Here is a 72,089-nt window from a genome sequence, read left to right as displayed (position 1 = left end):
TCCACAGAAGCATTCAATCAATCAGATTCCAAACTCTCCACCATGGCCAAGACCAAAGAGTTCTCCGAGGATGTCAGGGACAAGATTGTAGACCTACGCAAGGCTGGAATGGGCTACAAGACCATCGCCAAGCAGCTTGGTGAGAAGGTGACAACAGTTGGTGCGATTCTGCGTAAATGGAAGAAACACAAAATAACTGTCAATCTCCCTTGGCCTGGGGCTCCATGCAAGATCTCACCTCGTGGAGTTGCAATGATCATGAGAACGGTGAGGAATCAGCCCAGAACTACACGGGAGGATCTTGTCAATGATCTCAAGGCAGCTGGGACGATAGTCACCAAGAAAACAATTGGTAACACACCACGCCTTGAAGGACTGAAATCCTGCAGCGCCCGCAAGGTCCACCTGCTCAAGAAAGCACATATACAGGCCCGTCTGAAGTTTGCCAATGAACATCTGAATGATTCAGAGGAGATCTGGGTGAAAGTGTTGTGGTCAGATGAGACCAAAATCGAGCTCTTTGGCATCAACCCAACATGCCGTGTTTGGAGGAGGAGGAATGCTGCCTATGACCCCAAGAACACCATCCACACCGTCAAACATGGAGGTGGAAACATTATGCTTTGGGGGTGTTTTTCTGCTAAGGGGACAGGACAACTTCACCGCATCAAAGGGACGATGGACGGGGCCATGTACCGTCAAATCTTGGGTGAGAACCTCCTTCCCTCAGCCAGGGCATTGAAAATGGGTCATGGATGGGTATTCCAGCATGACAATGACCCAAAACACACAGCCAAGGCAACAAAGGAGTGGCTCAAGAAGAAGCACATTAAGGTCCTGGAGTGGCCTAGCCAGTCTCCAGACCTTAATCACATACAAAATCTGTGGAGGGAACTGAAGGTTCGAGTTGCCAAACGTCAGCCTCGAAACCTTAATGACTTGGAGAAGATCTGCAAAGAGGAGTGGGACAAAATCCCTCCTGAGATGTGTGCAAACCTGTTGGCCAACTACAAGAAAAGTCTGACCTCTGTGATTGCCAAAAAGGGTTTTGCCACCAAGTACTAAGTCATGTTTTGTAGAGGGGTCAAATACTTATTTCCCTCATTAAAAACGCAAATCAATGTATAACATTTTTGACATGCGTTTTTCTGGTTTTTTAAATGTTATTCTGTCTCTCACTGCTCAAATAAACCTACCATTAAAATTATAGACTGGTCATGTCTTTGTCAGTGGGCAAACATATAAAATCAGCAGGGGATCAAATACTTTTTTCCCTCACTGTAGCACCATACATGTATCGTCAATTGCCAACAACAATGCTTGCTGAAGTATCCTTAATAGAGAGCTAGCATTACCTCTAAAGGAACCAAAAACACACGATCCAGCAGTGGTGACCTCTGCTGCTGGAGCCATCTGCCTTCCAGCTCGAGCTGGTCTCTGCGCCTGACTTTCCAACTGTTGTTGTGAGAGTCCGTTGAGGAAGATTTTTTAGTGGACTATGAGATAAAACTGAGTTAATCACGAACATATACAGTGAGGGAAAAAAGTATTTGATCCCCTGCTGATTTTGTACGTTTGCCCACTGACAAAGACATAATCAGTCTATAATTTTAATGGTAGGTTTATTTGAACAGTGAGAGACAGAATAACAACAAAAAAATCCTGAAAAACGCATGTCAAAAATGTTATAAATTGATTAGATTTTCAATTAGGGAAATAAGTATTTGACCCCTCTGCAAAACATGACTTAGTACTTGGTGGCAAAACCCTTTTTGGCAATCACAGAGGTCAGACGTTTCTTGTAGTTGGCCACCAGGTTTGCACACATTTCAGGAGGGATTTTGTTCCACTCCTCTTTGCAGATCTTCTCCAGGTCGTTAAGGTTTCGAGGCTGACGTTTGGCAACTCGAACCTTCAGCTCCCTCCACAGATTTTCTATGGGATTAAGGTCTGGAGACTGGCTAGGCCACTCAAGGAACTTAATGTGCTTCTTCTTAAGCCACTCCTTTGTTGCCTTGGCCGTGTGTTTTGGGTCATTGTCATGCTGGAATACCCATCCACAACCTATTTTCAATGCCCTGGCTGAGGGAAGGAGGTTCTCACCCAAGATTTGACGGTACATGGCCCCGTCCATCCTCCCTTTGATGCGGTGAAGTTGTCCTGTCCCCTTAGCAGAAAAACACCCCCAAAGCATAATGTTTCCACCTCCATGTTTGACGGTGTGGATGGTGTTCTTGGGGTCATAGGCAGCATTCCTCCTCCTCCAAACACGGCATGTTGGGTTGATGCCAAAGAGCTCGATTTTGGTCTCATCTGACCACAACACTTTCACCCAGATCTCCTCTGAATCATTCAGATGTTCATTGGCAAACTTCAGACGGGCCTGTATATGTGCTTTCTTGAGCAGGTGGACCTTGCGGGCGCTGCAGGATTTCAGTCCTTCAAGGCGTGGTGTGTTACCAATTGTTTTCTTGGTGACTATCGTCCCAGCTGCCTTGAGATCATTGACAAGATCCTCCCGTGTAGTTCTGGGCTGATTCCTCACCGTTCTCATGATCATTGCAACTCCACGAGGTGAGATCTTGCATGGAGCCCCAGGCCAAGGGAGATTGACAGTTATTTTGTGTTTCTTCCATTTACGCAGAATCGCACCAACTGTTGTCACCTTCTCACCAAGCTGCTTGGCGATGGTCTTGTAGCCCATTCCAGCCTTGTGTAGGTCTACAATCTTGTCCCTGACATCCTTGGAGAGCTCTTTGGTCTTGGCCATGGTGGAGAGTTTGGAATCTGATTGATTGATTGCTTCTGTGGACAGGTGTCTTTTATACAGGTAACAAGCTGTGATTAGGAGCACTCCCTTTAAGAGTGTGCTCCTAATCTCAGCTCGTTGCCTGTATAAAAGACACCTGTGAGCCAGAAATCTTTCTGATTGAGAGGGGGTCAAATACTTATTTCCCTCATTAAAATGCAAATCAATTTATAACATTTTTGACATGCGTTTTTCTGGATTATTTTGTTGTTATTCTGTCTCTCACTCTTCAAATAAACCTACCATTAAAATTATAGACTGATCATTTCTTTGTCAGTGGGCAAACATACAAAATCAGCAATGGATCAAATACTTTTTTCCCTCACTGTAGTTAGAATTCTCTGTTGCTAGGCAATAACTTAATTGGGTCATTTCACTGTGTGTGTGTGTGTGAAGTGGGGATCTGACCTAGGGTCAAATTGCTCACTCTTACCTAATCCATGGCTGTTTTACCTTATCAGAGACTGAAACCAGACTGTTGCCTAATCCATCTCTCCTCAGTGAACCTGTCATGTCCAAAAATCAATCTTCAGGTCAAGCTCGGGAGAGCTGGGGTTGAACAGAGTTTAAACTAAACATGAGTGTTTTTGCAAGATAAGGGATTGATTGATTGTATTACTATTGATTCTGAACTGAATAAAAGTTTAATTTAGCCGCCATCATAGACAAAGGAAGTGGGCGGAGCGATAGAGAGTGGGAAACTGAAGAGGGAGGGGTTTTGAGCTAGAAGGGATGAGAATGGGACATTATAGATGGGGAGCAGAGTGAGAAGGGAGGCTACTCTGCAGACCAGCCCGACTTTGTTGAAATTGTAGTAAAGTCAATCTTGATTCTACAAAAACTCTGGAAGAACTTTGATTTTTAATAAAGTATAGTGATAATTCTCCACATCACCGTCAATTGGTTAACAGTCAAGGCCAGCCGGAGAAGATACCAAAAAGTCAGTACGGTTGAAAGTATGGATTATATCCCTCACGCTCCACGCAGGTCGAGTAATAATAACAATGTCATGCCGGTGACGTGATAGCATGGGAGGATGTGCCCCCGCGGTTCATATAAAACCGTACATCAGACCACGCACTGTCTCAGAGAATATTCTCACCCAAAAGATTCAGAGTGACAGGAAAGTACTGACGGTCTTCCAGGTATTTGTAGAACCATAGTTACATTTGTAACATCCGTTCTACTTCATACCTTTCAGACTGTCAGTACGGTTGAAAGTATGGGTGACTCATACCAACGAGGTCACAAGGAATAGCACCACTACCTCTGATTAATGCACCAGTGCCACTGAAAGAATGGCAGAGCCCATGGTGTGGCAGGATGCGATGTTGACCTTGTAAAATTTTGAGAACGTGCAGGGTGACGACCAGGTAGCAGCTGCACATATCTTATTCAGGGGGACGCCTCTCAGCGCATCCCAGGATGTGGCAACACTTCTGGTCGAGTGACATATCACACCTTTTGGGACAGGGAGCCCTACACCCTTGTAGGCCTGAGTGATGACATCCACAATCCAGTGTGAAAGCCTCTGCTTGGACAATGCAAGGCCTTTTGACTTCCCACCAAAGCACAGAAACGTCTTGCATATAGCGTTTGAGGGAATGGACTGGACACAGGAGATTTGCTTGCTCCTCCTCCGCATTCTGGAAAGAAGGGGGGCAGTAGGCCGCCAGCTCGATGGCAAGATTGATGTGAAGGGGTGATAAAAACCTTAGGCAAAAAGGCTGGATTGGGCCATAAGGTCACGCCTAGGTCGTCTGCCTTCCATCGTAGGCAAACAGGGCTCATAGAGAGGGTGTGGAGCTCACTCACACATTTCGCTGATTAAATAACTAAGAGGAAAGCCATTTTCAGATATAAACCTTTTATGTCTGGCTCCTCCGTAGGCTGGAAAGGAGGTTTCGTTAAAGCTTCCAATAACAGTGGCAGATCTCAGGATGCCGCATGGATGGCCCAGGGGGATGCAGCCGGCAGACACCTTATAAGAATTGCCGATTTTCCATTGATGCGTAAATGGTTAGCCGATATGGCTGAGGCATACAGTTGAAGTCGGAAGTTTACATACACTTAGGTTGGAGTCATTAAAACTCGTTTTTCAACCACTCCACACATTTCTTGTTAACAAACTAGAGTTTTGGCAAGTCGGTTAGGACATCTACTTTGTGCAAGACACAAGTCATTTTTCCAAAAATTGTTTACAGACAGATTATTTCACTTATAATTCACTGTATCACAAGAGTCAGAGGTTTACATACACTAAGTTGACTGTGCCTTTAAACAGCTTGGAAAATTCCAGAAAATGATGCCATGGCTTTAGAAGCTTCTGATAGGCTAATTGACATCATTTGAGTCAATTGGAGGTGTATCTGTGGATGTATTTCAAGGCCTACCTTCATACTCAGTGCCTCTTTGCTTGACATCATGGGAAAATCAAAAGAAATCAGCCAAGACCTCAGAAGAAAAATTGTAGACCTCAACAAGTCTGGTTCATCCTTGGGAGCAATTTCTAAACGCCTGAAGGTACCACGTTCATCTGTACAAACAACATTACGCAAGTATAAACACCATAGGACCACACAGCCGTCATACCGCTCAGGAAGGAGACGCGTTCTGTCTCCTAGAGATGAACGTACTTTGGTGCGAAAAGTGCAAATCAATCCCAGAACAACAGCAAATGACCTTGTGAAGATGCTGGAGGAAACAGGTACAAAAGTATCTATATCCACAGTAAAACGAGTCCTATATCGACATAACCTGAAATGCCACTCAGCAAGGAAATGACTAAAATGTAAAAATGAAGAAGCCACTGCTCCAAAACCGCCATAAAAAAGCCAGACTATGGTTTGCAACTGCACATGGGGACAAAGATCATACTTTTTGGATTAATGTCCTCTTGTCTGATGAAACAAAAATAGAACTGTTTGGCCATAATGACCATCGTTATGTTTGGAGGAAAAGGGGGGGGGGGGCATGCAAGCTGAAGAACACCATCCCAACCGTGAAGCACGGGGGTGGCAGCATCATGCTGTGGGGGTGCTTTGCTGCAGGAGGGTCTGGTGCACTTCACAAAATAGATGGCATCATGAGGAAGGAAAATTATGTGGATATATTGAAGCAACATCTCAAGACATCAGTCAGGAAGTTAAAGCTTGGTCGCAAATGTGTCTTCCAAATGGACAATGACCCCAAGCATACTTCCAAAGTTGTGGCAAAATGGCTTAAGGACAACAAAGTCAAGGTATTGGAGTGGCCATCACAAAGCCCTGACTTCAATCCTATAGAACATGTGTGGCCAGAACTGAAAAAGCGTGTGGGAGCAAGAAGGCCTACAAACCTGACTCAGTTACACCAGCTCTGTCAGTAGGAATGGGCCAAAATTCACCCACCTTATTGTGGGAAGCTTGTGGGAGGTTACCCGAAACATTTGACCCAAGTTAAACAATTTAAAGGCAATTCTACCAAATACTAATTGAGTGTATGTAAACTTCTGACCCACTGGGAATGTGATGAAAGAAATAAAAGCTGAAATATATAAGTCTCTCTACTATTATTCTGACATTTCACATTCTTAAAATAAAGTGGTGATCCTAACTGACCTAAGACAGGGAATTCTTACTAGGATTAAATGTCAGGAATTGTGAAAAACTGAGTTTAAATGTATTTGGCTAAGGTGTTTGTAAACTTCCGACTTCAACTGTACACCTTCAAGGTAGAGGCAGAGTCCAATAGTTTGCAGCATTGCTAAGATCAGGGGTTAGGAGGGAAAGCATACAGTAGGCCCTCTGGCCATGTGTGGGCGAAGGCGTCCATGCCCAGGGGGCTCTTGGACTCTGCCAGAGAGAACCAGAGGGAGCAGTTGGATGAGGTTCACGAGCGTAAGGGCTCTCTCTGCCACGACTCTGTGATGCCTAGTTTCTTGGGTGTGGGTTACACAGCGGTATAGCCTGACTCAGCTGTTTTCTACATTCGATGGTCCACTCGATGGGAGCTTTCTCAGCGTCCGTCTGGAGTCATCGGACATTGGGGCTTGTGCGAGCCAGACTTGGCGATGAGTCACAACAAGGGTGGACATCAGTCTGCCTAGCTCTCTGGTCATGAACGAAAATGCTTGAAGAGATGAGTCATTCAGGTTGCAGAGGTCCAGGTCTGCGTGCTCTGGTTGGAGCATCCTGTTCTGTGCTAGCATGAGCACTGAGAGGGAGTTCCCAATGCGGGCCATGCAGGCCGCTGTGTCGTAGGCCCGTGACAGTAGCTCATCTGTGGCCCTGCACGGAGGTCTGAGGCAGCGGGGGTCATCCTTCAGGGCTTCATCTGGGGAGAGCATCAGCTCTGCTATGCATTCATCCACCTTAGGCATATGGTCCAGCCCATGTTGTTTTGCGTCATGTATGGCAGATAGCGTCCTACTGTCCTTGATGTGGTGGGTGAGAGCCCGCGAGTCGGCCCAGCATCTATGAAGCTCCGTAAGAAAAGGTGAAGGTGGCACACTGAACGGTGTAGCTGCCGGGGCCATCTTAAAGAACGGGTTAGCTGCAGGGGCTGAGGCTTGAGGGTCATCAAGCTCTAGGCTAGCTAAGGCCACACACAGGACAGAGCGTAGTGAGGCAGAGCTCTCTTCTGACTCTGTGTGATCAGAGCCTGGGAATGATTCCTCTGACCCATCTTTAACGTTGAGTCTGAATGGGTCCACAACACTGGTTGGCACCTCCTTCACCATGTTGGGCGTGTCATCATCCTGGTTACTAAAGTGCCGGTTGGATGCCCGAGTGGTGAACAGGTCATCATCACGGCTATCTGAGTCCTCTGTTGCGTCCCCATGCTGGAGGGGGCGCAATCGGTTTCATGTGCTTTCCCACTTTTGGTGGCCCTGGGTGGGTCCTGGTTGAACAACACCGGACGCTGGTAAATTATCTGTGAAAACCAGGTCGTCAACTCTGGGTAGCCACGCTTCCCTCACCTTTACAGGCAGGATGGCACAGTTAATGCAGGGGTCAGAAAGGGCCTCACGCAGTTGGCCAATGCCTAGGGAGGCGGGGCACAGGTCATGACCATCTTCTACTTGTAGTTCAGCTCCACAAGAGGAGCAGCCATGCATGCCCAGCATCATGGTGATGCAGTGTTCTCTCAGCTCAGAATGTGAAAATATAAATATAAAATACTGATTCATCAAATTAACTAATATAATAGTAACCGGAGACTGTATACAACAGCTACCACAATACACAGTAAGGGTAGAGAGCTACAATAATCTTGCGGGAGCTGTACAGCACCTACAAAATAATTTCGGGTGAGCCTAGCTATGACGACATGGCTGGAGCAGGAGAGATATCATGTTTAAACATTGACTTATTTATGCAAAACACGCGCGAATGGCCGTCGTTTGGTAAGCCAAATGCAACTAGGTGGAGTTGGTAAGCTAGCTGATGACACACAGTGGCAGCTAGGTTGAGTTGGTAAACTATCTAGCTAGCTAGCTTGTAGCATGCTAGTAATACCAGGGGAGAGGGATGCCTATGGTAGGCAATCGAATCTCACGTTTTATAGCTGGCTAGGCTAACAACCTTCCTAGATGTGGTTATCTAGGGAAGTGACCCGTTCAAGTTTTAAATAGTCGAAGGATGACTAGTGCCCGGTGGCCTCAATAACGAGCACAGCAGTGTAGGATATGTTGACAAGGTTAGCACCGGAGTAAGGTGGCCAACACACACACTAGCTGGTGGGCTAAGTCAGCACAAGACAAGGAAGCACGATATCTTCCACTAAAAGGGATAGGTAGGGGAGAGCTGTCACACAGCCTTAGAAGGTGAATTTCACGCTCTGATCCACAGGTCACAGCCTGTTGATGACAGACTGACAGTACACACAACTCACACAGAGTTTAGCTTACTCTACCGGGATCTGGGAAGATGCAATCCGAAAAAAACGGGAGCAGCGGAGCAGTCAACTTGCGCGATACAGCTAAGCTAACCTTCCGAGAAGAAATAAGAGACAGTGCGTGGTCTGACGTACGGTTTTATATGAACCGCGGGGGCACGTTTGCAGACGACACAACAGTAGTAGCCTGATTATCAACAATGACGAGAGCCTACAGGGAGGAGGTGAGGGCCCTGGCGGAGTGGTGCCAGGGAAATAACCTCTCCCTCAAAGTCAACAAAGTGAAGGAGCTGATTGTGTACTACAGGAGAGAGCAGAGGGAGCCCGCCCCCATCCACATCGACGGGACTGTAGTGGAGAAGTTGAAAAGCTTAAAGTTCCTCGGCGTACACATCACTAAACAATGTGAAATGGTCCACCCACACAGACAGTGTGGTGAAGAAGGTGCAACAGTGCCTCTTCAACCTCAAGAGGCTGAAGAAATTCGGCTTGGCCCCTAAGACCCTCACAAACTTTTACAGATGCACCATTGAGAGCATCCTGTCGGGCTGTATCACCGCCTGGTACGGCAACTGCACCGCTCTTAACCGCAGTGCTCTCCAGAGGGTGGTGCGGTCTGCCCAACTCATTACCGGGACCACACTGCCGCCCTCCAGGACACCTACAGCACCCAATGTCACAGGAAGGTCAAAAACATCATCAAGGACATCAACCACACGAGCCACGGCCTGTTCACCCTGCTATCATCCAGAAGGCGAGGTCAATACAGGTGCATCAAAGCTGGGACCGAGAGATTGAATAACAGCTTCTTCCTCAAGGCCATCAGACTGTTAAATAGCCATCACTAGCCGGCCTCCACCCAGTACCCTCCCCTGAACTTAGTCACTGTCACTAGCCGGCTACCACCCGGTTACCACCTTAGAGGCTGCTGCCCTATGTACATAGACATGGAAACACTGGTCACTAGCTAGCTAACGTTAGCTAGATAGCTATGGCCAGTGAGTCACAAAGGACTGGCGCGACGCCAACTGGTCTCAAGCGGAGATGGCAAGGAGCGGTTGAATGATGAGTGTTTCCAGCTGATCCCATTACTCACTTGAACCCCAAGTAAAGTGATGTGCTCAACAATACGTCTTTCTTCCTGTTTTTCTTCCTGTCGCTCCACCCTCAGCCTGACAGACTGTCTCCAACTTCCACCACCATACGCCAAATACTCAGACTGTTCAGAGCCAGAAACGAATGTGTGACACAACAGTTATCACTTATAATAACGTATTATTTGTTGAACAACAATTACAGTCCATCAATTCTGGTTTACAATACATTTGAACTTTCCACTAATAATAATTATAAGTATAATGCAAAACAACATTCTATAGGTTGAATGATGCGTGTTTCCAGCTGACCCCATTCCTCACTTGAACCCCATGTAAAGTGATGTGCTCTACAATACATGTCTTCTTGTTTGTCTCTCCACCCTCAGCCTCGCTGATGGACTGTCTCCACCTTCCACCATCGTGTTTTTCAGCGGCAGGGACTGAGAGACTAGTCACGATTGAGGGAAAGATGAATGGAGCAAAGTACAGAGAGATCCTTGATGAAAATCTGATCCAGAGCGCTCAGGAGCTCAGACTGGGATGAAGGTTCCACTTCCAACAGGACAACAACTTGAACCCGATCGAACATCTCTGTAGAGACCTGAAAATAGCTGTGCAGCGTCGCTCCCCATCCAACCTGACAGAGCTTGAAAGGATCTGCAGAGAAGAATGGGAGAAACTCCCCAAATACAGGTGTGCCAAGCTTGTAGAGTCAGACCCAAGAAGACTTGAGGCTGTAATCGCTGCCAAAGGTCCTTCAACAAAGTACTGAGTAAAGGGTCTGAATGCTTGTGATATTTCTTTTTTTAATATATATATATATATATATATATATATATATATATATATATATATATATATATATATATATACAGTGGGGAAAAAAGTATTTAGTCAGCCACCAATTGTGCATGTTCTCCCACTTAAAAAGATGAGAGAGGCCTGTAATTTTCATCATAGGTACACGTCAACTATGACAGACAAAATGAGGGGAAAAAATCCAGAAAATCACATTGTAGGATTTTTTATGAATTTATTTGCAAATTATGGTGGAAAATAAGTATTTGGTCAATAACAAAAGTTTCTCAATACTTTGTTATATACCCTTTGTTGGCAATGACACAGGTCAAACGTTTTCTGTAAGTCTTCACAAGGTTTTCACACGCTGTTGCTGGTATTTTGGCCCATTCCTCCATGCAGATCTCCTCTAGAGCAGTGATGTTTTGGGGCTGTAGCTGGGCAACACAGACTTTCAACTCCCTCCAAAGATTTTCTATGGGGTTGAGATCTGGAGACTGGCTAGGCCACTCCAGGACCTTGAAATGCTTCTTACGAAGCCACTCCTTCGTTGCCCGGGCGGTGTGTTTGGGATCATTGTCATGCTGAAAGACCCAGCCACGTTTCATCTTCAATGCCCTTGCTGATGGAAGGAGGTTTTCACTCAAAATCTCACGATACATGGCCCCATTCATTCTTTCCTTTACACGGATCAGTCGTCCTGGTCCCTTTGCAGAAAAACAGCCCCAAAGCATGATGTTTCCACCCCATGCTTCACAGTAGGTATGGTGTTCTTTGGAAGCAACTCAGCATTCTTTGTCCTCCAAACACGACGAGTTGAGTTTTTACCAAAAAGTTCTAGTTTGGTTTCATCTGACCATATGACATTCTCCCAATCCTCTTCTGGATCATCCAAATGGACTCTAGCAAACTTCAGACGGGCCTGGACATGTACTGGCTTAAGCAGGGGGACACTCAGGATTTGAGTCCCTGGCGGCGTAGTGTGTTACTGATGGTAGGCTTTGTTACTTTGGTCCCAGCTCTCTGCAGGTCATTCACTAGGTCCCCCTGTGTGGTTCTGGGATTTTTGCTCACCGTTCTTGTGATCATTTTGACCCCACGGGGTGAGATCTTGCGTGGAGCCCCAGATCGAGGGAGATTATCAGTGGTCTTGTATGTCTTCCATTTCCTAATAATTGCTCCTACAGTTGATTTCTTCAAACCAAGCTGCTTACCTATTGCAGATTCAGTCTTCCCAGCCTGGTGCAGGTCTACAATTTTGTTTCTGGTGTCCTTTGACAGCTCTTTGGTCTTGGCCATAGTGGAGTTTGGAGTGTGACTGTTTGAGGTTGTGGACAGGTGTCTTTTATACTGATAACAAGTTCAAACAGGTGCCATTAATACAGGTAACGAGTGGAGGACAGAGGAGCCTCTTAAAAAATAAGTTACAGGTCTGTGAGAGCCAGAAATCTTGCTTGTTTGTAGGTGACCAAATACTTATTTTCCACCATAATTTGCAAATAAATTCATAAAAAATCCTACAATGTGATTTTCTGGATTTTTTTTCCTCAATTTGTCTGTCATAGTTGACGTGTACCTATGATGAAAAGTACAGGCCTCTTTCATCTTTTTAAGTGGGAGAACTTGCACAATTGGTGGCTGACTAAATACTTTTTTTCCCCACTGTATATATATATATAAATAGGCCAAATTTATATAAATCTGTTTTTGCTTTGTCATTATGGGTATTGTGTGTAGATTGATGAGGGAAAAAAACAATGTAATCCATTTTAGAATAAGGCTGTAACGTAACAAAATGTGGAAAAAGTCACGGGGTCTGAATACTTTCCGAAGGCAAAGTAAGGGATAAACATGTAAGGGATAAACACTGATGCTTTGTATATTATCTGGAAATAATGGGTGACTAGGTACTGCCCGAGTTTATTAGTTCCAGATAATGTACAGAGCGGAGGCGTTTATACCACGGTGCCAAAGAAAATAATGTCACGGATTCTGCCGAGACTGCCCTTCCTTCTGGCTCGGGCAGGCTTCGGCGTTCGTCGTCACCGGAGTACTAGCTGCTGCCGCTCTATGTTATATGTTTCTATGTTCACTTGATTGTTGTCTGTTGTTGCACACATGTTCCCCATTTTGTTAGTTTGTCTGCCTATTTAACCTGTTCACCTCCACTGTTTGGTGTGCGTGTTTATTGTATGGTACGAGTGTCATTTTGTGAGCGGGTTTTGCTCCTCCTTTGTTGTTTTGGAGGGTTTTTCCTTGTATTTCTTTACTTATCAGTAAAGTGGTTCTTCATCTCATTCTGTGTCCTGCGCTTGACTCTGGCCTACCGCATTCCACCGACATTCGTGACAAACAAGCACACATTTACTGGTAAAAATGATATGTTTTCATTGAGATTTCTATTTTGATAAGTAATCAACTATGGCTAACTCTGCAGATAGAATAACATTAAAGTAGCTGCATTTGCGTTTGTTTAAGCTAATTTCTAGTGACATTTATTTGGATACATCCATGCTACTGTACATACGTAGTGCCTGTTGAAGGATGACACCCACACAAAGTAAATTTCATCTATTTAAATAAAAGTTTTAAAATGAGAATGTCATGACTTTTTTTATGTTTGTTGTTCATAGTTCGGTTTATACCAGCAATATTACTACCTACATTTAACATCAATATTTCTTTTGTGGTGGTGGGGGAGGGGGGGGTAGAGTGGATTTGGGCCATTGCTGGGCCGCTTCTGTCCCTAAAATGGCAACTCGGGCCTAGTCTGTACCATCATTCATTTCGGACTCGGGCCGGGTCCAGCAGTTTTAGATCTGGCATGCCGGAATCAGGCCAGATGTGGAGCAGACATTTGTGCTACCTGGGACACTTTAGAATTCTATATATTTACCTCATACATTTATCAATTTGATATCAATTTATGTTGGAAGGTAAAACCAAATCATACATGGATGTGGCTGTAAATACTACATCAATTTTTCCAGCAGCCAGTGATGTGGAAGGTGTGTTCCATGACGCGCTAGCAGAGAGGAACTGACCTTACACGCATTTGCCACTAGAAATGTGTTCATTTGTATGCTCTCACTAACTGTAAGTCGCTCTGGATAAGAGCATCTGCTAAATGCCTAAAATGTTTTTAAAAAATGCCCAGTAGACAGGGTTGCCAGGTCCAGCTCAAATTTCTAGCCAAATGAGCACTCAAAACCCGCTCAAAAGGCCTGAAAACTAGAAGAAAAAAGAAATAATAGAATTTAGATGGAATATCATAGTAACTTGTAACAACGTTAGAAGAAAAATGTGGGTTTCCTCAAAATAATAATTATTGCAAGCTATGACATGACGTAATAAAGGAATTTGAATATGTGGCAAGAGAAAATATAATTTGCCCTTATTAAACTTGCCAGATCATTTTCCATCAACGAATGTCGATTTAACTCATTTGACTGATATGATTTAAGCAATAAGGCACAAGGGGAATGGTATATGGCCAATATACTATGGCTAAGGGCTGTTCTTAAGCACGACGCAACACGGAGTGCCTGGATACAGCCGTTAGCCGTGGTATTTTGGCCATATACCACAAACACCCCGGGTGCCTTATTACTATTATAAACTGATTACCACTGTAATTAGAACAGTAAAAAGTAATGGTTTGTCATACCCGTGGTATATGGTCTGATATACCACGGCTTTCAGCCAATCAGCATTCAGGGTTCGAACCATAAATGTAAATAAATCATTTTGCGCATGTGCATAACTATAGAAAAATCCAACAGGAGAGTTTGAGTGATGAAAGTTGGACAGAGGATCTCGAAATCTCTGATCAAGAAGCAATTGTGCTGTTATTATGTGCCAGATGTTAATACTACAAACCGTTATAAATGGCCCATTTGCGAGATTGACTTGTCATTTCAATAGGCATAGGCTACAGAATAAAATCTGGGTTTAAGATTTTAATTACATTTTGCTTAGCTAAAGGCAGGTAGTCTATAGCCCGATAGGCCTACATCTAATTTCAGATAGTAGCCTAGACAAGATGTAGGCAAGATGTCAACTGAACGATTTAGCAGCTTGCTTAGTTCAAATTAACAGACTAATTTATTCAACATGAATAGTGAGGCGATTTCGCAATACGAAGTACTTGTGTTTTCCAACAGCCTGCTACTGGCTACTGAGGATGGGGTCATAATTTCAATCACTGAATTAAATATTAATAATATGTACAGTTGAAGTCGGAAGTTTACATACACCTTAGCCAAATACATTTAAATTCAGTTTTTCACAATTTCTGACATTTAATCCTAGTAAAGATTCCCTGTTTTACGTCAGTTAGGATCACCACTTTATTTTAAGAATGTGAAATGTCAGAATAATAGTAGAGAGAATGATTTATTTCAGCTTTTCTTTCTTTCATCACATTCCCAGTGGGTCAGAAGTTTACATACACTCAATTAGTATTTGGTAGCATTGCCTTTAAATTATTTAACTTGGGTCAAACGTTTCGGGTAGCCTTCCACAAGCTTCCCATAATAAGTTGGGTGGATTTTGGCCCATTCCTCCTGACAGAGCTGGTGTAACTGAGTCAGGTTTGTAGGCCTCCTTGCTCGCACACATTTTTTCAGTTCTGCCCACACATTTTCTATAGGATTGAGGTCAGGGCATTTTGATGGCCACTCCAATACCTTGACTTTGTTGTCCTTAAGCCATTTTGCCACAACTTTGGAAGTATGCTTGGGTTGTCCATTTGGAAGACCCATTTGCGACCAAGCTTAAACTTCCTGACTGATGTCTTGAGATGTTGCTTCAATATATCCACATACATTTCCTTCCTCATGATGCCATCTATTTTGTGAAGTGCACCAGTCCCTCCTGCAGCAAAGCACCCCCACAGCATGATGCTGTCACCCCCGTTCTTCGGCTTGCAAGCAACACCCTTTTTCCTCCTAACATAACGATGGTTATTGTGGCCAAACAGTTCTATTTTTGTTTCATCAGACCAGAGGACATTTCTCCAAAAAGTACAATCTTTGTCCCCATGTGCAGTTGCAAACCGTAGTCTGGCTTTTTTATGGCGGTTTTGGAGCAGTGGCTTCTTCCTTGCTGAGCGGCCTTTCAGGTTATGTCGATATAGGACTTGTTTTACTGTGGAAATAGATATCTTAGTACCTGTTTCCTCCAGCATCTTCAAAAGGTCCTTTGCTGTTGTTCTGGGATTGATTTGCACTTTTCGCACCAAAGTACGTTAATCTCTAGGAGACAGAACACATTTCCTTCCTGAGCGGTATGACCGCTGCGTGGTCCCATGGTGTTTATACTTGCGTTGTATTGTTTGTACAGATGAACGTGGTACCTTCAGGTGTTTGGAAATTTCTCCCAAGGATGAACCAGGCTTGTGGAGGTCTACAAAAAAAATTCTGAGGTCTTGGCTGATTTCTTTTGATTTTCCCATGATGTCAAGCAAAGAGGCACTGAGTTTGAAGGTAGGTCTTGAAATACATCCACAGGTACACCTCCAATTGACTCAAATGATGTAAATTAGCCTAACAGAAGCTTCTAAAGCCATGACATAATTTTCTGGAATGTTCCAAGCTGTTTAAAGGCACAGTCAACTTAGTGTATGTAAACTCCTGACCCACTGGAATTGTGATACAGTGAATTATAAGTGAAATAATCTGTCTAAACAATTGTTCGAAAAATTCCTTTTGTCATGCACAAAGTAGATTTGCCAAAACTATAGTTTGTTAACAAGAAATTAGTTGAGTGGTTGAAAAACTAGTTTTAATGACTCCAACCTAAGTGTATGTAAACTTCCGACTTCAACTGTATATGAGGTTGGAGGCACCTTAATTGGGGAAAATGGGCTCGTGGTAATGACTGCAGCGGAATGAGTGGAATGATATCAAATACATTGATGGCATTCCATTTGCTCCATTCCGGCCATTATTATGAGCTGTTCTCCCATCAACAGCCTCATGTGATATGAACTGAATATGCAGCCAGTGTTTATTTTTTTAGAATTTGTTTTACCTGTGGCCTAATCTAACTACTGTTACCGTCAATCTAATGTGTTGATAATTACACAAGGCTACAACAACAAACTGAAGTCATAGGCTATTTCTTAAATTGGTTTGCCAGCTCCAGGTAGGCTACATAAGTAGCACAAAATGATATGCAATGACTCCAGTGATATCGTCATTTCAACATATTATTGTATCAAATGGTAGCCTACACTGGCATATAAACTCAGCAAAAAAAGAAACGTCCTCTCACTGTCAACTGCGTTTATTTTCAGCAAACTTAACATGTGTAAATATTTGTATGAACATAACAAGATTCAACAACCGAGACATAAACTGAACAAGTTCCACAGACGTGACTAACAGAAATTGAATAATGTGTCCCTGAACAAAGGGGGGGTCAAAATAGCCCTCACCCTCCGATCCAACAGGTCCAAGACGTGCTCAATGGGATTGAGATCCGGGCTCTTCGCTGGCCATGGCAGAACACTGACATTCCTGTCTTGCAGGAAATCAAGCACAGAACGAGCGGTATGGCTGGTGGCATTGTCATGCTGGAGGGTCATGTCAGGATGAGCCTGCAGGAAGGGTACCACATGAGGGAGGAGGATGTCTTCCCTGTAACGCACAGCGTTGAGATTGCCTGCAATGACAACAAGCTCAGTCCGATGATGCTATGACACACCGCCCAAGACCATGATGGACCCTCCACCTTCAAATAGATCCCGATCCAGTACAGGCCTCGGTGTAACGCTCATTCCTTCGACGATAAACGCGAATCCGACCATCACCCCTGGTGAGACAAAACTGCGACTCATCAGTGAAGAGCACTTTTTGCCAGTCCTGTCTGTTCCAGCGACGATGGGTTTGTGACCATAGGCGACGTTGTTGCCAGTGATGTCTGGTGAGGACCTGCCTTACAACAGGCCTACAAGCCCTCAGTCCAGCCTCTCTCAGCCTATTGCGGACAGTCTGAGCACTGATGGAGAGATTATGCGTTCCTGGTGTAACTCGGGCAGTTGTTGTTGCCATCCTGTACCTGTCCCGCAGGTGTGATGTTCAGATGTACCGATCCTGTGCAGGTGTTGTTACATGTGGTCTGCCACTGCGAGGACGATCAGCTGTCCGTCCTGTCTCCCTGTAGCGCTGTCTTAGGCGTCTCATAGTACGGACATTGCAATTTATTGTCCTGGCCACATCTGCAGTCCTCATGCCTCCTTGCAGCATGCCTAAGGCACGTTCACACAGATGAGCAGGGACTCTGGGCATCTTTCTTTTGGTGTGTTTCAGAGTCAGTAGAAAGGCCTCTTTAGTGTCCTAAGTTTTCATAACTGTGACCTTAATTGCCTACCGTCTGTAAGCTGTTAGTGTCTTATCGACCGTTCCACAGGTGCATGTTCATTAATTATTTATAGTTAATTGAACAAGCATGGGAAACAGTGTTTAAACCCTATACAATGAAGATCAGCCCACTCATCTTAATTTCATTGATACACTGTAACTGATAAATTTCAAGCAGAGAGGCGATACTGTTTCAGTTGACAGGTAAGGGCTATTTGACCAAGAAGGAGTGTGATGGAGTGCTGCATCAGATGACCTGGCCTCCACAATCACCCGACCTCAACCCAAATTGAGATGGTTTGGGATGAGTTGGACCGCAGAGTGAAGGAAAAGCAGCCAACAAGTGCTCAGCATATGTGGGAACTCCTTCAAGACTGTTGGAAAAGCATTCCAGGTGAAGCCGGTTGAGAGAATGCCAAGAGTGTGCAAAGCTGCCATCAAGGCAAAGGGTGGCTACTTTGAAGAATCTAAAATATATTTTGATTTGTTTAACACTTTTTTGGTTACTACATGATTCCATGTGTTATTTCATAGTTTTGATGTCTTCACTATTATTCTACAATATAGAAAATACAAATAAATAAAAACCCTGGAATTAGTAGGTGTCCAAACTTTTGACTGGTACTGTATGTATTGTCTAAGAATAATGAAACCATCTACTATTCGTTATATTCAGCACCTCAAAAAGAACAGTTTTGAAATTGATAACTTGTATTTTTTTGTAGTTAAAATTGCCTAAATAAATACTGAGCATTATCTGATGCATTGGTGACTAAACGAAACGTTGTCATAGTATTTCACAGAAAAAGTAGATTTTGCATGAATGACTCATGGGTGAAATGTGTGAAACCCCAATGAATGCACAAAGGTTCTGAACATAAGTGTTCGTTTTAGAGTTTTGTACTTAAGAGTTTTTAAAATTCACCCCATAAGTGAAAATGGCAGCAAAGCGATAAAAATAAATAAATAACTGTCATAAATCAATCCATCCAGTCCACCTGTTGTATGTCTTATAAATTATGCACAATCATGAAATGTACTAAACTTCAAAAGGTATTTATAATAGAATGTGATCGACTACGATAAACTGTCTTCTCAGTTCGAATGGTCTTGCTAGATGTACATTTTCTTAAGACATACAGTGGGGAAAAAAAGTATTTAGTCAGCCACCAATTGTGCAAGTTCTCCCACTTAAAAAGATGAGAGAGGCCTGTAATTTTCATCATAGGTACACGTCAACTATGACAGACAAAATGAGAGAAAAAAATCCAGAAAATCACAGTGTAGGATTTTTTATGAATTTATTTGCAAATTATGGTGGAAAATAAGTATTTGGTCAATAACAAAAGTTTCTCAATACTTTGTTATATACCCTTTGTTGGCAATGACACAGGTCAAACGTTTTCTGTAAGTCTTCACAAGGTTTTCACACACTGTTGCTGGTATTTTGGCCCATTCCTCCATGCAGATCTCCTCTAGAGCAGTGATGTTTTGGGGCTGTCGCTGGGCAACACAGACTTTCAACTCCCTCCAAAGATTTTCTATGGGGTTGAGATCTGGAGACTGGCTAGGCCACTCCAGGACCTTGAAATGCTTCTTACGAAGCCACTCCTTCGTTGCCCGGTGTGTTTGGGATCATTGTCATGCAGAAAGACCCAGCCACGTTTCATCTTCAATGCCCTTGCTGATGGAAAGAGGTTTTCACTCAAAATCTCACGATACAAGCCCCAAAGCATGATGTTTCCACCCCCATGCTTCACAGTAGGTATGGTGTTCTTTTGATCCAACTCAGCATTCTTTGTCCTCCAAACACGACGAGTTGAGTTTTTACCAAAAAGTTATATTTTGGTTTCATCTGACCATATGACATTCTCCCAATCCTCTTCTGGATCATCCAAATGCACTCTAGCAAACTTCAGACGGGCCTGGACATGTACTGGCTTAAGCAGGGGGACACGTCTTGCACTGCAGGATTTGAGTCCCTGGCGGCGTAGTGTGTTACTGATGGTAGGCTTTGTTACTTTGGTCCCAGCTCTCTGCAGGTCATTCACCAGGTCCCCCCGTGTGGTTCTGGGATTTTTGCTCACCGTTCTTGTGATAATTTTGACCCCACGGGGTGAGATCTTGCGTGGAGCCCCAGATCGAGGGAGATTATCAGTGGTCTTGTATGTCTTCCATTTCCTAATAATTGCTCCCACAGTTGATTTCTTCAAACCAAGCTGCTTACCTATTGCAGATTCAGTCTTCCCAGCCTGGTGCAGGTCTACAATTTTGTTTCTGGTGTCCTTTGACAGCTCTTTGGTCTTGGCCATAGTAGAGTTTGGAGTGTGACTGTTTGAGGTTGTGGACAGGTGTCTTTTATACTGATAACAAGTTCAAACAGGTGCCATTAATACAGGTAACGAGTGGAGGACAGAGGAGCCTCTTAAAGAAGAAGTTACAGGTCTGTGAGAGCCAGAAATCTTGCTTGTTTGTAGGTGACCAAATACTTATTTTCCACCATAATTTGCAAATAAATTCATAAAAAATCCTACAATGTGATTTTATGGATTTTTCTTTCTCAATTTGTCTGTCATAGTTGACGTGTACCTATGATGAAAATTACAGGCCTCTCATCTTTTTAAGTGGGAGAACTTGCACAATTGGTGGCTGACTAAATACTTTTTTCCCCACTGTATACCTACAACGTTATGTGATAATGACAAATAAAATAAAAAATTTAAATGGTCACTTTTAATTTTAAATATTTAAATAACAGACTGCAATTACAACTGTCCATAAGAACTCTTATAAGAATGCCAAAACATTTCAAACTGCAACAGCAAAAGACCCATCAATTTAGGTATAACCTTTCGTGCAAACAGTACATAAACATCTCATCAAATTCATAATGGATCCACCGACGTTGATAACCTCTCCAACCCTAAGTGTACTTACACAGCCTTTCTCCTATACAGTTGGCACCAGTGGTGTAGCGGAGGGTAAACGCACGTACATGGGAGCATTACCTTATTCACCGCGAACAGCGTTTACCCACCAATCTTTTTTTTTTTTACCACTATATCACAGGTTGGCACTACTGCAGCTGGTACACACAGTCAGTATTGGGGTACGGAGGTAGGTTGAGCTGGTACTTCTTCTCCATGGCAGGAGGCACAAAACGTCCCCCCAGATAGTGGTAGCGTCCACAGAAGTGTGTTGCTGACTTCTTAGGGGCAGTCAGGGAGATGAGCATGTCTGGCTGGAGTCCGTCTGTGCTGCCCTGCTCCACATCCCAACCTGAAGAGGACATGTACAGTATGGGAGAATATCACTATCCCAAATGGAAACCTTTTGGCCAAGCTAATATACTTAAGGCACACTACACTGTATTGAACCTCTGGATTCAACAAATAACGTTCCTGATGTTCTCTGAACAAAATACTGCCCAAAATGTTTTTATCAAGGCAATGAAGGTACCTGGTTCCGTGGTTGGCAATGCATTTTTTATTGCATTGCAATAAAACTTGTTTTGTTTTTGATAACTTTTTGATAGATTAATTAAAATATATTGTGGTGACCCACAGAAATGCAGGTCTGATTATGGCAAGTCAGTTCATATTTGGCTTGGCTAGCTAGCTTGCTAATATGATTTGAATGATGCAGCAACAACAGTATTAGCTTTTTAGCCCCCTGCCCCAGTTCCTAGAGGGAAGTGGACTGCGGTGTGAGGGGATGCAGAGGCTTACTCCGTCTGTTGCTTTTCTGGACCACTGCTGAGGTGTGGTGGTTTTGCTGCCACTTTTATAGTCGCCAAAGCATCACCCAGGTGGGTGCTACATTTCAGTAGTGGATGTTCCAGCCTACCTACGGAGGAGGAGCTGCGACTATCCAAGACGACGAGGTCCCCATTGAGGAGCTCCGTGGCCGGTCTGACTGAAGGTCTCTGCCTGGCTGTACCATCTATGCTCCCTCCTCTCAAGATACTAACTTTCTGTACTGCCCATCATCTAAAGATGTGGAAGACCATCGCCCAAATACTGCCAGATCCCTATATTTGTTTTGCTAAATTGTTTTTGGTTTATTTTGTTTTTAAAGTGACTTTGAGATTCTACTTGTAATGAAAAGCACTATATAAAATCTATTATTATTACCTTTTGTGATTGAGATATAGTAGAGACTGGATATTTTTACTCAACTAGCTTATCAGTGAAAAACACCAATCAATATCTGCCTTCTAGATTCTAGTTTGTAGTGAGTTAGGGGCCCACCCACCTGAGGGGATGTCAATACTAACTATAGGTACAGTGGTCTTCTTCAGCACGTCCAGGATGGAGCCAAAAGGCTCCCGCACGGCACCCTTGAAGCTGAAGCCAAAGATGGCGTCTATCACCAGGTTGTAAGCCTCGTCAACCACTTTTGCCTAAGAGGAGCATCTCTGTCACTGTCAGCATTAACACAACTGCACACCATCACATATACACACTCCGAGATAAATACATCAACAACCTTGCATACAACACTGACACTCACAGATAAACTTATGTGAGGTAACCCAGGAGTCAGGACACATACCTAACAATCAAATAGACTTTGCTCTGAGGTTAACACTGGAGCCACGGCTCACTACTACCTCAGGCATTTCAGTCAGGAAAGGGATGTCCATCTTCTCACACTGGGTGGTCAGGCCCTGGAACAACAGTTTGTTTGGCCTCTTTGGGTACAGTATGGTCGGTGCATATCCCTGTAGTCACACACAAAGCATGCTCAGAATCACAGACTATAGGCATGTTACTTAGTCATTCATACTAATAGGCTATGTATGCCTATTTGATGCCAATTTGACAGTCACTTACTACTACAGAAAAAGCACAACACAGCATTGATTCCAAAAGCAATAGATGCCTTTAAGAAGAATTGGTTCATTATAACAAGAACCAATTCTCTAATATCTACTGCATGCCTTGATATTCAGAAACATATCGGATGAGAAGGACAAGACACTCACAAAGAGTTTGAGATGTCTGGCACAGACCAGGCCATCTCCTCCATTGTTACCCGGGCCACAGATCACAAGCAAAGAGGGTCTGGCTTTGACCAGAGAGCTGGTGGGGTAGGCCTGGAACAGAAGGCAACAGGTGAATAAAAAGGTAGCCTAAAAGCCACACTTACAGCACACGTCAAGCCTAAAACCATTTAAACCAGCCTAAAGTAGGGCCCTCATGACTTGAAAATGTCTAATCTACACCATGCAGAGTCTAGACTAAATTGAGTTTAACTAGTGCTTATGAGGTTTTCCAGTGCTGAACAGCCCATAGCTGTGGCATCCACCATCTCACAGCACCTTGGGCAGTACCAGTCATTGTAAGAGACACTCCTAGCGGAAATGCTGAGTCTCACCCTGGTGACTGCTGTAGCACAGCTAAGCCCAGCCAGCTCCATTAGCTGGTCCACACTGAAGCCATACTCTGAGAACAGCTCCTCATCAATGCGCCGGGCCTCCTCCTGCCTGAGGATACAGATAAATATATCACACAGTTCACACATATGCAGGCATGCATGCATGCATACATACATACACACACACACACACACACACACACACACACACACACACACACACACACACACACACACACTCATCCTTACCCAAGGTATTTTATGGACTGGGCCATGGTGGATGCTTGTCCACTGAAGCACTCCTTATTTAGACTATTTGTCACACTGACCAATGGACATGCCCCCCTGTGGGAGAGGACTGTGGTTGCCCGTGATGTCACAAGGAACCCAATCCTAAACAGAGCCTGCAGACTCAACATCCAGTTGGTTCAAACACCTGGAGGAGGAGGAGGAGGAACACATTCACATTTCAATGAGAGACCCATGTTAGAATGTAATGGACCCTGAAGATGACATGAGTAAACAGGTGCTATTGTTATTGCCTGTGTGCCAGTCTGTTTCTGCGCTCTTGCCAACTCCTTATGGAATTGTCATCCAAAAATGTTTGGCTTGACAATGAGCAATGGCGTTGGCAGGAGCACAAACAGATCTGGGACCGGGCTAGTGTTATTGTGCATGTATGTGCATTAAGCTATGGTCTTCATAACTCAAAATATATAAATAACTTAAGTTATAAACAGCTCTGCAGTAAAACATCTAAATAACACAGTTTATACAGAAAGAGGCCTAATATCAAGCAAGCACAACACTGAAAACCTCCAACTTGCCTACTAGTTTGACCTGCTCACATCCATAACAAAGTGATTTAAGAGATGATTAGTAAGACTCACCAAATGCACAATCTTCTAGATTAAAACGTTGTTAATCTTCAAATATTCAATGGCACAATTAACGAATCAAATGACACAATTTCTATCTCCTTTAAAACCGTGTGGCTGGTGCAGTTATGTGCACTGCTTAGCATTTACTTCCTGTATCAACGGAAACCGTTTCTTCTTCTTCTTCTTTTGGTATCATCGGGTTCGCACATTTGTTTGTGAATGCTGCCACCTACTGTGCGGTATTGCGTGCTCAATCACGTTATATTTTGTGATACAACAGTAAAAAGGAGGAAAGTAAAAAAAAAATGGCACCACCAACTAACCCTACACCTATATCCCACTATTTAATAACACCCATACACCCAAGTATTTATCTGCAGCTGCCACCACAACATCTATTTTCTGTGATTTATGTTCCATTTCTGCAGTACAGTTGATAACCATGGCAATGAATGCTAAGAAGCCAAACTTACTGAAGCACAAATTCGTATCACTTTGTATAGGCCTACTACTCACCCTTGACCCATCATCCTCTACTCTCTTCACTACCTCAGCATGCAATACCTTCTGTTCTACTCTGACCCTTGCAACCTCAACCTGTCTCTCTTGCACCGGGCACTTCTGATCCCCAGCAACATGGGCACCCCCACAATTGATAGTTTTTTCCACCGATACCACACATTCCTTTGTCCCATTCCCTCCTGCACACTTCTCACATCTTGGAATCTCCCTCCTACACAGTGCTGCAACATGACCATAAGCTTGGCATCTAAAACACCTTAAGCAGGGTTTCCCAAACTCAGTGCACGTTTTGGTTTTTGCTCTAGCACTACACAGCTGATTCAAATAATCAACTAATTACCAAGCTTTGATAATTTGAATCACCTGTGTAGTGTTAGGGCAAAAAACTACACGTGTTTGGGAAATGCTGAGTGGGTTGGGCACAAAATCTCTCACGGGATAACTTGTCCCAAGGTGCGTGACACGAAGCTCCCGCCACCTCTGGGCGGAACAAACACAGAAAATCATCACAAGACCACTTTCAGCTACCTTCACTGATTTAACAGTACCCAACTACAGAAACTGTTTACAAAAAAAAAAAGCCTTACCTGTAGGAAGTGGGATGATGTCATTGCTAACATAATAAAAAGTCTACTGTATAGTCATAACCGATAATATAATCATTAAGTGGATCATATCAGAAATGACCAAGGACATTTATGTAAAAGGCAATAATTGTGTGAATATGTATTTTCAAAGATAAATATGTATTTTCAAAGATGCAAGTGGAAAGGCATAAACCCTCATTTTTTTGCAATTAATTTACATGTAATTCTAAATCCCTAAATTGTTAAAAATAAAAACAGATAATATAAGAACCAAGTGTCAGTATTTTCCTTTTATATGACCACCTTATGTTCTTTTAGCTATTTTCCATATTAATTTTTATTATTTGATTATTTCTTTTTTCCTATGATTTGTCAATGAAAAGAACAGATCATATTTTAACTGAGACAAACCATATGACTCTGTGGAGGCAGAAGCACACATAAAACACAGTGTATCCAGTAATCCAGGTACAAACAGCCAATACAATGTGCAGCATTGAATAACAAAACGAGACCACAAGAACAAAGACACACCTTTAAAAAAAAAACTTGAGGCAATTGTATTGGTCCAGCATATTCTATTATTGTATTCATTGGGACATGAATAGAAACAAGATGTGTTCCAGATCAGAGTGGAGGCGTACTGTAACATGCAGGGATCCATTGGGAAAATATATAGTTGGCAGTGGCAACAGTGGTTAAATACAATTTTCATAGCAACAAATTAATCTAACCTTTATTTGTGCTCTGTCTCGATCTAAACAGCAGTCAAATACAATAAATGTGCATGTCTGAATGTATTATAATGTAAAAAGTTAGAAAAACATACTGTATAAAGAGCATAAAAAAAGATAGATACATAAAATTGAGATGAAATGGAGTCCATATGCACCAGTTAGAAATCAAGGCCTCACATGATGGGGCAGTTCTCCATTCTAGATCCACTCTGAAAAAGGAGATATATGTTTTAACATATGCTGTTTGTTGTACAAAATATCTTAATATGTTGAATAGCTCAATGATTATACAACCAGAGTTCTGTGTCATTAAACAGGTTTGTGTGCGTGCTTCCAGCAGATGAACTGTAGATTTCAAATGGGCAGTCGCCTACCTATAGGGACTAAAAATGTTGTGTGTCTGTGGGACTTATAGGACCTACCCTTCGAGGCGTGCTGCTGCTCACGACATAGGAGTGTGGGAGGAGGCCCTCAGCGATGCCCCCACTGCGGATGGAGCGGGAGGCGGAGGACACAGAGAAGCCGCCACTGGACTTGCTGTCAGCGGGCAGGCCACAGGAGCCACACCGGCTACGCAGGTTATACTCACCGTCTCCTCCGCATGTGCTATGGGCCACCTGCAGGGGGCGTCAGAGATATATCTATTAACCACACATTCATTTTGCTGCATTCCTTATGGACGTGCCAAAGTCGGAAGACACACCCTTTTAATACTCAATTGGCATTTGATTGCACTCACCATGTCATCATCATCCTCGTCAAATAGGGTGCGGGTCACCTTCCTCATAGCCATTTCCTGAATAGAGAGAGAGCTCCGTTGCATGTCACTGACTATAATATGAACATGTTTGTGGGGGCATGGTAAATCAATGTTGTACATTTCTTGTTGTTGTTGTTATTGTTGTGTTTGTTATTAGTTAACAGTGTGTGCCCACCTCTCCGTTGGCACTGATCAGAGTGGTCTGGAAGTGGTCTCCACTGCCCCATGAGGTCTGGGTCTTCCACACCAGGTCAGAAGGGGGGTTGTGGCTGCCGCCAGCTGCAGATGCCCAGATCTGATTCCCCAAAAGAACATTAATAAGTGGTCAGAAGTATTTTTATTTTTTTACCACAGCTAAAATGACCATGTTCAACACAATGGTAGTTGGAGCTTTTCAGACACACTTACCGTGACCCTCTGTCCGGCCTTCAGGGTGAATTTAGGGGGGAACTTGAAGGTGATGGAGGTGCCGGAGCCCATCTGTCGCTTCAGCTGCCAGTTTCCCAGGTTCTGGTCCTGTGGGAGTGATGTAGAGGATGGATTTACTGTAAATCCCTAATTAGAGTGCTAAAGCAGTGGCAGTAGATTTGTAAACATCCCTCTTCTGCCTCGTCCATTCAACCTAATACGAAAACTACAAACTGACTTTAATGTCTAAAATGCCAAACAACCCCCTCTCACCTCATCTGCTTTGTTGCTGAGCAGCACATACTTCCCATCCAGGTCCACTTCATCCACAGTGACGCGTCCACTGGCAGAGGCCTGCTGGGTGATGCGTGTTCGCGCCACAGTGCCTCCTGTCAGGCCGGAGGCCTCACTGTCGGTGTTGTTGAGACGGCGCTTCTTGGTAGAGGAACTGCAGTGGACGGTACGGGTGCCTGATCCACTTGCTGTCACTCGCGTGGAGGGAGGGCTGGGGGACAGACGCAGCCTGGAGGGGGTAGAATTCACCCATGATGAGAGGGGGGAAGGGGTTTTAACAACCGAGAAGGGAGAAGAGCAAGAGTAATTTGTGAATGACTGAGTTTGACATGTATTTGTGCTTCTGACCTGTGTATGCAGCCAGATGTATACAGTACATTTTATACCGTATGTGCCACATGTGACTGTTTGTAGCCCTGTGAGTAAGTACATGTAAAGTATGTGTTTTGTCAGTATGTAAGAATGTACAATATGCATTAGTATTGTAGAAAAGGCCTTCAGATGTAGTATTTCCCTATGCACCCCTAGTTTGTCCCTTGAGTTAGAATACCCAACAGATCATCAGTCAATCACCACCAAACTTCTATCCAATCAGAGACATTCTCTTTAGCCTGCTTGTTGTAAGTCCCGCCTCCAAGTTGTAATTGCTTATGCATCGTCATTGCTAGCAACTAGCTAGTTAGCCAGGCTAACTATTTTCTATGCGTCATGCACACAGTGCATTGTAGTTATGTTTATGCTTGAGATTTAAGAATATTTATGTCCTTTTATTATCGTGGTCAGCGTTTGTTTACATTGTACAGCCTGCTGGTAACAGCGGCAGCTTATTATAGATAGCAGGTTTAAGTTGTGTTAGTGAGCGCTCTCACCATTTTCATGGTCAGTACACAGTTCTATATCGTGGAGCTCCGCCCCATAGGGGAGCTCTGCTCCTATTGGTTTACCCACTGCCCTAAGGCAGCAACAGCCTGAGACAAAATTATGCACACACCTGCAGCCAATAGGAGTACAGGTGTCCCTATAAGAGGGGATGCCTCCCCTCAATCATCCTCCCTTTATCTTCAGCGACTGGACTAGACTGAAGAAGCCAAGAAGAGACGAAGAAAAGACTCAGGACGAAGAAACGCCGTCGATTTTCGACATCGTCCTAAATGAGCACACCAGGAGATTTTCCACCCCCAAAAGCTATTTTCAGAGCTCAATGCCGCTGTAACTCCTTGATGGCTGCGGACCCCCACAACCTATGTTTCGTGTGTTTGGGTGCACAGCACGCCAAGGATGGCGTCAGCGTTCCCCTTAAATGTGCCAGCTGTGCCCTCCTTCCTTTGAAGGAGAGAAAGCAGCGGCGCGCATTTTTTAGGGATGATATTCCCCTAGAGGACGTGCTCTCAGTTTTGCCCTCAGCTTCTGAGGCGTCATCTGGAGAGGCTGACTCTGGGGATGACAGGGATGATGGGGATGAGATGGACGTTCCTATGGAACAGTCCAGTCTCAGGACCCAGACTTTTAAGACCCCATTTCCTTTGGAGAGTGAGAGGTCTTATTCTTCCCTGGGCGATGAAGACACAGGCTCTGAGAGGTCAGAAGCCCTGTCTTTCGCAGCGGCCTCTCTGCGCTCAGACTTCCCCGGGCTCATTGAGAGGGCTGCTAGACGGCTAGAAATAGCACAGCCCCCCATTCCCGCCGTACCGGAAGTGAATATGATTGAGGGCGGCCCGTATTCCAGGGTGCGTTGCTGAGCGCACACATAAGGTAGGTATTAAAAAGGTATCAAGGCGCCGCCTTGTGTTACCTTGTAAAGACCTCACTTTACAGACTCCTAGGAGTGCTGTAGTGAGTGTCTCACATAGCAGGCTGCAGTCTCAGCCAGATAATGGCATGATGATGCGACCGCTATTCGGGGATGGCGCTCTGTCTCAGGCTAACGCCTCAGTCAGTGCAGTTCAGACCCGTGCTGCGTTCACGGAGGGCCGGATTACTACGGTTACGAGTTTAACCAACGTATCGGCGCCCCCGTTTCTCTTAGAACGCGCTGATGTTTCCTCTCCCTCTCTTGGGAGGCCCGCCTTGGGCTGTTCCACCACTTCAGTGCTGGGGAACAGCAGCGGCGAGGGCCGTCGAGGAATACAGGTCTTTCCTACTAAGTGTACCACAGTTTCGCGCTCTTCCACTTTCTCTGCATTGCTGGGAGTGGCAGTGAAGCTGCACTCTCTCCCACTGGCTAGACCAGGTGTTGGAGAAGGGTTATGCCACCCAATTTCATCGGACCCCCCCAGGGTGGTGGAGACGGTGATGAAAACGCCCGAAAAGGTGGCCGCTCTGGTTTCAGAGATTACGGAACTTTTGGCGAAGGAGGCGGTCACAGTAGTTCCCCAGGAGCAAAGGAACAAAGGGCTATTTTCGCCCTATTTCCTGGTGCCCAAAAAGATGGGGGGAATGAGGCCAATATTGGATTTACGCATTCTCAACGGGAGCGTAGCCAAAAGGCCCTTCCAAATGCTAACGACAAAACGTCCACTGGAGGATGTCCAGAAAGGAGACTTTTGTACGAGCATAGACCTAAAGGACGCGTACTTTCATGTGCCGGTGCAGCCGCGTCACAGAAAGTTTCTGCGATTCGCCTTTCAAGGGGTGGCGTACGAGTTCACGAGGATGCCATTCGGGTACGCCCTGGCACCTCGCACATTTTCCAAATGTGTGGAGGCGGCATTGGAACTGTTGCGTCATCAGGGAAGGGTAGCCCTGTTGCTAGACCTGAGAAGGTTTAGTCCGAATCACACGTTAACGGCGCTGTCAGTCATGTCACTCTTGGGTCTCATGTCGTCAGCCCATTTCGTGGTTCCGCTGGGACTCCTGCGCATGCGCAGGATGCAGCGATGGTTCTCCCAACTAGGACTAGACCCAGTTTGGGAACAGTTCGGGAGAGCCGAGGTGGATCTATTCGCGTCACGCATGAACGCGCATTGTCCTCTATGGCTCTCTCTGAGGGATCAGGACGAACCGCCACTGAGGACGGACGCGTTCGCGCACCGACCGTGGCCGAGAGTTCTCCTGTATGCATTCCCACCGCTGTCATGCATTCTCCCACTGTTAGCCAGGGTGAGATCAGGCGGGCTGTCAATAATTTGGGGCTCCATGGTTTGCGGAGATGAGTCAGATGTTGATTGCGCCACCTTGGCCAATTCCACATCGACGGGACGTGTTGTCTCAGGCGGAGGGCTCGATAGGGCGATTGCCCATAATCGTCCAACCACTGAAGGCTTGGCTCCTGAGAGGGACAGACTAGAGCGCCGTGGGTTATCTGATTTAGTAATCAGTACCATACAGGGTTCACGTGCCGGTTCCACTTCCAGGGTGTATGCCAGTAAATGGAACGTTTTTCACAGTGGTGTGTCACAGAGAATGTAGATCCCATGAACTGTCAGGTTGAGAGTGCACTCTCGTTCCTGCAGTTTATGTTTAATAAGCAGTGATCGCCCGCCACCATTAAGGTGTTTGCAGCGGCGATTTCAGCTTGTCACGAGGGGTTTGGCAGAGACACTGTCTTCAGCCACCCTCTAGTGAAACGTTTCTTATTAGGAACGCGGCGGCTTAGGCCAATGCCTAGAGCCACGCTTCCTCAGTGGGATTTGGCTTTGGTACTCGAAGTGCTCTGTGAGTCGCTGTTCAAGCCATTGAATCAATTACCCCTCAAGATGCTGTCTATGAAGACGGCACTGTTGCTCTCTTTGACTACTGCTAAGCGTGTCAGTGATTTGTGTGCTCTTTCGACAAGACCCGACTGCCTTGCCATTAATAGCGATTTGAGCAGAGCGGTGTTAAGTCCTAACCCGGCATTTATGCCGACGGTTTTTAAGAGCTCATATAGATCACAGACCGTGGAGCTGTGGGCTTTTTCTCCCCCTCCCCATGGGGAGAGGAGAGAGGAAAGGCTCCATTGCCTGTGCCCAGTGCGCGCTTTGGTGTGTTACGTTGAGCGCACAGCAGCGATTAGGTAATCGCCTCAGCTGTTTGTGTGTCATGGTGCGGCTGCACTAGGTAGACCACTTTCAAAACAGCGTCTGTCTCATTGGCTTTGCGAAGGCATTGAGACAGCTTATGAGGCAGCGGTGCGACAATTGCCTCAGGGTATAAGAGCCAACTCCACTCGTGGAGTAGCGGCTTCTACTGCCCTTTTCAGAGGAACAGGGGTAGAGGATATCTGGCAGCGGCGTCGTGGTCATCACCGTCTCCATTTATCAGTTTCTATCTCTTGGATATGTCTTCTAACTCTTTGGCTCAGTCTGTACTCAGCGTGGCTGAGGGGAGGACTTGAGCTAAGAGAGAGGAATGCAGGACCGAAGAGACAGGTCTCTTTCAGGTCCACTTCTGATAGAAGGACATATTATAGCATGACTCCTGACTGACATGTTCAGTACAGTAGAAGGCATGTATTGATCTGCCCACCAGTGAATAACTGGGTTGAGGCGGAATGATGAGGAATAATAGTAGTAACCTTGGTTACGGTACTATTAGACCGGTCATGACAATTTTGACGGAATGTGACGTCATCTATCTGCTTGTTCAGATTAGTATGAATCATGTTCTGGGATCTGCCCACTAATCTTTGGGGTTCCATTGATTGAGTGGGGCGGGCTACCGTGTACACAATGTAGAGTGACACTTTGTTTCATTCCATTAGTGGTCGGTATTGTTGTAACAGGATATTGAGGTACCATCTATCTGCTAGTACAGATTAGTATGGCCCGTATTCTGGTGATCTGCCCACTAGACATTGGTGTTGCCATTGGACTAGGTGGGGAGATTTGGACCGATGACGCAGTATATTGTGACACCATGTATTGTGATACAGTGGTTACAGTACTGCGGGACTTGGTCACAGCCATTGCTAGGCCTGACCTTTTCATTTCGATGGGAAGTGTTGGGCTCGGCAGGGAGTACATTTTGGAGCGTGGCGCTCCGCCTTAAACCAATAGGAGCAGAGCTCCCCTATGGGGCGGAGCTCCACGATATAGAACGATAGTTACCGGAGTGTAACTCCAGTTCTATGAGTGGAGCGGAGCCCCATAGGGGAGCTCTGCTCCTATTGGTTTACCCACTGCCTTAAGGCAGCAACAGCCTGAGACAAAATTATGCACACACCTGCAGCCAATAGGAGTACAGGTGTCCCTATAAGAGGGGACGCTTCCCCTCAATCAGCCTCCCGAGATATTTATCTTCAGCGAGACTAGAGAGGGTCGGCAGGGCCTTAAGTCCTATGGGGCTCCGCTCCACTCATAGAACTGGAGTTACACTCCGGTAACTATCGTTTTCTGCTATTGTAATTCATTTTCTCCTATACTGCATTATATTTTAGATATAATGGAAGCCTATTACATACAGCATATAAGTCAGTATTGTATTCACATCTGTGTGCAGCCTTATTTCATTACATTTACATTGCATACTGTAGTAAGCTTATCTGATTAAGCCTTTATACTGTATGCATCTTATAGTAATAATGACATATTACTGTGTCCTATAATATGTTCCTTTTTCTATTCCTTGTAAAACCACATCGTACAGCTGTTCATTAAAGAACCCTAAAAAGTACCAGTGTGTGGTTCATGGTGGTGAGGTGACAAGCCATTTAAGACGGCATCCATACTGATCTAACCGACAGCCTTGTAGTGATTCAATATCGAAACGCAAGCTAGCTTAGCTATCAGAACAGGTTTAACCCTGCCCTATTTAACAAGTATTGTATGTGACTATAAAATGCATATTTCTATGTCGTCATTATACCTCTGCTCCTCTCCCTCCAGTAGCTTCCTGTAGGCACAGATCTCCATGTCCAGGGCCAGTTTGACATCCAGCAGCTCCTGATACTCATCCAGCTGCTGCTGCATCCTCTGTCTCATCTCAGCCATCTCTCTCTCCTTCTCCCCCAGCAGACGGCGCGTGGTGTCCCTCTCACGAGACAACGCCTCCTCCAGGTCCCTCACCTTCGCCTCACGGGCTGCCAACTGGAATGGGTCGAAAGGTTCTTATGAAATGGGTACAACTTACTTATTATAGCTAACTTAGTCTAGTTGTTTTCTCAAGGTCAAGGTCGGATGCTCCTTGCAACCGGGAACTAATCTATTTTTCAATATTATAGTTAATAGATTTCCCAAAGAAGCATCGCAGCAGCCTGAAGAATATAATAAAATTATATTTTCACAATGGAAAATATATCTACAGGAAAGTATACAGTGGGGAAAAAAAGTATTTAGTCAGCCACCAATTGTGCAAGTTCTCCCACTTAAAAAGATGAGAGAGGCCTGCAATTATCATCATAGGTACACGTCAAATATGACAGACAAAATGAGAATTTTTTTTCCAGAAAATCACATTGTAGGATTTTTAATGAATTTATTTGCACATTATGGTGGAAAATAAGTATTTGGTCAATAACAAAAGTTTCTCAATACTTTGTCATATACCCTTTGTTGGCAATGACACAGGTCAAACGTTTTCTGTAAGTCTTCACAAGGTTTTCACACACTGTTGCTGGTATTTTGGCCCATTCCTCCATGCAGATCTCCTTTAGAGCAGTGATGTTTTGGGGCTGTCGCTGGGCAACACAGACTTTCAACTCCCTCCAAAGATTTTCTATGGGGTTGAGATCTGGAGACTGGCTAGGCCACTCCAGGACCTTGAAATGCTTCTTACGAAGCCACTCCTTCGTTGCCCGGGCAGTGTGTTTGGGATCATTGTCATGCTGAAAGACCCAGCCACGTTTCATCTTCAATGCCCAAACTGATGGAAGGAGGTTTTCACTCAAAATCTCATGATACATGGCCCCATTCATTCTTTCCTTTACACGGATCAGTCGTCCTGGTCCCTTTGCAGAAAAACAACCCCAAAGCATGATGTTTCCACCCCCATGCTTCACAGTAGGTATGGTGTTCTTTGGATGTAACTCAGCATTCTTTGTCCTCCAAACACGACGAGTTGAGTTTTTACCAAAATGTTATATTTTGGTTTCATCTGACCATATGACATTCTCTTCTGGATCATCCAAATGCACTCTAGCAAACTTCAGACGGGCCTGGACATGTACTGGCTTAAGCAGGGGGACACGTCTTGCACTGCAGGATTTGAGTCCCTGGCGGCGTAGTGTGTTACTGATGATAGGCTTTGTTACTTTGGTCCCAGCTCTCTGCAGGTCATTCACTAGGTCCCCCCGTGTGGTTCTGGGATTTTTGCTCACCGTTCTTGTGATCATTTTGACCCCACGGGGTGAGATCTTGCGTGGAGCCTTTGACAGCTCTTTGGTCTTGGCCATAGTGGAGTTTGGAGTGTGACTGTTTGAGGTTGTGGACAGGTGTATTTTATACTGATAACAAGTTCAAACAGGTGCCATTAATACAGGTAACGAGTGGAGGACAGAGGAGCCTCTTAAAGAAGAAGTTACAGGTCTGTGAGAGCCAGAAATCTTGCTTGTTTGTAGGTGACCAAATACTTATTTTCCTCCATAATTTGCAAATAAATTCATAAAAAATCCTACAATGTGATTTCCTGGATTTTTTTTTCTCAATTTGTCTGTCATAGTTGACGTGTATCTATGATGAAAATTACAGGCCTCTCTCATCTTTTTAAGTGGGAGAACTTGCACAATTGGTGGCTGACTAAATACTTTTTTCCCCCACTGTAATTACATCAACTTTTCAAAGCCTTGCAAGTGCTTTCAGATTTCTATCACCTGAAACATGCGCAGAACCATGTAAACACGTGCACGAGCTCTACAAGTAGGCATGCGTCTCATGCATGTATTTTCATCTTCTGCGCATGCATCAGGTGATAGAAATAATCTGAAAGCACTACCAGCGCTTTGAAAAGTTGATGTAATTACACAAAAGGACCAACCGCATGGACAACCGGTAAAGTATGTTAAAATATAATTTTATTCAACATTCTGGCTTGTAGAGCTTGTGAGAGGAAATTTTCCAAATAAATGTATGGCAGCCCAGCCCTAACACCTGACATTCTGTTTATTACTTGTATTATGACATTCTGCTTATTATTTGTATTAGACACTATTCATTTAACTATTCAGTTATCTCTTTTTTGGAGTAAGATGGATGTCTAAACCCACTAACCATTTACATAGCTGTTCTTTGTATGATATGAAATAAAGTGTTGATTCTTTGAATTTAGTATAGTGTATTTTATGGTCATTTAACATTCCCTGTTTGTCTATTTCATTTGATTGTCACTCACTCTCATTTTGTCTGATGTTATTGCATAGATTTGCAGCTGATGTCCTTGATCATTGGTGTGGGTGTAACAATCCCTGTATGGCTGATCTGGGATGCAACCCCTGTCCACAACACCACTTCATACCCACAAAGCAGCATCCATTACCCTAGTTGGGCTAGGATAACAGTACTTTAGGTCTAAGGGTGGGTGACATCTGGTGGTCCTCTGTAGCTCAGCTGGTAGAGCACGGCGCTTGTAACGCCAAGGTAGTGGGTTCAATCCCCGGGACCACCCATACACAAAAATGTATGCACGCATGACTGTAAGTCGCTTTGGATAAAAGCGTCTGCTAAATGGCATATTATTTATTATTATTATTACATCACCACACGATGGCTACAAGGGCTTTGTCTCACTTCGTCTTTCCTTGATTCCTCACATCCCATTTCCTCACCTTTATTGTATTGCAACTGTATTGGAGGAGAAGGTACAAGGTCCCTACCCTTCTGACCTTCTCCAATGGGTTTTGAGGAGGAGAGGAATCGAGGAAGGATGAATTGAGAAATAGCCTAGCACCTGTCAACTAGCTAATGTGCAACACACTCACCCCTCTGCTACACTCACTGACTTCATCCTTCTCCGCATCAACCTCAGCAGTCAGCAGAGCAGACTGTGTGAACTGAGTCAAACTAGCATCCACAGATTTCATTTTGTGGGTATTTAATTCCAGTGGCGCATCTTTCACTGGGGACATATCGCCCCCACATTCTGAAATAGTATTTTTGTGCCCCCCAGTTTTATCATTGGAATGTGATTCAAAACAAGGCAACGGTGTGCTTTAGGGCCATGTGGACGCCTCCGAGCGGTCGGGTAGGCTGTTTGGAGTGTTTATCCAACTGAATAAAAAATAAAATAATAATAATATGTCCCCCCACTTCCAAAGTTGCGCCCCTGTTTAATTCTGCTACATTGACTCAGATCACACAGTCGGTGGCTATGTTATACTGTCGGCGGCATAGGAGGAGGTGAAAGGGGTGTGACTGGAGCAGAGGTGAGTTCTAGTAGCCAATGTGATGTGATGTCATCCCCCTAAGACTTGAAGTAGTGTCTCCTCCTGTCTATCATGAATTTACCTATATTTTAATACCATAAGCGTAAGGATTTGCTTCATTCTGCTACACTCACTGTCCTCCTTCTCCAGTGGTTGGCATGCTAACTTCAAGTGTCATTTGATTTTGTTCGTATTATGTTTGTTCTTGATTCGTGGAAACAGGAGTCTCATAAAATGTCTGTCCAGTTGCAGGGGGTCCGTTAGAGTTCCCACATATGCTGAGCACTTGTTGGCTGCTTTTCCTTCACTCTGCGGTCCAACTCATCCCAAACCATCTCAATTGGGTTGAGGTCGGGTAATTGTGTCACCAGCAAAGCACCCCCACACCATAACACATCCTCCTCCATGCTTTACGGTGGGAAATACACATGCGGAGATCATCCGTTCACCCACACCGCGTCTCACAAAGCCATGGCGGTTGGAACCAAAAATCTCAAATTTGGACTGCAGAGCAAAGGACACATTTCCACCGGTCTAATGTCCATTGCTTGTGTTTCTTGGCCCAAGCAAGTCTCTTCTTCTTATTGGTGTCCTTTAGTAGTGGTTTCTTTGCAGCAATTCGACCATGAAGACCTGATTCACACAGTCTCCTCTGAACAGTTGATGTTGAGATGTGTCTGTTACTTGAACCCTGTGAAGCATTTATTTGGGCTGCAATTTCTGAGGATGGTAACTCTGGGTCTTCCATTCCTGTGGCAGTCCTCATGAGAGCCAGTTTCATCATAGCACTTGAAGGTTTTTGCGACTGCAATTGAAGAAACTTTCAAAGTTCTTCAAAGATTTTCCGTATTGACTGATGTCTTAAAGTAATGATGGACTGTTGTTTCTCTTTGCTTATTTGAGCTGTTCTTGCCATAATATGGACTTGGTCTTTTACCAAATAGGGCTATCTTCTGTATACCCCCCTACCTTGTCACAACACAACTGCTTGGCTCAAACGCATTAAGAAGGAAAGAAATTCCACAAATTAACTTTTAAGAAGGCACACCTGTTAATTGAAATGCATTCCAGGTGACTACCTCATGAAGCTGGTTGAGAGAATGCGTGTGCAAAGCTGTCATCAAGGCAAAGGGTGGCTACTTTGAAGAATCTCAAATATAAAATATATTTTTTGGTTACTACATGATTCCATATGTGTTATTTCATAGTGTGGATTTCTTCACTACTATTCTACAATGTAAAAAATAGTAAAAATTAAGAAAACCCCTTGAATGAGAAGGTGTGTCCAAACTTTTGACTGGTAGTGTATATACTAGCTACATAGTTACTTTGTTGGATGTCGTAAGATAAATTAATTTATCTAGCTAGCTGGCTGACAAGGTAAGCTGATATTTTTCTACCTTCACATCACGCTAGCTCTGTGATGTTATTTAGTGTGCTAGCCAAATTAAACACCAGAGCAAACAGAAAATATACAGAAAATTAACTAGTGCAATGATTTTTAAGCCTGTGTGCGGATGATAAACGTTTCCACTAACAAAAATGTGCTTTTGGCGATGATAAACACGGGTGAATTTAGCGAAAGGGAGGGGTTTGGCCGAGAGTTTCCGTTTGCGATGGAGGAGACTTGGCTTCCTTCCTTTGCACAAAGGCAATCACAATTCTTAACGGCATTCCCTCCAGAAGTATAACAGGAAATGACAAACTTTCGCAAGATAATTATACTTCTGGGTAACCAAAATTAACTGTGGAATATTTTGGTTGTGCGTGCGTATGTAACTGTTATTGTTTTGACAGTTGAAAAGATCTACAACAAACCTGCACAAATACTGTACCTGTTTCTGCAGCTGGCTGAGTTGGGCAGACATAGACTCGATGCGTACTCTGGTCTGCTGCAGCTCCTCATGGGCTGCCCCCACCAGGTGGCTGCTCCTGTCAGCAGACTGACGGGCGTTCTCCAACTGGCAGAGAACAACAATAGGGCATCAGTCCTTGGGAGCATGGGGACCAGAATCAGTGGTGGGCTGAACTGATGCTATTCATCCCTTAACTATGCTGATGAAATGTACTTCAATCAATCACTTGTGCTCAAATCTCTCAACCGGTAGCATGCATGTTGTCCTACAGCTTTCTGAATATACTACTAGTAGGCACATTGCACATCATGAAACGATCTTTCTCAACCTCAAAATCTGATGGATGGGCTACCTTAGATGTATAGGTTTTCTCTATGTCATCCTTATACATCTTGATCTGTAGCTCGTGCTGGGAACGCATCTCCATTAGGGCCTCGGCCAGCCTGCTCTCAAAGTCCTCCTGTTTTCCGTTACCCAGCTCCATCATGCAAGACTCGTGGCGTCGCTTCGTTTCTCTCAGCTCCTGTAAGAGATTTACCAACAAAACGAAATCTTAAGGACTGGTTTCCCCGACTCAGATTAAGCCTGTTCCTGGATTCAAAATAATTCTCAATGGAGAGTCTCTATTGAAGGTGTATTTTAGTTCATGACTGGGGGGAGGGTTATGTGGGTGTCACACCTGGCAAGAGTTTGTACATTCACTCTGCCAAAACAGTACACAGTAAAGGCATCTGCATACATAGGTTTGGTTTGCTTCTAGCAGAACTTGGCTAGGCAAAACAAACACCTGTGCTCGCATACTCCCTAAAGTCCTTCGCTTGAATAACAAGAAAAAAGCGACAATATTACTGTTGTTTGTCCCTCTTGAGCTACTGTAGCAACAACATAGCCAGAAACACTTCCACAAAATATTCAATAAATAAATAAAGACATCTGTCATTTATTTTGAGGTCTAACATGCTGACCACACAGCCCGCGTTGCGTGTGCGAGCGTCGCAAAATAAATGTACACATACACGTTATTCAATAATTTCATCCAAACTGCTCGCGTGCGTCAACAAGTGTCTGCGTAGCCAGGCGCTAAAATAGAACTTGGTTCTATTTTTGATGCGCTGCAAGTCCTGCCTCTCCCATCTCCTCATTGGTTTTTAAGAGCATATACCCATGTGGGTGATTGAAAGATGAGCTGAGGTCCACACTCCAGTCCAGCTGGTGATGGTAATGCAATTTAAAGTTAGTTGCCAACCGCCATATAAAGTTCACAGAAGAAGAAGAAGAAGAAGAAGAAGAAGACTAAGACTGAAGGAGGAGAGATTACTAGAAAAAAAAACTAGTTTTCCCCTTTTATCCGTGGATTCATTTTCGTAGTAGAGAACACACGATTTTGTGTGACGCAAAATGGGTCAGAATTCTACAAAGATCCAGAAAAAAAGGACCTTGTGCATTTCAGGTAAAATAACAACCCAATGTTTATATCCCAGGACAAATTAGCTAGCAACAGCAAGCTAGCTAGCTAAATGTCAATGAGTGTGTTTCGACCTGTCCCCAAACTAATATAGTTGGTTCAGAGTTCATTTTGATATTTCAACCTGCGTGTCCTGATCATGTCTGGTGTGGAGGACAAAATCAACATGCGGACGCACTCGCCCAGTCTAGTCTATTAATTTATTTTATTTAACCTTTATTTAACCTTTATTTAACAAGGCAAGTCAGTTAAGAACAAATTCTTATTTACAATGATTGCCTACCAAAAGGCCTCCTGCGGGGACGGGGGCTGGGATAATTTTTTAAAATATATGACAAAACACACATCACGACAAGAGAGACACCACAACACTACATAAAGAGAGGCCTAAGGCAACAACACAGCATGGCAGCAACACATGACAACAACACGGGAGCAACACAACATGGCAGCAGCACAACATGGTAGCAGCACAAAACATGGTACAAACATTGTTGGGCACAGACAACAGCACAAAGGGCAAGAAGGTAGAGACAACAATACATCACGCGAAGCAGCCACAAGTGTCAGTAAGAGTGTCCATGATTGAGTCTTTGAATGAAGAGATTGAGATAAAACTGTTCAGTTTGAGTGTTTTTTGCAGCTCGTTCCAGTCGCTAGCTGCATTGAACTGATAAGAGGAGCGACCCAGGGATGTGTGTGCTTTGGGGACCTTTAACAGAATGAGACTGTCAGAACGGGTGTTGTATGTGGAGGATGAGGGCTGTAGTAGGTATCTCAGATAGGGGGGAATGAGGCCTAAGAGGGTTTTATAAATAAGCATCAACCAGTGAGTCTTGCGACGGGTATACAGAGATGACCAGTTTACAGAGGAGTATAGAGTGCAGTGATGTGTCCTATAAGGAGCATTGGTTGCAAATCTGATAGCCGAATAGTAAAGAACATCTAGCTAAGGTGTTTGGTGCAGTATTTCTCAAGTGATAAAAATGTGCACGAAAACTAGTCATCTCTCGTTGAATGACAACAAACACTTCATGTTCCCACTCCTACTCGGAGTAGTACTGTTTACCAATCACTGACAAAGGGGAGTAGACTTCGACTTGCATCAAGAGAAATGTGTGCACGAGCAGCCGGAAAGAATACTTGCCGAAGACCAAAACAAATTAAAACTTCACCAAATGTTGTCATAATATATGCACGAATGGTAAGCTTTTAATTTAGCCAATTAGCTTTAGCCGGCTGATATACAACAGTGGAAAAGTTGGTTTGACATCGGATAGCCTATCTCTGGGGCTAGTTAGTGTAATGAATACTCGGACAGAGTGGTAAGATCCAATCGCAGAATAGCGATGCTTTATTAGAGTACAGACAAGGGAATAGCTTAATCGTGGTCGGGCGGGCTGTGGTCAAAACCGGGCCAGGCATAGACAGGCAGAGGTACCAAAGGAACGGGCTTAGTCGTAGTCATGGTCACAGGCACAGGATCAGAGAACGGTAATCACTGGGGCAGACAAGCAGAGGATTAAGCAATACGGGGAGTCAAACAGCAAGGCACAGGTCGGATACACGGGTAATCAAAACAACAAACTCTCTCTCGGAACAAAACGCTTAGCAAGTCACAAAGGAACAATACCTCGCACCGACTGAACCTCTGAGCACACCTTATATCCTACCCTAATTATGGACAGGTGTGCTCAGAACTCAGGTGAACAAGATCGAGTCTGATGACTCCCCCTCTCTGTAGATCGGGGAAGTGTCAGACTCTGTCTAGACCCAGCCAACCCCCGATCCCTTACGGTATCCCCCTCCACAGGGCCGGCTCCTGACGGCCTTCTACCTCTACCGGGTGGTCTTCCTCTGGGTCGGGGTCCGGGATGATCTGGGTGTTCAGCGTGGAAAGTGGCCTTGAGAGCGGGGTCTAGTATGTCCTTAGCAGGAACCCAGGACCGTTCCTCCGGTCCATATCCCTCCCAGTCCACGAGATATTCGATGCCCCCTCGTCTCCGTCTTGACTCCAGTATCTCGTGGACTGTATAGGTGGTGTCCTGTTCATCCTCCAAAGGTGGTGTAGTAGGTTGTTGAGCGATTGGTGGATACATCGGGCTATAATGAACAGGTTTCAGCAGGGAGACGTGGAACGTAGGGGTTTATCCTGTAGTGTCGAGGGAGTAACAGACGGTAGGTGACAGGGTTAATCGTCTCTGAACTTTGAAAGGACCAATGTACCTGGGTTGGAGCTTCTTGCAGCTCCGTCGGAACCGCAGGTCTCGGGTAGACAGCCACACTCGTTGTCCGGTTTGATAAGTGGGAGTAGGTCTCCGGCGTCGGTCGGCATAGGTCTTTGCTGCTGTGAGGCTTGACTGAGATGTTGATGGGCCGTTCTCCCAGACCTGCGCACTCCGACGGAACCACTCGTCCACCGCCGGTACCATCCCGGGTGCGGTATCCCACGGGAACAGGGGTGGTTGATATCCTAGAACACACTGAAAGGGCGTTAGGCGTAGGGAGGTGTGAATGAGTGAGTTCTGAGCATACTCTGCCCAAGGAAGGAATCGGCTCCACTCTTGCGGCTGCCGCGAACATTGTTGCCGTAGATACTTCCCAATTTCCTGGTTGAGCCGTTCGGTCTGCCCATTGGCCTGGGGATGATATCCGGAGGTGAGGCTCACCGAGATACCCAAGCGTTCGCAGAAGGCCTTCCAAACCCGGGATACGAACTGGGGTCCCCGGTCGGAAACAATATCCTCTGGAACACCAAACTGCCGGAACACCTGGTTAAACATAGTCTCCGCCATCTGAGTGGCGTTAGGTAAACGGGTCATGGGTACTAACCGACACATCTTTGAGAATCGATCGATGACCACGAGAATTACAGTATGGCCCTCTGATTCTGGTAGGTCGGTAACAAAGTCCATCGCGATGTGCGACCAGGGTCGTTGAGGAGTTGGCAATGGCATCAGCTTGCCCTCCGGTAGTGCTCGATGCGCCTTGGACTGAGCACAAACTGGGCAGGATAATACGTAGTCTCGGACGTCATCTGTGAGGGAATCCCACCAGTATTTTCGACTGATGAGTCGAGTAGTTCGAGTGATTCCGGGATGACCAGATCCTAGCGACGTGTGGCACCATTCCATCAGTTGAGGTCGAAGCGAAGCTGGTACAAACACCTTCGACACCGGGGTTTCTGGAGGGGCTGGTTCCGCTTGTAGGCTCTCCTGAATCGTGTCATCGATAGCCCACCTCACAGGGCCAGCACGGCAACTCATGGGGATGATAGGTTCTGGTTCAACCGGTCTGTCAGCGCGCTCGAACCGTCGGGAAAGCGCGTCCGCCTTACAATTCTTGGACCCGGGAATATAAGAGACAGTGAATTGGAAACGGTTGAAGAACAAAGACCACCTTGCCCGTCGGGAGTTCAGTCGTTTAGCACTGTGAAGATACTCCAGATTGCGGTGGTCCGTGAGCACTTGGAACGGATGAGCTGCTCCCTCCAGCCAATGTCTCCACTCCTCCAGTGCTAACTTCACCGCCAGCAATTCACGATTTCCCACGTCGTAGTTCTGCTCGGGCCGGATTCAGCTTCTTAGAAAAAAAAAGCACAGGGTCGTGATTTGGGCGGCTCACCTTGGCGCTGGGATAGCACGGCTCCAACTCCAACCTCCGAGGCGTCCACCTCCACGATGAACGGCAACGTAGGATCCGGCTGACACAAAATGGGAACGGTGGTAAATCGTTGTTTCAATGTCTCAAAAGCCTGCACTGCCCCCTCCGTCCATTTCAGACCACGCCCCTTGTGGCTGGTCATCGCCGACAGGGGAGATGCGGTGGTGCTGAAATTACGCACGAACCGTCTATAGTAATTGGGAAACCCCAAGAATCTCAAAAGCTCTTTCACCATCTGGGGTTGAGGCCAGTCTCGTACAGCTTGTACCTTGGATTCATCCAGTCTTACCCCGTCGGGAGTGAGTATGGCCCCAAGGAAGGAAATCGTCGTGACATGGAATTCACTCTTCTCGGCCTTCACGAACAGAGAGTGTTGGCGGAGTCGGTCCAGAACCTGTCGTACATGGGACACATGTTCACTCAGAGAGTTAGAGTAGATTAGGATGTCATCGATGTACACTATGACGAAACGATCAATCAAGTCCCTAAAAATGTCATTCATGAACGCCTGGAACACAGAGGGCGCGTTAGTAAGTCCATAGGGCATAACACAATATTCATAATGTCCTCGATGGGTGATGAAGGCGGTCTTCCATTCATCCCCCTCTCTAATGCGCACCAGATTGTACGCACTCCTGAGGTCCAGTTTACTGTAGATGGAGGCTTGCCCCACCTGCTCGAGGGCCGCTGGAATCAAAGGAAGGGGGTAACGATTTTTTATGGTGATATCGTTCAAACCTCGATAGTCTATGCAAGGACGAAGTCTGCCATCCTTTTTCTTAACAAAGAAAAAACTGGATGCGGCGGGAGACGTAGATGGGCGAATGGCCCCTTGCTGAAGTGCCTCATCAATATACTGGCTCATAGATTCCTGTTCCGGCTGAGACAAAGGGTAGTGTGATGTCACGAGAGGCTGTGTCCTGGAGGGACGTTACATCCCCCTGAGATGGCTGCAAACCCAGACAGCTATGGCTCCATCTGCTGGTATGGTCGGGAACTCCACCCCTCTATGGCCAAGCTTCCCACGCAGCTGAAACAAATCAGGAGCTGATGAGCTGAAGGTTTGTTGAAGGGAAGAGACACACTGAGGGTGAGTGTGTGGGTTGTGAAGAAACACAGTCTCCAACCTGGGCTCTCTGGAGGACAAGAGTGCTGCACGTCCACTTCCATGAGGAATATGAGGATTTGGAGATACTTACCTTTGGGAAATACTCACCTTTGGATATATGCACCTGTGGAAATACGTGAGAGACATTTGGAAGGACTTTTTGCTGGGTTGGCCACTAGCTGCAACGTGGACTACAGTAAGGCTGGGGAAAAGTTATCTGAGCGAGTGAGAATTATGATTTTGGATGTGGAAGAGACATCCCTGAACTGTTAACCCTTAAAGAGCCACAAGAGAACAGAATTTTGTTATATTTTCGTTAATTTCCCAAGACCTATAATAAAATCCTTGTTTTGTTTGAACCTTGTCTCCTTGCACTACTTGAGCAATCCCGTTGAAAGCTGTGTAGCCTCTCGTGACGTCACAGTAGATTCGTCCGCGAGGAGGGGTAGCCCTGGATAGCAGATCAATTGCACAATCCCAGGCCCGATGCGGTGGTAGCACGGAAGCCCTCTCCTTGGAGAACACCTGCGCGTAATCCTGGTACTCTGTAGGAACAACAGTAGACACCGCACCCTTCGCATCCTCCACAGTAGACGTTTTGCAAGGTAAAATGAGGCACTCAGCCCTACATACCTCACTCCAAGCCGTGATATCGCCAGATTTCCAGGAGATGACCGGATCATGGGTAACGAGCCAGGGGTGGCCAAGGACTAGCGGCTCCCGTGGGGCGGAGATGACGAACAGAATTATGTTCTCATGGTGCAGGGAGCCCACTTGTAACTTGATTTCCCCGGTACGGTGCGTAATGAACCCAGTGCCCATGGGCTCACCGTCTAGCGCGTTGACTCTCAGGGGAGGTTGAATTGGGATAAGTTGAACTCCCAACTCCTCAGCAAGACCCATATCCAGAAAGCTGGCAGCCGCTCCGGAATCAATAAGTCCCTCCAACCTGCGCACTTTCTCTCCGACAGATAAGGTGACAGGCACATACATTTGTTTAGATGTAATGTTCAACACTGGAGTCTCACTCACCGGTTTGGCAGTTCCGAGGCGATATCCTGGGGTACGGTTAGGTCGTACCGGACATTGACGAACGAAATGACCCGACTGACCACAATACAGGCATAGTCCGTCTTGCCGACGTTGTTGTCTCACCGAACCTGGTAGAGGTGACCGTCCCAGTTGCATAGGTTCCTCCTCAGATTCTCTCCTCCGCTCTGTCGATTGCATAGGACCAGTGATCGAGGGCTCCCGGACTGTGGATGCCTTGTGTTGCACTATCAGGCATAGTCCGTCTTGCCGACGTTGTTGTCTCACCGAACCTGGTAGAGGTGACCGTCCCAGTTGCATAGGTTCCTCCTCAGATTCTCTCCTCCGCTCTGTCGATTGCATAGGACCAGTGATCGAGGGCTCCCCGGACTGTGGATGCCTTGTGTTGCACTATAAGATTATCAATAGAGATGGCTATTTTGATAAACTCATGTAGCGCAGTGATATCTCCTCGACAAGCCAACTCAGTCTGTACGTCTTTGCGCAGCCCTCTTCGGAAAACTGTGAGCAAAGCAGTTTCGCTCCATCCGCTACCGGCTGCTATAGTACGGAACTCTAAAGCGTAGTCGGCTACTGTGCGACGGCCCTGCTGAAGTTCGCATAGTTGGTCTCCCACACTACGCCCAGATACTGGGTGGTCGAACACCTCTTGAAACAGTCTCTTGAACTGAACTTCCGCATTCAACTCGGGGACCTCAGCTGCCCAAAGCGCAGTAGCCCAATCCAGTGCTCTTCCCGTTAGCAGAGAAATCATGAAATCCACCCTGCTACGGTCATCGGAAAACATAGTACGATTATACGCACATACAGGGACATCTGGAGTAGAAACCCCTGACATTTGCCAGGTTCCCCGTCGTACCTTGTCGGTATAGAAATCGGAGGTGCATGACGAGGACTGACCGTACTCGGGGTGGTGCCTTCCGCTGCACCAGCGTTGAGTAGCTGTAGGAGTTCATCCATGCGTTTCTCCTGTATCTCCCATCGCCTCTGTAATTCCGCTGGATCCATGGTAATGGCGAGGTATTCTGTAATGAATACTCGGACAGAGTGGTAAGATCCAATCGCAGAATAGCGATGCTTTATTAGAGTACAAATCTAAATCTCAGGTGAACCAGATCGAGTCTGATGACTCCCCCTCTCTGTAGATCGGGGAAGTGTCAGACTCTGTCTAGACCCAGCCAACCCCCGATCCCTTACAGTTAGGGCAATATTTTCATGTTGCACATCTTTTAGTTGCCTCATTAAATGCTTTCAATATGAATTTCTACAATTTTATAGTTGGTTTGAAGTTTTTAAGACTTTGAAATTTGGAGCTATTGACCTTTTAACATATTATCCATTGTGTCATTTATTGATGGTCCTTAACTAGCCCCATAAGGATATTGAATGTCAAACCAAATTGACCATGGGCATTATCATGGGGTCATGTGCAGCTGCACACTTAATTGATGATTACTTGGGTGCTGCCAGCTGTGGGCATGTGGGCAGGATTTAAATAAACCCAACCCAAGGAAAACTGTTACGGTACCCTTCATTACGTGACATACCATTTTTTTCCTATCATCCCGCAAATCTCAGTTTTGTACGAGACTGACTTTATTACCAAAATTATTCTATTTACACTTTGTAGTTAATTTTGACACTATAACAAATGTTTCTGTCTCATATCGATGCAACATGCAGGCTGTTTTCAAAACAAGAAGTTGCTTTTTAGGGGCAGTCGCTCTTTAATCTAAATCTTAATCGAGAAACATTACTGGCCCATAATGATTACTAATAGTTTTACTGCAAACTAGTCATGGAGGTCTTAAAATGTCCATCTCATGATCATGATTATGATAATCGTCATCATGGTAACAGTGATTGGGTGAATAATGGCGCCGGAGAGGATGGCTGCCGTTTTAAAGCCCTATAACAATTGTACTATTATGTGTGTTTTTTCGCGTTATTTGTAAGTTATTCTGTACATAATGTTTCTGCCATCGTCTCTTATAACCAAAAAGAGCTTCTGGATATCAGGACAGCGATTACTCACCTCGTATTGGACAAAGATTTTTTCTTCAACGAGTCGGACGCGAAGGATATCCTACAGACACCCGACAAGGCCCAAATCCCCGTCATTCGCAGGAGAAAGAGACAGAGATATCGTGGACGTAGGTCGGGGTGCCTTGTAAGGATCCGACGGCGAGCGAGTAAACTGCCTCTTCCATCAATCCTATTAGCCAATGTTCAATCATTTGAAAATAAATTAGATGACCTAAGATTACAGTTATCCTACCAACGGGACATTAAAAACTGTAATATCTTATGTTTCACCGAGTCGTGGCTGAACGATGACATGGACAACATACAGCTGACGGGATATACAGTGGGGAGAACAAGTATTTGATACACTGCCGATTTTGCAGGTTCTCCTACTTACAAAGCATGTAGAGGTCTGTAATTTTTATCATAGGTACACTTCAACTGTCAGAGAGAGAATCTAAAACAAAAATCCAGAAAATCACATTGTATGATTTTTAAGTAATTAATTTGCATTTTATTGCATGACATAAGTATTTGATACATCAGAAAAGCAGAACTTAATATTTGGTACAGAAACCTTTGTTTGCAATTACAGAGATCATACGTTTCCTGTAGGTCTTGACCAGGTTTGCACACACTGCAGCAGGGATTTTGGCCCACTCCTCCATACAGACCTTCTCCAGATCCTTCAGGTTTCGGGGCTGTCGCTGGACAATACGGACTTTCAGCTCCCTCCAAAGATTGTCTATTGGGTTCAGGTCTGGAGACTGGCTAGGCCACTCCAGGACCTTGAGATGCTTCTTACGGAGCCACTCCTTAGTTGCCCTGGCTGTGTGTTTCGGGTCGTTGTCATGCTGGAAGACCCAGCCACGACCCATCTTCAATGCTCTTACAGAGGGAAGGAGGTTGTTGGCCAAGATCTTGCGATACATGGCCCCATCCATCCTCCCCTCAATACGGTGCAGTCGTCCTGTCCCCTTTGCAGAAAAGCATCCCCAAAGAATGATGTTTCCACCTCCATGCTTCATGGTTGGGATGGTGTTCTTGGGGTTGTACTCATCCTTCTTCTTCCTCCAAACACGGCGAGTGGTTTAGACCAAAAAGCTCTATTTTTGTCTCATCAGACCACATGACCTTCTCCCATTCCTCCTCTGGATCATCCAGATGGTCATTGGCAAACTTCAGATGGGCCTGGACATGCGCTGGCTTGAGCAGGGGGACCTTGCGTGCGCTGCAGGATTTTAATCCATGACGGCATAGTGTGTTACTAATGGTTTTCTTTGAGACTGTGGTCCCAGCTCTCTTCAGGTCATTGCCCAGGTCCTGCCGTGTAGTTCTGGGCTGATCCCTCACCTTCCTCATGATCATTGATGCCCCACGAGGTGAGATCTTGCATGGAGCCCCAGACCGAGGGTGATTGACCGTCATCTTGAACTTCTTCCATTTTCTAATAATTGTGCCAACAGTTGTTGCCTTCTCACCAAGCTGCTTGCCTATTGTCCTGTAGCCCATCCCAGCCTTGTGCAGGTCTACAATTTTATCCCTGATGTCCTTACACAGCTCTCTGGTCTTGGCCATTGTGGAGAGGTTGGAGTCTGTTTGATTGAGTGTGTGGACAGGTGTCTTTTATACAGGTAACGAGTTCAAACAGGTGCAGTTAATACAGGTAATGAGTGGAGAGCAGGGGGGCTTCTTAAAGAAAAACTAACAGGTCTGTGAGAGCCGGAAATCTTACTGGTTGGTAGGTGATCAAATACTTATGTCATGCAATAAAATGGAAATTAATTACTTAAAAATCATACAATGTGATTTTCTGGATTTTTGTTTTAGATTCTCTCACAGTTGAAGTGTACCTATGATAAAAATTACAGACCTCTACATGCTTTGTAAGTAGGAAAACCTGCAAAATCGGCAGTGTATCAAATACTTGTTCTCCCCACTGTACGCTACATCGGCAGGATAGAACGGCTGACTCCGGTAAGACAAGGGGTGGCGGTCTGTGTATATTTGTATACAACAGCTGGTACACAAAATCAAATACTAAGGAAGTCTTGAGGTTTTGCTCGCCTGAGGTAGAGTATCTTATGATAAGCTGTTGACCACACTATTTACCAAGAGAGTTTTCATCTTTATTTTTCATAGCGGTCTATTTACCACCACAAACCAAGGCTGGCATTAAGATTGCACTCAATGAGCTGTATAAGGCCATAAGTAAACAGGAAAACGCTCATCCAGAGGCAGCGCACCTAGTGGCCGGGGACGTTAATGCAGGGAAACATAAATCCGTTCTACCTAATTTCTACCAGCATGTTAAATGTGCAACCTGAGGGAAAAAAAACTCTAGACCACCTTTACTCCACACACAGAGACGCATACAAAGCTCTCCCTCGCCCTCCATTTGGCAAATCTGACCAAAACTCTATCCTCCTGATTCATGCTTATAAGCAAAAACTAAAGCAGGAAGCACCAGTGACTCGGTTAATAAAAAAGTGGTCAGATGACGCAGATGCTAAGCTACAGGACTGTTTTGCTAGCACAGACTGGAACATGTTCCGGGTTTCTTCAGATAGCATTGAGGAGTACACCACATCAGTCACTGGCTTCATCAATAAGTGCATCGATGACGTCGTCCCCACAGTGACCGTACGTACATACCCCAACCAGAAGCCATGGATTACAGGCAACATCCGCACTGAGCTAAAGGGTAGAGCTGCCGCTTTCAAGGAGCGGGACTCTAACCCGGACGCTTATAAGAAATCCCGCTATGCCCTCTGACGAACCATCAAACAGGCAAAGAGTCAATACAGGACTAAGATTGAATCGTACTACACCGGCTCTGACGCTTGACGGATGTGGCGGGGCTTGAAAACTATTACAGACTACAAAGGGAGCTGCCCAGTGACACAAGCCTACCAGACGAGCTAAACCACTTCTATGCTCGCTTCGAGGCAAGCAACACTGAAGCAAGCAAGAGAGCACCAGCTGTTCCGGATGACTATGTGATCACGCTCTCCGTAGCTGATGTGAGAATACTTTTAAGCAGGTCAACATTCAAAAGGCCGCAGGGCCAGACGGATTACCAGGACGTGTACTCTGAGCATGTGCTGACCTACTGGCAAGCGTCTTCACTGACATTTTCAACATGTCCCTGACTGAGTCTGTAATACCAACATGTTTCAAGCAGACCACCACTAAGATAACCTGCCTAAATGACTACCGACCCATAGCACTGACGTCTGTAGCCATGAAGTGCTTTGAAAGGCTGGTCATGGCTCACATCAACACCATTATCCCAGAAACCCTAGACCCACTCCAATTTGCATACCGCCCCAACAGATCCGCAGATGATGCAATCTCTATTGCACTCCACACTGCCCTTTCCCACCTGGACAAGAGGAACACCTACGTGAAAATGCTATTCATCGACTACAGCTCAGCGTTCAACACCATAGTGCCCTCAAAGCTCATCACTAAGCTAAGGACCCTGGGACTAAACACCTCCCTCTGCAACTGGATCCTGGACTTCCTGACGGGCCGCCCCCAGGTGGTAAGGGTAGGTAACAACACATCTGCCACGCTGATCCTCAACACGGGGCCCCTCAGGGGTGTGTGCTCAGTCCCCTCCTGTACTCCCTGTTCACCCATGACTGCATGGCCAGGCACGACTCCAACACCATCATTAAGTTTGCCGACGACACAACAGTGGTAGGCCTGATCACCGACAATGATGAGACAGCCTATAGGGAGGAGGTCAGAGGTCTGGCCGTGTGGTGCCAGGATAACAACCTCTCCCTCAACGTGACCAAGACAAAGGAGATAATTGTGGACTACAGGAATAAAAAGAGGACTGAGCACGCCCCCATTCTCATCGACGGGGCTGTAGTGGAACAGGTTGAGAGCCTCAAGTTCCTTGGTGTCCACATCACCAACGAACTATCATGGTCCAAACACACCAAGACAGTCGTGAAGAGGGCACGACAAAGCCTACAGTGAGGGAAAAAAGTATTTGATCCCCTGCTGATTTTGTACGTTTGCCCACTGACAAAGAAATTATCAGTCTATAATTTTAATGGTAGGTTTATTTGAACAGTGAGAGACAGAATAACAACAACAAAATCCAGAAAAACGCATGTCAAAAATGTTATAAATTGATTTGCATTTCAATGAGGGAAATAAGTATTTGACCCCTCTGCAAAACATGACTTAGTACTTGGTGGCAAAACCCTTGTTGGCAATCACAGAGGTCAGACGTTTCTTGTAGTTGGCCACCAGGTTTGCACACATCTCAGGAGGGATTTTGTCCCACACCTCTTTGTAGATCTTCTCCAAGTCATTAAGGTTTCGAGGCTGACGTTTGGCAACTCGAACCTTCAGCTCCCTCCACAGATTTGGTATGTGATTAAGGTCTGGAGACTGGCTAGGCCACTCCAGGACCTTAATGTGCTTCTTCTTAAGCCACTCCTTTGTTGCCTTGGCCATGTGTTTTGGGTCATTAACATGCTGGAATACCCATCCACAACCCATTTTCAATGCCCTGGCTGAGGGAAGGAGGTTCTCACCCAAAATTTGACGGTTCATGGCCCCGTCCATCGTCCCTTTGAGGCGGTGAAGTTGTCCTGTCCCCTCAGCAGAAAAACACCCCCAAAGCATAATGTTTCCACCTCCATGTTTGACGGTGGGGATGGTGTTCTTGGGGTCATAGACAGCATTCCTCCTCCTCCAAACACGGCGAGTTGAGTTGATGCCAAAGAGCTCCATTTTGGTCTCATCTGACCACAACACTTTCACCCAGTTCTCCTCTGAATCATTCAGATGTTCATTGGCAAACTTCAGACGGTCATGTATATGTGCTTTCTTGAGCAGGGGGACCTTGCAGGCGCTGCAGGATTTCAGTCCTTCACGGCGTAGTGTGTTACCAATTGTTTTCTTGGTGACTATGGTCCCAGCTGCCTTGAGATCATTGACAAGATCCTCCCGTGTAGTTCTGGGCTGATTCCTCACCGTTCTCATGATCATTGCAACTCCACGAGGTGAGATCTTGCATGGAGCCCCAGGCCGAGGGAGATTGACAGTTCTTTTGTGTTTCTTCCATTTGCGAATAATCGCACCAACTGTTGTCACCTTCTCACCAAGCTGCTTGGCGATGGTCTTGTAGCCCATTGTTTTATGTTACTTTTTTTTATAAAAAAATAAATGCATTGTTGGTTAAGGGCTGTAAGTAAGCATTTCACGGTAATGTCTAAACCTGTTGTATTCGGCGCATGTGGCAAATACAATTTGATTTGATTTGATTTAAGTAGTGACAATGTCAGACAGTCTGACCTCAGTGTAGAGGTTCTTCTGGAACTCCAGCTCTTCTTTTACTGTCTGGATGCGGTTCTCTCCATCCACTCTCCTCAGCATCTCATCCTGGAGCTGCTTCTTAGCATCGCTCAGACTGGTCTCCAGCTGATCGAGTCAGAAAGAGAAATAAGATGTTAGGCTATGGCATTCACACACGTAGGCAAGCACACACAAGTGTGCACACAACGAGAAGAGATGGTTTATAACAGTGTCAACTAGATGGAGAGTTTAAATCAGAATGAACTGGAATGACAAAAGTCAGTGACTCACAAAACCAATAGTGGGACAATAGTGTTGGACAATAGCTGTGTGAATGGCATTGATAGTGTCTTGGAAAACCAGACAAATTGGGATTGAGTTCACCTTGGCTAGCTGGGCCTTTAGGTTCCTGACCTCTGCCTCCAGGTTGCGTTTCTCTCCCAGGGCAGTGGTCAGAGATGCATCCTTAGAGTTCAACAAAGCCTCCAGGTCCTTCAGCCGGAGTAGCGCCCCCGCCAGGTCGGACTCCTTCTTTGTGTTCCTGAGGAGACATGCATTCACTGGAACCACTGGTTTGTATGAACATAATTATGATGAGCATTGCTGCAGTCTCTTGGAGTGTTGAGTAGATTTTTATATAAATATAATTGTATTAAATATAATTTTATCCGTACACTAACCTCGTCCCCAATCTCAATTGCTACAGAAAGAGAGACGGTCGGTGAACAAGAGTATACCTACACTGAATTGATTACCTACACTGATTATCCCTTCAACAAATAAATCAAGGAGACATGCATTCCAACAGTTCCCTTTTTTCATTCATACAGATGTATCCATGGGCTATTTTAGGGAGATGACAGCCTGGAGGAGAAAGGGGGGAAAGCCTGGGAATGGGAGGGGGGTGTTTCCAGCCCTGTGCTATGACTCATAGTTATATCTATATCCATACACTCTGACGCATCTGGTAGCCACAAGCCACAACCGTCTTTGTTTGGCTGAGAGGCTGCCATGGCAACCCGGCCTGGCTTTGCCAAACACAAGGCTGCCACCATCTCAATATTTATGGAAAAATAATGGAAGCAAGGAGTGGAACACTCCAAACTGCCACGTATTGTACATTTAGGTTGTGTCCCAAATGGCACTCTATTCCCTACACAGCGCACCACTGTTGATCAGAGCCCTATGGCCCATGTACTATGTAAGAAATAGGGTGCCATTTGGGACACAGACATAATGACAGGAAAGCACAAATGGGAAAGTGTTAGTCACTGGGCTTAGATGCTGTATAGTAGGATGGGATGGGAGCTGTTTGACTGGATGATGGTTGAAGTAAAACTGCATTGAGCAATGAGGAAAATATGTGAACGAGGGATCTGACCAGGATGCCCCTCATCATGAAAATGAAGGCATTTGCACACAAAAAACTGCATCAATCGACACATGCAGAAGGCGTAGGAAGTGGGTGTGTGTAGGCAAACTATAGTCACCGGCCAGTTTATTAGATGCACCACCCCGTTCACGAAAATGGATCGCTCCTACAGACAGTGAGTCACGTTGCCGTAGCTTGTTATATATAGCAGGCAGACAGGCATCGAGGGCATTCAGTTACTTTTCAACTGAACATTCGAATGGAAAAACTAGTGACCTAAGCGACTTTGAGTGTGGTACAATCATCGGTGCCAGGCACGCTGGATCCAGTATCTCAGAAATGGTTGACATTCTGTCTCTAGTCATGGTTTTAAAAGTTTAGTAATCTCACAGTATCAACTTTGCTGTACCTTTCTTTTACGCCTGCTACATTACTTCAGACACGATAATCTGAGTCATCTGGTAGGCCTATCGTGCACTTGATTTGCTCCCCCCGGGCCTGTTCTGGAAGCAAAGGGGGCTCCAACCCGGTACTAGGGAAGGTAGTTTGTATCTTCAGACATATGAAATGGTTAAAAATGGGAACACGTCGCCTACCCGGCATGCAGGGAAGCTGAATCGGGTGCACATACCACCAACAGCGTGAGACGAATCAACGTTTTTGGGGATCGCAAGGCTTATCGTTGGGTTTTTTACAGAAATGTTTGGTGATTGACTAGGAATGCCGGTTGGTGACCACTGCAATAGAGCATCTTTGGTATGAGATGGAACGGGCTGTTCGCAGCATAATGTACCGCCGTCCAATCTGAAGCAACTGCGTGATGCCATCGCGTCAGCGTGGACCAACATCCCTGTTTCCGACACCGTGTTGAATGCCCTGAAGAATTCAGGCTGTTCTGGAGGCAAAGGGGGCTCCGACCCGGTACTAGACGTACCTAATAAACTGTCCGGTGAGTGTATATGTTATTGCCAAGCACAGAAAGAGCATAATTTTTCATTTCAAATCCTTTCATGCATGATAAGTGATACATTTTCAGGCTAATCCAAATGACCTTAGGGCCTGATGAAATTGTATTTGAGGTCAAAGACAAACAAGCTTTCAATCAGAATCAGAACAACGTCTTCAAAAGGCATCCGAGTGTACCAGTGCCCACAAGAATGGGGATGCAATACAAAACATCTGGATCTGTTCAGATCTTAGGAAACTGTATATTTGCATACAGTTTTAATCAGAGAGACAACATTTCCGTCAACATCAGACATAGTCGTTCACGTGTTCAATGCATGCCCTTGAGTTGGTTCCCCAGTGGGCAAAGGGTTGTTATATAACCACTGGAGACATGGTGGCAGTTGAACTTTTACATCTTAAACCTATTTGGGTGAGTCAGAGAACCCAAACTACTTCAGAATGGAAACAGTAGGCATGGAAAGTCTGAATCCAACGCTCAACCATCACACAATGCTCAACCACCACACACACTTTCATAGGTTCAACTGACACTGTAAACCTGTGCAAAATGTGCCTAGCTTTTCTGGCTGTCACAGAATGGTGTAATCAAATCAAACATTCTTACTCTAATTAATATTAATAGTCTAATAATACTAAACTCAGTTCAACTGAATGGCACGTCAATGCGCCACCACTCTCCGTGCACTCTAATCACACACACACACACACACACACACACACACACACACACACACACACACACACACAACAGTATGAATGTGTTGTGGTCTTTACAGGGAAGTGCGCATTAGCTACATGGCAGACGATCTATCTTAATTGAGGGCTTTATCAATTGCATGGTGGGGCTTATACGATAAAAACATGGTTTTTATATTGGAATATACGCCAATGCTGTAGGTACCTGGCCTTGAGCTCCTTGTAGTCCTCCCGCACCTTGCCTAGTTCCAGCTGCAGGCGGGCACGCTCTTTGGCTACCGAGTCCAGAGTCTGCCTGGCGTCAGCAAGCTCGGCCTCATAAGCAGCCTTCATGCCCGTCATCTCCCGGCTGATCTCGGTCTCCGATTCAGTAATGCGCAGCCGCAGCCCCGCATTCTCAGATTCCAGCGAGCGCACCTTGTCGATGTAGACGGCCAGGCGGTCATTGAGGTTGCACAGGTCATCCTTCTCCTGCAGCCGCGTGATGCGGTTGGGGGAGAGCGGCATGCTCACGCCGCGGGGGGTTCGATTCTGGTTAGGTGTCGTCATGGCAGGTGAAGGTAGCCTAGTCTGTACAGGGACATAAAGAAGATATTTCTGTCAGAATTTCAGAACAAGGCCTAGGCCTATATCAAAGTCAAATAACTTGGAATATGCACATGAATACCACAAACACTCAAATAATCATAAACTGTAAACTGTCATAAATCTCAGCACTGTTGCCATAGGCCTTTCTAGCCAGTAGATTCCGACCCTATCTTTACACTGAGCTACGGTAGTGGCTACTGCTAGCTAGTGTGAGTTGAGTCATTCAAAACTTTGGTCACAGAAAGGCTAATCATAATTGAATTTGTTACGTTTTAATTTTTTTTTATCTGTAAGATAATCTCTGATATGAAATTAGATAATCAACTCAACCAAAAACAAAAGTTGTGTATCTATTTCATAGGACCATTTTCCATGAGACTTACCTTGAAAGGTGTTGTAGGAGGGGGAAAATGTAAATCAGCGTTTGTCCGATGGTCAACTTGTCTTTCTGACTGTGAAAATAGCTCCAGTTCAGTGTATGTTCTGTGAATTACCAGCCTAGGAACACCGTCTGAGAATCAGTCTGTCAGTGCCCATATATTTGACCACAGAGAGAGCGAGAGAGAGAGAGAGGTTTCCTCTATGCTCCGCCTATCTTCCCCTCCCTTCATTCACTGGGAGTGTGTGACCTTTGAGGATGAATGTTGAATTGCCCAAGTAAAGTCATTATGCTACATTTAAATTTCAAAACAATTGCTCAACACTTAAAGTGCTAATGTAAACATGGTTTTTCAGCATTAAATTCCATTCTTCTTTTATTTCCTTTGTGTACAGCTTTTGCCTCTGCATGAGTATATCAACTACGAGGTTATAGAAAACATTTCATATGCAGTCAGAAGTCATCCCTATGCGTGGCAGCTGAACACTTCAATATAAACCCAAACAACCAAAACTATGCTCCCTCACAAACAATGTGATTAAAAATACAAATGGGTAGTTACATTGATGATTATTTCAAGACAATATTTAGGTCCAGGAAAGCCATAATAACTAGGCAATGGAATTCTGGAGACTGTGGTGGAGAGGAACTGTAGCTATGACTCATAGACAAGAGGAAAGAAGTAGCCTAGTCCTCCCTAGTGCTACAAGCAAACAAAGCAAAGCAATCACTTGGAAACCAATAAAGACGTGTTTTAATAAGCTAGTGTATGTAATCAAATTCTGAGAAAGATTGCACACTGAATGTTTCAGAATTCTAGGCCTATATTGTAGACTAATTTGTGTTCTTATAAATGGAGGAGGTAGGCTTGGTGTACTATGATCTTACAGAATCATAGACCTACACTGAGTGTACAAAACATTAGGAACACCTTTCCTAATATTGAGTTGCACCCCCGTTTGCCCTCAGAACAGCCTCAATTCGTCTGGGCAAGGCGTCGAAAGCATTCCACAGGGATGCTGGCCCATGTTGACTCCAATACTTCCCATAGTTGTGTGAAGTTGGCTGGTAGTGGATCTCTACTTCGAATAGCTCGTTCCATCTCATACCACAGATGCTCAATTGGATTGAGATCTGGTGACTGTGCAGGATACTAGGGATTAACATGGATAACTAGGATCCTGGGACTGTCCCGGGAAAACGTCACATTTTCCCCCAAAAAACTAATGACAAGAACCAGGAAATAACAAAAATGTCCCTAATGTCGCACTAATGTAATTCCACAAAATACACATGCGCAGCAGCAGATAAGGAAAAAATTTAATAGCACATTATCCAAACAGGTTGTTGCAAGGAAGCTTTTAGCCTAGCGTATTTACCTCACACATTCGCCATTAATTCAAAGCACGCGCATAATTGATACTGATGGACTGCACATGCGACCTGAATGCAGTTAATAAACCCTAAAGGAAACCCCTACAGTATAGTATATAAAATAACCTGTGCCTCTTTGAGCTGTCATTGTGACTCTTTAGACAGTCACAAATTTGATGGGCCAATGCACAATTCACTACATAGGCATCTCTGTCACAGACATGAAGTCTGTTAACAATTCAGAGAGGCAGGGAAAATTATATCTTATCTTGTCCTAGAGCCTAGGCAATTTTCCTATCCAGTCCCAATCCCACTGAAACCCATCCTGAAAAAAAAAATGCCTGCACTACAGATAGCTATATCGGTCCGCTAATACAGGACTAGTAACGGTCTAGTGTACTACATTTGTGGAAGAAAAAATGATTCAACAACAACAAAAAATACATTTAAATCTTGATTTTTCAGTGGGTGGCTATGTTTTTATGTCACAAACGGGATGGTGTTCTCCTTTTGGCTCTACAACCTCCACAAGTGTCACAGGAGTCATCCAAAGGTAACAGGCACCAGTAAAAAAAATGGAAGTATGGAGGTAGTTTTGTACCAACAAAAAAAGGGGTTCAATAGATAAAATGCAATTGTGTTCATTGTCCGTAGCTTATGCCTGCCCATACCATAACCCCACCGCGGGGCACTTTGTTCACAACATTGACATCAGCAAACCACTCGCCCACACGACGCCATACTGCCATCTGCCCAGTACAGTTGAAACTGGGATTCATCCGTGAACAGCACACTTCTCCAGCGGCCATCGAAGGTGAGCATTTTCCCACTGAAGTCGGTTACAACACCGAACTGCAGTCAGGTCAAGACCCTGGTGAGGACGATGAGCACGCAGATGAGCTTCCCTGAGACGGTTTCTGACAGTTTGTGCAGAAATTCTTCAGTTGTGCAAACCCAGTTTCATCAGCTGTCCGGGTGGCTGGTCTCAGACGATCCCGCAGGTAAAGAAGCCGGATGTGGAGGTCCTGGGCTGGTGTGGTTACATGTGGTCTGCGGTTGTGAGGCCAGTTGGACGTATTGCCAAAAACGACATTGGAGGCGGTTTATGGTAGAGAAATTAACATTAAATTATCTGGCAACAGCTCTGGTGGACATATAATGCAAGTGTAATTTTGGAATCAATCTCATTGTAATCAAGATTGTGAAATTGTATTCATTTATTGATGTATTTCTCTTCAAACTATTGCACACACAAACCTATTGTGCTATAATCTAGAATAAAAAGCATGAAGCCCAAAATGGTTTCATTCAGTGAAGGAAATGTGAGCTGAGACAAAGACAACAGTTTTAAGTTTAAACAACATCTTTAATCATATGGTTCAATTGCAACAGCCATTGTTTACATTGTGTGAGTTCAAAACTAAATATACAATGCTGGTTCTAACTTCTTATGACTACTGAAAAGTCCAGCCTCAATCCCTCCTTATAAAATACAAAATACAAAAAAATTATGAAATATTAAAAGCACTAAATTATCACCACAGTAATAACGTTGGTAAATGGCTAGAATAACACATTCATAGTGAAATATAAAATCTAGAGGTATAAATACATTGGTCCTTTTGATAGTGGTCAATTATTATTATAATAATAAAACATCATATTATATAATTCCACCTTCCCAAATGATCATTCTACGAATTCTACGTTATTCTACATATAACACCAGAATGTCACGTACATTAAGGAACGGGACGGACCAAGGTGCAGCGTGAAAGGCGTACATGTTTATTAAAGAATAAACACACGACACAGTAACCAAAATAACAAAACTTAACCGTGACGGTCCAAAGGCTAACACACAAGCCTAAAACAGGAACACAACAAAAACCCACAACACAGGCAGGAAAACTGGCTGCCTAAGTATGATCCAATCAGAGACAACGAGCGACCGCTGCCTCTGATTGGGAACCACACCCGGCCAAACATAGAAATACAAACCTAGAAATTCACACCCTGACCAAACTAGCTAGAGTTCTATAGGTCAGGGCGTGACACAGAATTTACATCCACAAGAGAAATAATAAAGAGTAGACATTAGATAGACTGACTGAATATGCAAAGGATATTTTTCAGTGGCCAATTGTCATAACTGAATAAAAGTAAAGATACCTTAACAGAAAATGACTCAAGTAAAAGTGAAAGTCACCCATAAAAATACTACTTGAGTAAAAGTCTAAAAGTATTTGGTTTGAAATATACTTAAGTATCGAAAGTAAATGTAATCACTAAAATATACTTAAGCATCAAAAGCAAAAGTATAAATAATTTCAAATTCCTTTATATTAAGCAAACCAGACGGTGTCATGTAAAAATCTTCCCAGTTTGATTGTGTTGTGATTGTGACGTCATGTTGTAAACATTTTTACAGCGTGAAAATGTTCCCAGTCAATAATTGCACTATTTGTGTGCATGGCTGAGCTCGTGCAAATGTCTCACACCCACCTCGCTATTGATTTAGCTAGCTATCATAATTAGCTGTTAGTTGGTTGAGATGGCTTGTTCTCAGAGGTGTACAGTTTTAGCTTGTTTTAAAGTATTCAGACCCCTTGACTTTTTCCACATTTTGTTATGTTACAGCCTTATTCTAAAATGGATTTGTAAAATAAAAAAATCCTCAGCAATCTACACACAATACCCCATAATGACAAAGCGAAAACAGGTTTTTAATGTTTTTGGCACATGTATTAAAAATAGAAAACAGAAATACCTTATTTACAGAAGTATTCAGACCCTTTGCTATGAGACACGAAAATTGAGGTCAGGTGCATCCTGTTTCCATTGATCATCCTTGAGATGTTTCTACAACTTCATTGGAGTCCACCTGTGGTAAATTAAATTGATTGAACATGATTTGGAAAGGCACACACCCGTCTATATAAGGTCCCAGAGTTGACAATGCATGTCAGAGCAAAAACCAAGCCATGAGGTCGAAGGAATTGTCCGTTGAGCTCCGAGACAGGATTGTGTCGAGGCACAGATCTGGGGAAGAGTACCAAAACATTTCTGCAGCATTGAAGGTCCCCAAGAACACAGTGACCTCCATCATTCTTAAATGGAAGAAGTTTGGAACCACCAAGACTCTTCCTAGAGCTGGCTGCCCGGCCAAACTGAGCGGGAGAAGGGCCTTGGTCAGGGAGGTGACCAATAACCCGATGGTCACTCTGACAGAGCTCTAGAGTTCCTCTGTGGAGATGGGAGAACCTTCCAGAAAGACAAACATCTCTGCAGCACTCCACCAATCAGGCCTTTATGGTAGAGTGGCCAGGCGGAAGCCACTCCTCAGTAAAAGGCACATGACAGCCCGCTTGGAGTTTGCCAAAAGGCACCTAAAGACTCTCAGACCATGAGAAACGAGATTATCTGGTCTGATGAAACTAAGATTGAACTCTTTGGCCTGAATGCCAAGCGTCACGTCTGGAGGAAACCTGGCACCATCCCTACGGTGAAGCATGGTGGTGGCAGCATCATGCGGTGGGGATGTTTTTCAGCGGCAGGGACTGGGGGACTAGTCAGGATCGAGGCAAAGATGAACGGACTTGAACCCGATCGAACATCTCTGGAGAGACCTGAAAATAGATGTGCAGCAATGCTCCCCATCCAGCCTGACAGAACTTGAGAGGATCTGCAGAGAAGAATGGGAGAAACTCCCCAAATACAGGTGTGCCAAGCGTGTAGCGTCATACCCAAGAAGACTCAAGGCTGTAATTGCTGCCAAAGGTGCTTCAACAAAGTACTGAGTAAAGGGTCTGAATACTTACAGTACCAGTCAAAAGTTTGGACACACCTACTCATTCAAGGGTTTCTTTATTTGTACTATTTTCTACATTGTAAAATAATAGTGAAGACATCAAAACTATGAAATAACACATATGGAATCATGTAGTAACCAAAAAAGTGTTAAACAAATCACAATATGTTTTATATTTCAGATTCTTCAAATAGCCACCGTTTGCCTTGATGACAGCTTTGCACACTCTTGGCATTCTCTCAACCAGCTTCACCTGGAATGCTTTTCCAACAGTCTTGAAGGAGTTCCCACATATGCTGAGCACTTGTTGGTTGCTTTTCCTTCACTCTGCCGTCCGACTCATCCCAAAACATCTCAATTGGGTTGAGGTCAGGGGATTGTGGAGGCCAGGTCATCTGATGCAACACTCCATCACTCTCCTTCTTGGTAAAATAGCACTTACACAGCCTGAAAGTGTGTTGGGTCATTGTCCTGTTGAAAAACAAATGATAGACCCCCAAACCAGATGGGATGGCGTATCGCTGCAGAATGCTGTTGTACATGCTGGTTAAGTGTGCCTTGAATTCTAAATAAATCACAGACAGTGTCACCAGCAAAGCACCCCCACACCATAACACCTCCTCCTCCATGCTTTACGGTGGGAACTACACATGCAGAGAATCTAAAATATAATTTGCCTTGAAAATGAACTTAATCCCCAAAAAACATTTCCACTGCATTTCAACCCTGCCACAAAAGGACCAGCTGCCATCATGTCAGTGATTCTCTCATTAACACGGGTGAGAGTGTTGATGAGGACAAGGCTGGAGATCACTCTGTCATGCTGATTGAGTTAGAATAACAGACAGGAAGCTTTAAAAGAAGGGTGTTGCTTGAAATCATTGTTCTTCCTCTGTTAACCATGGTTACCTGCAAGGAAACATGTGCCGTCATTATTGCTTTGCACAAAAAGGGCTTCACAGGCAAAGATATTGCTGCTAGTAAGATTGTACCTAAATCAACCATTTATCGGATCATCAAGAACTTCAAGGAGAGAGGTTCAATTGTTGTGAAGAAGGCGTCAGGGCGCCCAAGAAAGTCCAGCAAGCGCCAGGACCATCTCGTATAGTTGATTCAGCTGCGGGATCGGGGCACCACCAGTGCAGAGCTTGCTCAGGAATGGCAGCAGGCAGGTGTGAGTGCATCTGCACGCACAGTGAGGCAAATACTTTTGGAGGATGGCCTGGTGTCAAGAAGGGCAGCAAAGAAGCCACTTCTCTCCAGGAAAAACATTAGGGACAGACTGAAATTCTGCAAAAGGTACAGGGATTGGACTGCTGAGGACTGGGGAAAAGTCATTTTCTCTGATGAATCCCCTTTCCGATTGTTTGGGGCATCCGGAAAACACCTTGTCCGGAGAAGACAAGGTGAGCGCTACCATCAGTCCTGTGTCATGCCAACAGTAAAGCATCCTGAGACCATTCATGTGTGGGGTTGCTTCTCAGCCAAGGGAGTGGGCTCACTCACAATTTTGCCTAAGAACACAGCCATGAATAAAGAATGGTATCAACACATCCTCCGAGAGCAACTTCTCCCAACCATCCAAGAACAGCTTGGTGACGACCAATGCCTTTTCCAGCATGATGGAGCACCTTGCCATAAGGCAAAAGTGATAAATAAGTGCCTCTGGGAACAAAACATCGAAATTTTGGGTCCATGGCCAGGAAACTCCCCAGACCTTAATCCCATTGAGAACTTGTGGTCGATCCTCAAGAGGCGGGTGGACAAACAAAAACCCACAAATTCTGACAAACTCCAAGTATTGATTATGCAAGAATGGGCTGCCATCAATCAGGATGTGGCCCAGAAGTTAATTGACAGCATGCCAGGGCAGATTGCAGAGGTCTTGAAAAAGAAGGGGCAACACTGCAAATATTGACTCTTTGCTTAAACTTAATGTAATTGTCAATAAAAGCCTTTGACACTTATGGAATGCTTGTAATTATACTTCAGTATACCATAGTAACATCTGACAAAAATATCTCATAACACTGAAGCAGCGAAATTTGTGAAGACCAATACTTGTGTCATTCAAAACTTCAAACTTCAAACTTTTGACCACGACTGTACTTCCAACTATTTAGGGTAATAGAATTAACCAAGGTTCAGCACTATGGCTGTTTTTACACAGGCAGCCCAATTCTGATTTACTGGCATATACAATAATTGGGTAAAAGACCAATTAGTAGGAAAATAATCAGAATTGGCCTGCCTGTGTAAAAGCAGCCTATGTGGCTTCCTCATCCCTCCCCAAAGAAGGTGCTTAAATGTAGGTTCTTTCCATTAAATCTGGGGTGTCAAACTCATTCCATGGAGGGCCTAGTGCACGTGGCAAACTCATTCCACGGAGGGCCGAGTGTCTGCGGGCTTTCGCTCCTCCCATGCACTTGATTGATGAATTAAGGTCACTAATTAGTAAAGAACTCCCCTCACCTGGTTGTCTAATTGAAAGAAAAAAGAAAAACCCGCAGACAGGGGTTAGGCTGAAAACACGCCGACACTCAGCCCTCCGTGGAATTAGTTTGTTACATGTGCATTAAATGATTAGAGTATACAGTGCGTGTCTGACTTTATTATTATATACGTTTAAAAAGCCCTAGGCTACTTTGAGCTAAGAATAAGTGCTAACAAAGTAACAAGAAGCAGACCCCTAAACATTAATAGGACAATAAGAAATATAGGATATATTTTAAGAAAACAAAAATGGCATAAAATAGGCCTACCTGATTACTTCTTATCAGTGCTTGACTTGGACTGAAATAGGTTCCGGTACTCATTTTGGGTGCTGGTACTGTTTATATTTAGGTGCAGGAGCTCCACAATACTTTTGAGCTAATATTCTATAAGAGGATCAGGAGCTCAAGCAGTAGAACATTTGAGGTGCCGGTACTCTGCACTGGTGAGCTCCTGCCCAAGTCAAGCACTGCTTCTTATCCCTTGCGCAAATAGCCTACAGTTGTGTCTGACCCGAGGGCCCATAATATTTTATGCAATGTTGCAAGCTTGCTAGAGCAAGCTTCAGGCCGGACCCAAGTTAATAGCTGATACAATGTTTCAAATTCGTTGCAGACAGGCCATGTGTAGCCAATGTGATTTATAAGATATTTATTTTCTTCAGGATATTTTCTACCTGCAGGCTGCAATGTTTTTATTTGTTTGCTTTATGTAGGCTATTTTTACATAGTTGGCAATACTTTTTAGGTTTGTATCATTTACATTTACATTTGGCTAGAATTTTGATTAACCACATGGCAATGATTTTGAGATATGAAGACGTTATTATAAATTAAATGTAACTGTTCCACGGAAATGTACATATGAAAACCATAACTGCCACGCAGATTGGTAGAAATTGTAAGATAAATTGGTGTTCCACATGAAAAAGGTTGCCAACTCCTCGTGTAGCCTATTACTGGCAATTTCAGGAGAGTAATGGCAGAATCTGAGAAAGCCAGCATGAGTGGGAGGAGAATAGTTGGGTCAGATTAAGTTTTTTTTCTTCTGGTTATCTAGATCTCTGGCACCCTCTTGAGGCATTTGTCTTATTTCATCAAACCGTAAGCTTTAAGCATCAGATAAGCTCAATGCATATACACATGTAGAAAATAGTAAAAAGAAAGAAAAACCCATCAATGAGTAGGTGTTCTAAAACTTTTGACCGGTAGTGTGATTGATTTTATTAAACACATTGGGTGTGGCTATACAGTGGGGGAAAAAAGTATTTAGTCAGCCACCAATTGTGCAAGTTCTCCCACTTAAAAAGATGAGAGAGACCTGTAATTTTCATCATAGGTACACGTCAACTATGACAGACAAAATTAGAAAAAAAATCCAGAAAATCACATTGTAGGATTTTTTATGAATTTATTTGCAAATGACGGTGGAAAATAAGTATTTGGTCAATAACAAAAGTTTCTGAATACTTTGTTATATACCCTTTGTTGGCAATGACACAGGTCAAACGTTTTCTGTAAGTCTTCACAAGGTTTTCACACACTGTTGCTGGTATTTTGGCCCATTCCTCCATGCAGATCTCCTCTAGAGCAGTGATGTTTTGGGGCTGTCGCTGGGCAACACGGACTTTCAACTCCCTCCAAAGATTTTCTATGGGGTTGAGATCTGGAGACTGGCTAGGCCACTCCAGGACCTTGAAATGCTTCTTACGAAGCCACTCCTTCGTTGCCCGGGCGGTGTGTTTGGGATCATTGTCATGCTGAAAGACCCAGCCACGTTTCATCTTCAATGCCCTTGCTGATGGAAGGAGGTTTTCACTCAAAATCACACGATACATGGCCCCATTCATTCTTTCCTTTACACGGATCAGTCGTCCTGGTCCCTTTGCAGAAAAACAGCCCCAAAGCATGATGTTTCCACCCCCATGCTTCACAGTAGGTATGGTGTTCTTTGGATGCAACTCAGCATTCTTTGTCCTCCAAACACGACGAGTTGAGTTTTTACCAAAAAGTTATATTTTGGTTTCATCTGACCATATGACATTCTCCCAATCCTCTTCTGGATCATCCAAATGCACTCTAGCAAACTTCAGACGGGCCTGGACATGTACTGGCTTAAGCAGGGGGACACATCTGGCACTGCAGGATTTGAGTCCCTGGCGGCGTAGTGTGTTACTGATGGTAGGCTTTGTTACTTTGGTCCCAGCTCTCTGCAGGTCATTCACTAGGTCCCCCCGTGTGGTTCTGGGATTTTTGCTCACCGTTCTTGTGATCATTTTGACCCCACGGGGTGAGATCTTGCGTGGAGCCTTTGACAGCTCTTTGGTCTTGGCCATAGTGGAGTTTGGAGTGTGACTGTTTGAGGTTGTGGACAGGTGTATTTTATACTGATAACAAGTTCAAACAGGTGCCATTAATACAGGTAACGAGTGGAGGACAGAGGAGCCTCTTAAAGAAGAAGTTACAGGTCTGTGAGAGCCAGAAATCTTGCTTGTTTGTAGGTGACCAAATACTTATTTTCCACCATCATTTGCAAATAAATTCATTAAAAATCCTACAATGTGATTTTCTGGATTTCTTTTTCTCAATTTGTCTGTCATAGTTGACGTGTACCTATGATGAAAATTACAGGCCTCTCTCATCTTTTTAAGTGGGAGAACTTGCACAATTGGTGGCTGACTAAATACTTTTCCCCCCCACTGTATATGGAAAAGGGCATGTTAAAAAAACATGAACAGATGACTTTCGGTCGACCAAGATTTTTTTTAGTTGGGGACAGCCCTAGTAAACAACAACAGTAATTGTGCGATGGCGAGGAAAAACAACTACTTGTTTGCTCGAGTTCCTCAACGACACAGCTAGGAGAGCTCAAGAAAGCACCTTATAGTTGAAGACTCTTCTTTGAGTCATAAAAGTGCATTGAAATTACTTAGGAACTGTGCACACTTTGTAGAGGTGTGGCCACTTGGAGACACCAGTTAATCCTCTCACTCAAACAAACTCTTGTATTTTTTTTGTATTATGTTGCACCTATCCCATCTTTTCCAGGAATATTCTTATCACGTTGCTGATTATATTCAGAGTGTTTTCAGATTTTGTTAATATTTCTGCTCCTTCTATTGTTGTGTCCTCACCTTTGGTCTAATAATTTTCCCATAATCTCCAAACTGTTCCCTTTCAATTGCTACCATGTTTATGCATATGCTTTTCGTATTTCTTCTGTAAGAAACATTTCAATTTAGCCCTATCCATATAGGCCAATTCCCACGAGTGTAAAGGGTTAATATACCACAACCACAATTTCCCATGTGTTTAGGAATTGACATATGGAGAGGGTTGAGGTACCTCAGCAAGTCCAGACCCTCTGACCCGATGCCCAGGCGGGAGCCCTTTGAGTCATACACTCTGATCTGCTTGGACGCACCATCGAAGACATGTTGAATATATTAAATACATGTGCATCTCATAAGACCTCATGCGCCAGCCATTTTGAATGACATGGAAATTAGTCTTAGGCCTTCAAAGTGTTGCATATATCATTAAGTGGACACGCACCCAAAGGATGGTCCCCTTTCTCAGGATCAGCTCCCAAACACTGAGGAAGAAGGACCATGCTGTTTCTCTGAACATCCTGTTTGGGTTTAGAGTTTATAAGGATTTAAATACCTTCGCAAATAAATGACTAAATATGAGCCAGGAGAGGGCAGTCATTTCAAAAGGTGGTGAAGTAATTCAGTCAATCTGCATTTCATAGAACTTGTTCTCAACTGGCTTACCTGGTTAAATTAAGGTGAAATAAATAAAAAATAAAAAATAAAATACCTTCAGGTAACAAGACCGGACACGTTCATGGATATGTCTGCTGTTAGTCCAACTGAGCAACCAGGATATGAATGCACGCACGGGAAGTGTTTTCACCTATTGAGAGAAATGTACACTGTTAATACATGGTGTACGAGGGGAGATGTTTGCGTTAGACATTACATTAATTACTACACTTCTCATACATTTGTATAATCACATCCTTGGTCTCCATTTCTGCTACTATCTCCGTTTCTGCTTCTAGACGGGCAAACCTTGTGTCCATTATACGAAGGTAAAACAAATGGAAATGCAGTTTCCTGTCATTTCAGCTGCTTGATGTGATTGTGTTACGCTGTAACATTGAATTCCTGCGATACGGATTGAATTGGCTAGCTAGCAAAGGATAAATAACATTAGCTTGTGATTACTTTTGACTGAGAAAGATAGAAAGTTAGCACTCAGTGGTGGAAAAAGTACCCAATTGTCATACTTGAGTAAAAATAAAGATACCTTAATAGAAAATGACTCAAGTAAAAGTGAAAGTCATCCAGTAAAATACTACTTGAGTAAAAGTCTAAAAGTATTTGGTTTTAAATATACTTAAGTATCAAAAGTAAATGTAATTGCTAAAATATACTTAAGTATCAAAAGCAAAAGTATAAATCATTTCAAATTCCTTATTATTATATACATTTTTAAATGTACAGATAGCCAGGGGCACACTCCAACACTCAGACATAATTTACAAACGAAGCATGTGTTTAGTGAGTCCGCCAGATCAGAAGCAGTTGGGATGACCAGGTGTGTTCTCTTGATAAGTGTGTGAATTAGACACTTATATTTATGGAACGCTGTTTGGGCCTTTGGGTGTCAAAAAAGATACATGTAAAATAACACTATTTGAAGCGTCAAATAAGCTTTTAATTTGATATGTCAAATAACTCAATTCTATTATAGAATGTTGTGTGTGCTGAATGTGCACGTGCAAGCCATGCGCCACCACTACGATCAGTAGTACTGTCAAAGCTCTACAAAAATAAAATCCGCAAACAAGCACACACACCGCCACGATGTGTTTACAATACCGCGTTGGTAATAAGGCATTATTTGTTCGACCGAATGGGAAAACGTCTGTGTGAGCATTTTAAGTAAGAGCAGGATCAAAAATGTTTGCAAATATATTTGATACAGATGTTATTAAAAACTTCTGGGGTAACTAGCTAGCTTTAGCGTGGTACCCACCAATGCAAGCAGCCTGAAAACAATGACCAGTATAAACTGCAATCATTTTAAATATTCTTAGCAATGATTTAGGAATCCATGTACTAGCTAGGTAGCCACTTGTTGTTCTCCTATGGAAATCGAACTTCAGTTCATGAAAATACTATTAGGGATTTATTATTCTCTTAGATTGATGGGATGACTAACTTAGAAGGAGTGCATTCTTGACTGGGCTAATGTAGGTTGTGACACCTGGGGAGGCTGTGATTGATGTGAAGGTCTGTTTTAGTGTGTAAGGTAGGATAAGGATTGTGTCTTCAAATGCTAGACTATAATGGTTCTTTGTGAGCTGTAAGTCTTCCTTTGACATGGGAGTGATGTCTAGGGGAGCTGGCTCTTCTCACTATATGGGTTGTTGTGATAATCTTGTGCCTGGCTGTAGTGTGCAACAAATGGCGCCGAGGGAGATGAGACCAACCCCATGAACCTAGGATTGGCTGAGAAACTTTAAACCACGCTCAAGTCTTTACTCTAATTGGCCAGCAGAGAAGTGGGAAACTTTCTGTCAGGGTATTTGGGTATTGTTTCTGAAAACAATGTGTTAGTTCTCTGAGAATGCCCTGCGTGGTATTACAGTGGACCCGTATATACGAAACATCATATTTACCATTGAAGGTTTTTGCATTAATTAAAATAACTAGTATACCTTAGAAGTCGTCTTGACCTCTTTTGTTCCTAATGCCAGATTTGAATTGACGCAACTTTGACAATACCTAGCCAGCCAGCTACTTAACCCTGTTGCTCAAAGGTAACGTTATAAGCAGCCAGCTAGCTTCAGCGATGCTTGACCGGACCGGGTTATCTGCTGTGAAGGTAGCCACAATAAGGATTAGCCACAATAGTGGAATTTGCGGTTAGCCTTCAAAATAAAAGTCCCTCTTTGAAAGTGAAGCAAATGCTTACTATTGGTGGAATCATTCCATATTTAGACTAGATAATGTTAAACAAGGTTGGAGTGTTGGAATGTGGAGCCATGAAATGGGGTATCAGTCTACTCAGTGACACCCACAGAACACAACTGTGAAGAGTTTACGCAAATATTAGCATCGTAGCTCTTATTGCTTATTGTGGGAAATCACCTCCCCAGTCAGCCTATTGTGCGTATTGACATTCATATTGCACTGTATAGCCTTATCTAAGGATTTGGGATCAATTAAATGGGGTATCAGTCTACTCAGTATCCAAGTGCTTTTTCCCAAAGTCCTCCTCAGAGTGATCAGACTCCAAAACATCCACGTTGTATTGTTTTTCCTCTGGAATAGTGTTAAATACACATAGTAGGTTGACTGGTACAATATATGTGGCTCATTTCACAGTGGTTTCAGAGTCACGCAATAAGAGCTACGACGCTAATGTTCTGTGGGTGTCACTGAGTATACTGTTACCCTATGTCATTGATCCACAATCAATAGGTAAGGCTTTACAGTGAAATAAGTATGCCCCCAATGCAATTCTAAAGTCTAATACATCCACAGTGTGATTTAAACAGATTTTTGTCAAATTAACAAATGATTGTCTTTTGTTGAATTTATATAACAACATTCCAACCTCGTTTAGCATGATCTGTTCCATTATGGCACTATTTGTATTCATTTGGATCACTTTCAATTTATTTTGAAGGCGAACCGCAAATTCCACTATTGTGGCTAATCCATATTGTGTCTAGCTTCACATAGGTGGTCTGACCATCATTAATCAAATAAGAACTGTCTTATAAATTATGGGTATATTAGATTATGACACCTAGCTAGATAGTTAGCTTGCTAATGTTAAATTGCGTCAATTCAAATCTGGTATTGGAACAAAAAGAGGTCAATACACGTCTTCTAAAATAGACTAGTATTTTAATTAATGCAAAACACTTCAATGGTAAATATGATGTTCGTATATACGGGTCCACTGAAATACCACGTAGGGCAGACAGAGAACTGGTCCATTGTTATATGTTATTCTTTAAATACTCTGACAGAGATAGTTCCCGCTCCCTGCTGGCCTATCAGAGTAGAGACTGAGCGTGGTTTAGACTTACTCAGCCTATCGTTGGCGC

At 44.3% G+C, this 72,089-nt stretch overlaps 2 protein-coding genes across 2 annotated transcripts; both read right to left on the bottom strand.

Annotated features, from left to right (window-relative positions):
* Positions 1 to 20,656: 20,656 nt before the first annotated feature.
* Positions 20,657 to 24,380, bottom strand: naxe (NAD(P)HX epimerase). Its single transcript, XM_041884778.2, has 7 exons — positions 24,215 to 24,380; positions 23,574 to 23,760; positions 23,325 to 23,433; positions 22,933 to 23,043; positions 22,558 to 22,668; positions 22,200 to 22,347; positions 20,657 to 21,224 (listed from the first exon to the last, which is right to left on the bottom strand). Exons 2-7 carry the CDS (start codon positions 23,741 to 23,743, stop codon positions 21,022 to 21,024), a joined length of 852 nt encoding a protein of 283 aa, XP_041740712.1. The 5' UTR covers positions 23,744 to 23,760; positions 24,215 to 24,380; the 3' UTR covers positions 20,657 to 21,021.
* A 1,387-nt stretch (positions 24,381 to 25,767) lies between these two features.
* LOC121572757 (lamin-A) lies at positions 25,768 to 57,404 on the bottom strand. The gene is made up of 13 exons (XM_041884779.2): positions 57,285 to 57,404; positions 56,519 to 56,883; positions 53,661 to 53,817; positions 53,277 to 53,402; positions 38,996 to 39,166; positions 38,623 to 38,748; positions 33,298 to 33,518; positions 27,493 to 27,742; positions 27,220 to 27,327; positions 26,987 to 27,106; positions 26,791 to 26,847; positions 26,474 to 26,668; positions 25,768 to 26,260 (listed from the first exon to the last, which is right to left on the bottom strand). The coding sequence occupies exons 2-13, from the start codon at positions 56,860 to 56,862 to the stop codon at positions 26,225 to 26,227; spliced, it is 1,911 nt and encodes a 636-aa protein (XP_041740713.2). The 5' UTR covers positions 56,863 to 56,883; positions 57,285 to 57,404; the 3' UTR covers positions 25,768 to 26,224.
* Between the last annotated feature and the right edge of the window lie 14,685 nt (positions 57,405 to 72,089).

This window comes from Coregonus clupeaformis, chromosome 8 (genome assembly GCF_020615455.1).
Source record: "Coregonus clupeaformis isolate EN_2021a chromosome 8, ASM2061545v1, whole genome shotgun sequence".
NCBI lineage: Eukaryota > Metazoa > Chordata > Actinopteri > Salmoniformes > Salmonidae > Coregonus > Coregonus clupeaformis.
This window is presented reverse-complemented; position numbering and strand designations above follow the sequence as displayed.

What these genes read in the sequence shown, in the direction of transcription:
- naxe (XM_041884778.2), bottom strand. Translation starts at nt 23,743, where the DNA reads ATGTTGAGTCTGCAGGCTCTGTTTAGGATTGGGTTCCTTGTGACATCA. An exon ending in CAGTCCATAAAATACCTTGG is followed by an intron (nt 23,434 to 23,573) that starts GTAAGGATGAGT and finishes CTGTATCCTCAG; the next exon opens with GCAGGAGGAGGCCCGGCGCA. An exon ending in CCAGACATCTCAAACTCTTT is followed by an intron (nt 22,669 to 22,932) that starts GTGAGTGTCTTG and finishes GTGTGACTACAG; the next exon opens with GGATATGCACCGACCATACT.
- LOC121572757 (XM_041884779.2), bottom strand. Translation starts at nt 56,862, where the DNA reads ATGACGACACCTAACCAGAATCGAACCCCCCGCGGCGTGAGCATGCCG. An exon ending in CTGGAGGGAGAGGAGCAGAG is followed by an intron (nt 27,743 to 33,297) that starts GTATAATGACGA and finishes TACCCCCTCCAG; the next exon opens with GCTGCGTCTGTCCCCCAGCC. An exon ending in TGATCAGTGCCAACGGAGAG is followed by an intron (nt 26,848 to 26,986) that starts GTGGGCACACAC and finishes CTCTCTATTCAG; the next exon opens with GAAATGGCTATGAGGAAGGT.